General features: G+C 37.2%; 3 annotated features.

Moving 5' to 3' along the window:
- Positions 48,039–48,590: an enhancer, noted in NCBI's record as "NANOG hESC enhancer chrX:28344371-28344922 (GRCh37/hg19 assembly coordinates)". NCBI's record gives its function as "activates a minimal SCP1, AML or CMV promoter by ChIP-STARR-seq in primed H9 embryonic stem cells {active_cell/tissue: H9 hESC(primed)}" and the evidence as "EXISTENCE:reporter gene assay evidence [ECO:0000049][PMID:30033119]".
- Positions 50,079–50,634: an enhancer, noted in NCBI's record as "OCT4-NANOG-H3K27ac hESC enhancer chrX:28342327-28342882 (GRCh37/hg19 assembly coordinates)". NCBI's record gives its function as "activates a minimal SCP1, AML or CMV promoter by ChIP-STARR-seq in naive H9 embryonic stem cells {active_cell/tissue: H9 hESC(naive)}" and the evidence as "EXISTENCE:reporter gene assay evidence [ECO:0000049][PMID:30033119]".
- Positions 51,270–52,200: an enhancer, noted in NCBI's record as "OCT4-NANOG-H3K4me1 hESC enhancer chrX:28340761-28341691 (GRCh37/hg19 assembly coordinates)". NCBI's record gives its function as "activates a minimal SCP1, AML or CMV promoter by ChIP-STARR-seq in naive and primed H9 embryonic stem cells {active_cell/tissue: H9 hESC(naive and primed)}" and the evidence as "EXISTENCE:reporter gene assay evidence [ECO:0000049][PMID:30033119]".

Here is a 72,089-nt window from a genome sequence, read left to right as displayed (position 1 = left end):
TAAAGTGTGACAAGCACTGTACTATGTCAGAGGTTTATATGGTTAAATAATATATGTTTCTTGCCAGTCATAAGCTCCAAATATATAGAGATGAGGGAGGGACAGATGTGAAAATACAACTACAAACTAACAGGATACTGATTATAGTAGAAAAATGAAGAAAAGTGATATATGAGCATAGAGGACCATTATCAAGTATACTCAAGTGATCCAGGACAGGATTCTCAGAGATGGTTACATGAGGGATTTTTGATAAATGCTTCAAGAAATCCAAGCACACAATGAATATGGGACTCTGCTGATTTTTTTTACTATAAGTTTATCAGAAAACAATTAATGTTATTTTTCCATGACATTCTTTTAATGATTCTATGCTAGCTTTGTGTGATTACTTTTGTTACTTTTTAAATTATCATAAATAGTTCATTTAGTAATTGTTCCCAGAATTTTGCCATGGCTTGAGTTTAAGGCTATTGATCAATAATATGAAAACTGACCATTTTCTAGTTCTAGTCTTTTTGATACTTTACGTGTATCTTTCCAGCTTCAATGCAGTGAACTGACAATGTGAAGTATTTTAAGCAGAAAAAGGTTTAATATAAGGACTTAAGGTTTTAAATATGAGGGACTGAAAGTCAGCATCTGACACTAGACTCATCATAGCTGAGATCCAAAGATGAGGAAGATGCTGTTGGTGTCATACCTTCTGTGTCACATCTGTATCTCATGGCCGGGAGTTAATGACTTATCGTGGGAACCCTGAGTCAGGCTACAAACAGATATATCTTTATGAATGCTTTGCTAGCAGTTACAGCAGCTGTAGCAGGAAAATGGCCTCCAAGTAATTTGATCTTCAGAGTGGGGCTCCCTGGTAGAACCTAACTGCCATTTAGAGGCCTAGCTTGAAGAGAGTCAGATAATGTAGTTTTTAGCTTTCTACATTGTGTTATATGAAAGTATGTAGAAAAGAATGGGAATAAATGACAACTACCAATTAACTGTATTAATCTCACTTGTATTCCTCAAAGGTTGCTAACACTTATCCAGAATTCCATCAGCTTTGACAACGAATTATCTAACTACATTTAATCTAAAAACAATTTATTTTATTATCAACTAGATTCATTTACTCATTAAATATGTGTTTACTGAACACTAACTCAGCACCACGCAAGCACCCAGCTGTTGAGGATACAGCTGTGTACCGAGTGGACTATGTTCTCTGCCCTCAAGCAACTTATAGTTTAGAGGAGAAGATAGGCTAAAAGAAATGATCACCTCCAAAATGTATACTTGAAATTATTGTAGGAAAAAGTAGGAGATAAGACATCAAAACACAAGAGTGTAATTTTGATTTGGATGGTCAAGAAAAGTTTGTTTGTTTTCGCAGAAAGTTTTGAAAGCTTTGAACATAGCCAGGGGATGAACTGCGGAAGAGTCTTACAGGTGAAGAGAAAAACAGCAAAGGCTGGAGATAAGAAGGATCCTGGAACCTCCATGGAATTATTAAAAGGCCAGTGACTAAGGGAAGGTGGAAAGTCTTCCCAGAACATGAGGAGTTTATTTTTTTGTTTGCTTGTTTACTTGTAACAAAGCACACATAGCCCAAAATTTATCATATTAACCATTTTAAAAATATTCCCTTTTTTAGAGATGAAAAAGGAGTTCAAGGTTGCTAAACAGAGATGCTGGATGTTCAGGTCTCCTCAGAAAGAAGAACCAAAGTTACAAATGAATAATTATAATTTGAATAGCATAGCAAGCAGAGAGTGCTGGAGCATAGCAGAGAACTCATGGGAAGAAGCTGGGGCACAGAAAAGGAACCAAGCGCTGGCAGAGATCAGCTAGGAATGCTGAGTAACTAGGTGTTTCATTGAAAGGGTAGGTGGGAGTGTTTTGGCTCCTCTTACCCCTGTGGCAGACCACTGGTATCTGAACTGTTGGAGAGCTCCTCTGCCTTTGCGAACAGAATAGAGAACCAGGAAATAAAGCCACATACCTACACCTGATCTTCAACAAAGTCAACAAAGAAATTACTGGGGAAAGAACACCCTATTCAATAAATGGTGCTGGGAAAATTGGATAGCCATATGCAGAAGAATGAAACTGGATCAATATCTCTCACCATATACAAAAATATCAAAATGGATTAAAGACTTAAATGTGGGACCTGAAACTATAACAATTCTAGAGGAAAATGTAGGAAAAACTCTTCTGGACATTGGCATAGACAAACAATTCATGACTAAGACCTCAAAAGCAAATGCAACAGAAATAAAAATATACAAATGGTACTTAATTAAACTAAAAAGCTGTACAGAAAAAAAAATCAATAGTGTGAACAGACAACCTATAGAATGGGAGAAAATATTTCCAAATTATGCATCTGACAAAGGGCTAATATCCAGAATCTACAAGGAACTCAACAAGAAAAAACAACCCTATTAAAAAGTAGGCAAGGACATGAACGGACACTTCTGAAAAGAAAACATATATGTGACCAACAAACATATGAAAAATATTCTATATCACTAATCATTAGAGAAATGCAAATCAAAGCCACAATGAGATACTATCTCATACCAGTCAGAATGGTTATTAAAAAGTAACAACAAAAAAAAGCAGATGTTGGTAAGAATGTGGAGAAAAGAGAATGATTATAAACTGTGGGTCACAGCACCCGCCCCCCCCCCCCCCCCGCCAATCCCAGGCTGATCACACTGAATGATTGCTGACCTGCGTCTGTCTGGGGTGGAGCCCCAGGTGACAAGTAAAAGGCCCTTGGGCCACAATCACTGCTAAGGTCCCTTCCTCTGCTGTCTTTGTTGAGGAGGAAACATAAACCCTGAGATCACCCCAGAATTGTGGCGGGCAGCTGGGAGTGGCAACCTGCAATCTACAGCCAGCATTTAAGAGGGAGAGGAGCCCACACTTTCAAAACATTGAGAGAGAGCATGGCTGCAACTGCGAGGATACATAGGGGAGCCACATGACTGAGGAAGAGCCTACCAACTGACCACTACGCCTAAGCACCCCCTACTGGATCATGTCCCAAACCTTCAACACCAAAAATACCTTGCTATCAAACCCTTCTGTGAAGTCAAAAAACAAGTCAGCTACAAATAATGACCCTGCACATAGCCTTAGCCCTGTGAAAACATCTAGTAAACAAGTCTACTGACTGTTCTCAATCTACGCTGCAGTTAAAGAAACACCCACATGCAAAGATGAGAAACAACCAATGCAAGTACTCCAGCAACTCCAACGACCACAGTGTCTTATGTCCTCCAAACAATCACAGTAGTTATCCAACAAGGGTTCTTAACCAGGCTGAGCTGGCTGAAATGACAGAAATAGAATTCAGAATATGGACATGAATGAAGATCATCAAGATTCAGAACAGCAAAACCCAATGCAAGGAAACTAAGAATCACAGTAACATGATACAGGAGCTGACAAATTATATAGCCAGTATAAAAAAGAACCTAACTGATTTGATAGAGCTAAAAAACACACTATAATAATTTCAGAGTAATCACAAGTGTTAGCAGTAGAATGTACCAAGCTGAGGAAACAATCTTGGAACTTGAAGATTGGCTCTTATTTCTCTCTGAAGTAAGACAGTCAGACAAAAATAAAGAAAAAAGAATGAAAAGGAATGAACAAAACCTCTGAGAAATATGGGATTACATAAAGAGGCCAAATCTACCAATCACTGGCATCTCTGACAGTGATGGGGAAAAAGCAAACAACATGGAAAACATTTCTGGATATCATCATGAAAACTCCCCCAACCTCGCTAGAGAGGCCAACAGTCAAATTCAGGAAATACAGAGAACCCCTGAAAGATTCTACACAAGATCATCCCCAAGACACATTAATCATTAGATTTTCCAAGGTCAAAATGAAAGAATATTAAAGGCAGCTAGAGAGAAAGGGCAGGTCACCTACAAGGGAAACCCCATCAATATAATGGTGGCCCTCTTGGCAGAAAGCCAGAAGAGATTGGGAGCCTATATTAAACATTCATAAAGAAAGTTCTTCAACCAAGATTCTCATGTCCAGCCAAACTAAGATTCCTCAGTACAAGAGAAATAAGATATTTTTCAGATAAGCACATGCTGAGGGAGTTTGTTACCACTAGAATTGCCTTACGAGAGATCTTGAAAGAAGCACTAAATATGGAAAAGAAAGACCATTACCAGCCAATACAAAAACACACTTAAGTACACAAAGACTAGTTACATTACAAAGCAGCCACACAAACAAGCCAGCATAATAACCAGCTAACAACACAATGACAGAATTGAACCCACATATATATCAATACTAACATTGATAAATGGGCTAAATGCCCCATTTAAAAGGCACATAGTGGCAGGCTGAATAAAGAAGCAAGGCCCAATAGTATACTGTCTTCAAGAGACCCATTTCACATGTAATGACTCCTGTAGGCTCAAAATAAAAGGATGGAGGAAAATCTACCAAGCAAATGGAAATCAGATAAAAGCAGGGATTGCAATCCTAATTTCAGACAAAACAGACTTTAAACCTGCAAAGATAACAAAATTGGGAGGGGAAATTAGTTCAACCATGTGGAAAGCAGTGTGGCAATTCCTCAAAGAGCTAAAAACAGAACTACCATTTGACCCAGCAATCCCATTACTGGGTATATATCCAAAGGAATATAAATCATTCTACCATAAAGGCACATACACAGAAATGTTCATTGCAGCACTATTCACAATAGCAAAGACATGCAACCAATGTAAATGTCCATCAATAGCAGAGTGTATAAAGAAAATGTACATACACACCACGGAACACTATGCAGCCATGAAAAAGAATGAGATTATGTCTTTTGCAGGAACATGGATGGAGCTGGAGGCCATCATCCTTAGCAAAGTAACACAGGAACAGGAAACCAAATACCAGCTGGGTGCAGTGGCTCCTGCATGTAATCTCAGCACTTTGGGAGGCTAAGGTGGGTGGATCACTGGAGCCCAGGAGTTTGAGTCCAGCCTGGACAACATGGCGAAACCCTGCCTCTAGAAAAAATACAAAAATTAGCGAGGCATAGTGGCGAGAACCTGTAGTCCCAGCTACTCAAGAGACTGAGGTGGGAGGATCACCTGAGCCAGGGAGGTCAAGGCTTCAGTTAGCTGTGTTTGTGCCACTGTACTCCAGCTTGGGAGACAGAGTGAGACTCTGTTTTCAAAAGAAGAAAGAAAACCAAATACTGCATATTCTCACTTATAAGTGGGAGCTAAATGATGAGAACACATGAACACAGAGAGGACAACAACAGACACTGGGGCCTACCTGATGGTGGACTGTGGGAGGAGGGAGAGGATCAGAAAAAATAACTATTTGGGTACTAGACTTAGTACCTGGGTGACAAAATAATCTGTACAGCAAACCCCTGTGACACAGAGTTTAGCTATAAAACAAACCTATATATGTACATCTCAACCTAAAATAAAAGTTAAAAAAATAAACTGTTGGAATGCAAGTTAATACAGTCTCTATGGAAAACAATATGGAGATTTCTTGAAGAACTAAAACTAGGACTACCATTCAATTCAGCAATCCCCCTACTGGGTATCTACTTAAAGGAAGAGAAATCATTATATCACAAAGATACCTGAACTCATATGTTTAACAAACCTAAGTGTTCATCAGGGGAGGAATGGATAAAGAAAATATGGTCTATATACACCATGGAATGCTACTCAGTCATAAAAAAGAATGAAATCATGTCTTTTACAGCCACATAGATGAAACTGCAAGCCATTATCTTAAGTGAAACCACTCACAAAAAGACAGACAAATACCACATATTCTCACTTATAAGTGGGAGCTACATAATGCATGCACATGAACATAGAGAGCGGAATAATAGTCACTGGAGATTCAAAAGGGTGGGAGTACAGGTGGGGTTGGGTGGGTAAGGGATAAGGAATTACCTAATGGATACAATGTACACTATTTGGGTGGCAGTAACACTAAACAATATATCCATGTAACAAAACTACACTTGTACCCTCTAAATCTATAAAAACAAAAACACTTTTTTAATTACAAAAAAAGTTAAAGGTGGGGTCTCACTATATTGCCCAGGCTGGAGTGCAGAAGCTATTTACAGGGGCAATCACGGCACACCGTTTAAACACATTCACGTTCTTGTGCAACTATTCTCCAGAACTCTTTTCATCTTGCAAAACTGAAACCGTATACCCAGTAACTCCCCATTCTTCCCGCTCCCCAGCCTCTGACAGCCACCTTTCTACTTTCTGCCTCTGTGAATTTGATACTCTAGACACCTCATATGAGCAGAATCATAGAATTTGCCCATTTGTGACTGGCTTATTTCACTTAGCATAATATCATCAAGTTTCATCCATGTTGTAGCATGTGTCAGAATTTCATTTTAAGGCTGAATAATATTCTATTGTATGTATATACTCTATTTTATTTATCCATTTATCTTTTGATAAACATGTGGGTTGCTTCTACTTTTTAGCTATTGTGAATACTACTACTATAAATATGATTATACAAATAATCTCTTTGAGACTTGACTTTCAATTATTTTGGGTATGCACCCAGAAATGGAATTTCTGGGGGTGGAGCCAAGATGGCCGAATAGGAACAGCTCCAGTCTACAGCTCCCAGCGTGAGCGACGCAGAAGACAGGTGATTTCTGCATTTCCAACTGAGGTACCGGGTTCATCTCACTGGGCAGTGTCGGACAGTGGGTGCACGACAGTGGGTGCAGCACACTGAGCGTGAGCCAAGGCATCGTCTCACCTGGGAAGTGCAAGGGGTCAGGGAATTCCCTTTCCTAGTCAACGAAAGGGGTGACAGATGGCACCTGGAAAATCGGGTCACTCCCACCCTAATACTGCGCTTTTCCAATGGTCTAAGCAAACGGCACTCCAGGAGATTATATCCTGCGCCTGGCTAGGAGGGTCCTATGCCCATGGAGCCTCGCTCATTGCTAGCACAGCAGTCTGAGATCAAACTGCAAAGCTGCAGCGAGGCTGGGGGAGGGGCGCCTGCCATTGCCAAGCCTTGCTTAGGTAAACAAAGTGGCCAGGAAGCTCGAACTGGGTGGAGCCCACCGCAGCTCAAGGAGGCCTGCCAGCCTCTGTAGACTCCACCTCTGGGGGCAGGGCATAGCCAAACAAAAGGCAGCAGAAACTTCTGCAGACATAAATGTCCCTGTCTGACAGCTTTGAAGAGAGTAGTGGTTCTCCTAGCATGCAGCTGGAGATCTGAGAACGGACAGACTGCCTCTTCAAGTGGGTCCCTGACCCTCGAGTAGCCTAACTGGGAGGCACCCCCCAGTAGGGGCAGACTGACACCTCACGTGGCCGGGTACTCCTCTGAGACAAAACTTCCAGAGGAACGATCAGGCAGCAACATCTGCTGTTCACCAATATCCGTTGTTCTGCAGGCCTCCGCTGCTGATACCCAGGCAAACAGGGTCTGGAGTGGACCTCCAGCAAACTCCAACAGACCTGCAGCTGAGAGTCCTGACTGTTAGAAGGAAAACTAACAAACAGAAAGCACATCCACACCAAAACACCATCTGTATGTCACCATCATCAAAGACCAAAGGTAGATAAAACCATAAAGATGGGGAAAAAACAGAAGAGAAAAACTGGAAACTTTAAAAATCAGAGCGCCTCTCCTCCTCCAAAGGAACGCAGCTCCTCACCAGCAATGGAACAAAGCTGGACAGAGAATGACTTTGACAAGTTGAGAGAAGAAGCCTTCAGACGATCAAACTACTCTGAGCTAAAGGAGGAAGTTCGAACCCATAGCAAAGAAGTTAAAAACCTTGAAAAAAGATTAGACTAATGGCTAATTAGAATAAACAGTGTAGAGAAGACCTTAAATGACCTGATGGAGCTGATAACCATGGCACAAGAACCACATGATACATGCACAAGCTTCAGTAGCAGATTTGATTAACTGGAAGAAAGGGTATCAGTGATTGAAGATCAAATGAATGAAATGAAGCAAGAAGAGAAGTTTAGAGAAAAAAGAGTAAAAAGAAATGAACAAAGCCTCCAAAAAATATGGCACTATGTGAAAAGACCAAATCTACGTCTGATTGGTGTACCTGAAAGTGACGGGGAGAAAGGAACCAAGTTGGAAAACACTCTGCAGGATATTATCCAGGAGAACTTCCCCAATCCAGCAAGGCAGGCCAATATTCAAATTAAGGAAATAGAGGGAACGCCACAAAGATATTCCTCGAGAAGAGCAACTCCAAGACACATAATTGTCAGATTCACCAAAGTTGAAATGAAGGAAAAAATGCTAAGGGCAGCCAGAGAGAAAGGTCGGGTTACCCACAAAGGGAAGCCCATCGACTAACAGCTGATTTCTCGGCAGAAACTCTACAAGCCAGAAGAGAGTGGGGGCCAATATTCAACATTCTTAAAGAAAAGAATTTTCAACCCAGAATTTCATATCCAGCCAAACTAAGCTTCATCAGTGAAGGAGAAATAAAATACTTTACAGACAAGCAAATGCTGAGAGATTTTGTCACCACCAGGCCTGCCCTAAAAGAGGTCCTGAAGGAAGCACCAAACATGGAAAGGAAGAACCAGTACCAGCCACTGCAAAAACATGCCAAATTGTAAACACCATTGAGGCTAGGAAGAAACGGCAGCAACTAACGAGCAAAATAACCGGCTAACATCATAATGACAGGATCAAATTCACACATGACAATATTAACCTTAAATGTAAATGGGCTAAATGCTCCAATTAAAAGACACAGACTGGCAAATTGGATAAAGAGTCAAGACTCATCAGTGTGCTGTATTCAGGAAACCCATCTCACGTTCAGAGACACACATAGGCTCAAAATAAAGGGATGGAGGAAGATCTACCAAGCAAATGGAAAACAAAAAAAGGCAGGGGTTGCAATCCTAGTCTCTGATAAAACAGACTTTAAACCAATAAAGATCAAAAGAGACAAAGAAAGCCATTACATAATGGTAAAGGGATCAATTCAACAAGAAGAGCTAACTATCCTAAATATATATGCACCCAATACAGGAGCACCCAGATTCATAAAGCAAGTCCTTAGAGACGTACAAAGAGACTTAGACTCCCATACAATAATAATGGGAGACTTTAACACCCCACTGTCAACATTAGACAGATCAACGAGACAGAAAGTTAACAAGGATATCCAGGAATTGAACTCAGCTCTGCACCAAGTGGAACTAATAGACATCTACAGAACTCTCCACCCCAAATCAACAGAATATACATTCTTTTCAGCACACCACACCTATTCCAAAACTGACCACATAGTTGGAAGTAAAGCACTCCTCAGCAAATGTAAAAGAACAGAAATTATAACAAACTGTCTCTCAGACCACAGTGCAATCAAACTAGAACTCAGGATTAAGAAACTCACTCAAAACTGCTCAGCTACATGGAAACTGAACAACCTGCTCCTGAATGACTACTGGGTACATAACGAAATGAAGGCAGAAATAAAGATGTTCTTTGAAACCAAAGAGAACAACGACACAACATACCAGAATCTCTGGGACACATTCAAAGCAGTGTGTAGAGGGAAATTTATAGTACTAAATACCCACAAGAAAAAGCAGGAAAGATCTAAAATTGACACCCTAACATCACAATTAAAAGAACTAGAAAAGCAAGAGCAAACACATTCAGAAGCTAGCAGAAGGCAAGAAATAACTAAGATCAGAGCAGAACTGAAGGAAATAGAGACACAAAAAAACCCTTCAAAAAATCAATGAATCCAGGAGCTGGTTTTTTGAAAAGATCAAGAAAATTGATAGACTGTTAGCAAGACTAATAAAGAAGAAAAGAGGGAAGAATCAAATAGATGCAATAAAAAATGATAAAGGGGATATCACCACTGATCCCACAGAAATACAAACTACCATCAGAGAATACTATAAACACCTCTACACAAATAAACTAGAAAATCTAGAAGAAATGGATAAATTCCTAGACACATACACCCTCCCAAGACTAAACCAGGAAGAAGTTGAATCTCTGAATAGACCAATAACAGGCTCTGAAATTGAGGCAATAATTAATAGCTTACCAACCAAAAAAAGTCCAGGACCAGATGGATTCACAGCCAAATTCTACCAGAGGTACAAGGAGGAGCTGGTACCATACCTTCTGAAACTATTCCAATCAATAGAAAAAGAAGGAATCCTCCCTAACTCATTTTATGAGGCCAGCATCATCCTGATACCAAAGCCTGGCAGAGACACAACAAAAAAAGAGAATTTTAGACCAATATCCCTGATGAACATTGATGCAAAAATCCTCAATAAAATACTGGCAAACCAAATCCAGCAACACATCAAAAAGCTTATCGACCATAATCAAGTGGGCTTCATCCCTGGGATGCAAGGCTGGTTCAATATACGCAAATCAATAAATGTAATCCAGCATATAAACAGAACCAAAGACAAAAACCACATGATATATCAATAGATGCAGAAAAGGCCTTTGACGAAATTCAACAGCCCTTCATGCTAAAAACTCTCAATAAATTAGGTATTGATGGGACGTATCTCAAAATAATAACAGCTATCTATGACAAACCCACAGCCAATATCATACTGAATGACCAAAAACTGGAAGCATTCCCTTTGAAAACTGGCACAAGACAGGGATGCCCTCTCTCACCACTCCTATTCAACATAGTGTTGGAAGTTCTGGCCAGGGCAATCAGGCAGGAGAAGGAAATAAAGGATATTCAATTAGGAAAAGAGGAAGTCAAATTGTCCCTGTTTGCAGATGACATGATTCTATATCTAGAAAACCCCATCGTCTCAGAGCAAAATCTCCTTAAGCTGATAAGCAACTTCAGCAAAGTCTCAGAATACAAAATCAATGTGCAAAAGTCACAAGCATTCCTATACACCAATAACAGACAAACAGAGAGCCAAATCATGAGTGAACTCCCATTCACAATTGCTTCAAAGAGAATAAAATACCTAGGAATCCAACTTACAAGGGATGTGAAGGACCTCTTCAAGGAGAACTACAAACCACTGCTCAAGGAAATAAAAGACGATACAAACAAATGGAAAAACATTCCATGCTCATGGGTAGGAAGAATCAATATCGTGAAAATGGCCATACTGCCCAAGGTAATTTATAGATTCAATGCCATCCCCATCAAGCTACCAATGACTTTCTTCACAGAATTGGAAAAAACTACTTTAAAGTTCATATGGAACCAAAAAAGAGCCCACATTGCCAAGTCAATCCTGAGCCAAAAGAACAAGGCTGGAGGCATCATGCTACCTGACTTCAAACTATACTACAAGGTTACAGTAACCAAAACAGCATGGTACTGGTACCAAAACAGAGATATAGACCAATGGAACAGAACAGAGCCCTCAGAAATAACGCCGCATATCTACAACTATCTGATCTTTGACAAATCTGAGAAAAACAAGCAATGGGGAAAGGATTCCCTATTTAATAAATGGTGCTGGGAAAACTGGCTAGCCATATGTAGAAAGCTCAAACTGGATCCCTTCCTTACACCTTATTCGAGATGGATTAAAGACTTAAATGTTAGACCGAAAACCATAAAATCCCTAGAAGAAAACCTAGGCAATACCATTCAGGACATAGGCATGGGCAAGGACTTCATGTCTAAAACACCAAAAGCAATGGCAACAAAAGCCAAAATTGACAAATGGGATCTAATTAAACTCAAGAGCTTCTGCACAGCAAAAGAAATTACCATCAGAGTGAACAGGTAACCTACAGAATGGGAGAAAAATTTTTGCAATCTACTCATCTGACAAATGGCTAACATCCAGAATCTACAAAGAACTCAAACAAATTTACGAGAAAAAAAACAAACAATCCCATCAAAAAGTGGGCGAAGGATATGAACAGACACTTCTCAAAAGAAGACATGTATGCAGCCAACAGACACATGAAAAAATGCTCATCATCACTGGCCATCAGAGAAATGCAAATCAAAACCACAATGAGATACCATCTCACACCAGTTAGAATGGCGATCATTCAAAAGTCAGGAAACAACAGGTGCTGGAGAGGATGTGGACAAATGGGAACACTTTTACACTGTTGGTGGGACTGCAAAGTAGTTCAACCGTTGTGGAAGACACTGTGGCGATTCCTCAAGGATCTAGAACTAGAAATACCATTTGACCCAGCCATCCCATTACTGGGTATATACCCAAAGGATTATAAATCATGCTGCTATAAAGACACATGCACACCTATGTTTATTGCGGCACTATTCACAATAGCAAAGACTTGGAACCAAGCCAAATGTCCAACAATGATAGACTGAATTATGAAAATGTGGCACATATACACCATGGAATACTATGCAGCCCTAAAAAAGGATGAGTTCATGTCCTTTGTAGGGACATGGATGAAGCTGGAAACCATCATTCTCAGCAAACTATTGCAAGGACAAAAAACCAAACACCGCATGTTCTCACTCATAGGTGGGAACTGAACAATGAGAACACATGGACATAGGAAGGGGAACATCACACACTGGGGCCTGTTGTGGGGTGGGGGGAGGGGGAAGGGATAGCATTAGGAGATATACCTAATGTTAAATGACGAGTCAATGGGTGCAGCACACCAACATGGCACATGTATACATATGTAACAAACCTGCACGTTGTGCACATGTACCCTAAAACTTAAAGTATAATAAAAGAAAGAAAAAAAAAAGAAAAAAAAGAAATGGAATTTCTGGATAGTATGGTCTAATTTTATTTTTAGTATTTGGAGGAATTGTCATACTATTTTCCATAACTTTCCCACCAGTACTGCAGAAGGGTTCTAATTTTTCTACCTCCTCATTGACATTGCTTTTTTTTAAGAAGTAGCCATTTTCATGAGTGTCCGGGGATATTTCAATGTTGTTTTTAGTTGTATTTCCCTAAAGGTTAGTGATGTTGAGCATATTTTCATATGCTTTTTGGCTGTTTGTATACCTTCTTTGGATAAATGTCTAAGTCTTTTGCCTATTTTTAATTGGGTTATTTGTTTTGGTGTTGTTGAGTTATAGAATTTCTTCATATATTCTGGATATTCTTTGTCAGATATATTTTCTGCAAATATGTTCTCGCATTCCCTGGGTTGCCTTTTCACTCTGTTGATTATGTCCTTTGATGAACAGAAGTTTTTACTTTTGATGTAGTCCAATTTATTTTTTCTTTTGTTGCCTATGCTTTTGGTGTCACACCAAAGAAATCACTGCCAATGACAATGTTATGAAGATTTCCCCCATGCTTTCTTCTCAAAATTTTATCATTTTAACTCTTACATTTAGGTATTTGATACATTTTGAGTTAATTTTTTTATCTTGTATAAGATCCAATTTCATTTTTTTGCATGTGGATATCCAGTGTTATCAACACCATATGTTTAAAAGATTGCTATTTCCCATGAAGAGATTTTTAATTTTTATTTTTGATATAAATTGAATGTTCTTGCAATAGTCTCCTCTTTTTGCTATTTTCTATTTATTGTGTGTCTTCATATTTTGAATATTGCCTACACAAATTTTTTTTAACGTTTTGTCAAAAATATCACCTTATACTTTGAGCTGCCCAACACTGTTCTGAGAAGTGCTGATCATCCTTCTATTTCTAGTTTTACTCTGACTGATTCTTATGCCATTTATCTACCTTCTCTTCTATAATTTCCTGTCTTCTTTCACTACCAAAATGCTCAGATGCTTGGGTAATAATCTTTGCCACATTCTACTTGCAACATATGGCATTTGTATTTCTGCCTTCTATGCATTCCTGAAGGTTCTTAATGGTTTCTCTTAAAAGTTTTCCTTACTTAGTCTTCATTCTGCTGCATTTGACTGTGACTCATTCCATCTTGAATGATTTTCTGCACCCCTTCCCCACACTGATATCCTATTATATTTTTCAATATAATAGGTTCAACAAATTTCAATTCAAAATAATTTCTTTAATACCTTCCATGTTATGCATATGAGATACGAACAAAAATTATAATAGCCCTTATCAGTGTTTTCGGTACTCTTCAGATTCCTCTTCCCTTCACTAATTCTCCCACTTTCTCCTGACATTTCTTGTACAGTCTTTAGCTATCTGTCCTCTTCTTTTTCTTCCTCCCCCTGTTAAAATTACATACATTCATTCCTTTTCTTCACTAAAGGGCAAGGGCTGGCCTCAGAGTGAGCAGTACAGCATCTTCCACAGAGTAGATACTAATAAACATGACTTGAATTATGGAAAGTCTATAAGGAGCAGGATCAAATTCATGATAGAATAAAAAGGTCAAATAAGGGGGAGGAAAACCCACCACTACTCATTGTGTGCTAGAGCAGGAAGAAAATGGATCATAACAGCAGGCTTACGAAGTGGAAATACATAGACTGGGGTGACACCAAGTAGGACATTGAATAATATCCCTATAGATAAGCAAATTTTTAGAGGATTATTTCTGAAGTCAGGAAATAAGCAAGTGGGAAAAAACCAAGGTTCTGAAAATGAAGAAACAATTTAAGATAGAAAAGAACCACTAAATTTTGAAAAGGCAAAGTATTCCTGGGTCCGATGACCTCAAAACTGAGTACTACAAGAATCTGCATACAATCTAAGTAATTACTTAGCCGCCATATCCCAATACTTTTTTAGAGAAAGGTGAAATAAAACATGATGTAAATGGATGAAGGGGGTGTTTTAGGGTTTAGAAGCCTCTGACATTACTAAACATCAATTACAAGGTTCTTACAGGAATCAAAATGGAAAGTGAAGCAAGAATAGTCAACAGAATGATGGATGAGATAGAATGAATGCTTTTGAAGACACGTATGTTTACAAGTAGTCACTGGCAGGGATAGAATACCTTGTAGGCAGGAGACTAGACCAAGTGATTTGAAATGAAAAGCAAAACTTATACTCACTAATTTTTTCTTTATAGGCAGATACTGATAATGGTCATTGAAATGAACCATTAATAAGAAAAAAAGATCTGTGCTATAGATTCTATATTATAACTTCTATAATTTCACCACAGAAAGGCAACTCTTAGTGTCCTCTACATTTCTAGAACTCCCTTTTGAGAAAAGCAAGAAAGGGTGGCTGCTTCTTGCTTTGTGTCGTGTGACTCTACTGTCCCAGATAACACAGATTTGATCATGAATTAATGCTGAAACCAAAGATAACCAGATAGAGGCTAGATCAGGAGTTAAAGAGGTAACCTACCATTAAGAACTCTGTCCAGTTTGGGCATGCCATATTGGATCTAACTACCAGACTCAATGGGATTCTCTCTCAGGGATTATTTTTTGAGAATCACAAGTAAACACAGTCAAACACACAGAAAGAGAAGCAGTAATAATAGTAGAGGTAGAGGGCATAGAAGAAGAAACAAATAATAAATAAATTATATAATGAGGAAAAGAGACAGAAGGTGAGAAAGGCAGAATCATAAGAGGACAATAGGAGCCTATTTCTTGGGGGATGATGTGATAACTGATTCCTTAAAGCTGCTTTCCTGTTCTGAGTCGTGAAGGGCTATAGTCATGGTTTTCCATGAGTCCTGAATGGAAAGCTGTTCACAAGGGTTCACAGTGGCTCCTCACTTTGCTGGGCACACATTATAATAGAATTTTATTACCTATGTAAATTTAAGCAATTATTATGACTAAAAGATTCTATCATAGAATCATGATATGCATTTTTGGAAGCTATGTTTTTTCAGATAATCATAAGTTATGAAATCTTATGGCAGTAAATATGTTTCTAGAATATCTTTTTCACGGCTACATAGTCCTTCTCATGAGTATAATATAACTTATTCAAATCATGCCCTTTTCTTGTATATTTTGGTTATTTCTGATTGTTTGTAGATCGTAAACCATGCTGCAATGAATATATATTATGGCTATGTTATTTCCTCTGGATAAATTTCCAGGAACGTTCTATGTCAAAAGATACTGCTATTTGGAAGACAAATTTCTCCCTAGAAAGTTATACTAATTTATATGCTTACTAGAAACATATAAAATAATTTCCTTTTATTCATATGCCAGAAAATACTGAGTAGCAACATTGCATTAGAAAATGAACCATATGGCAGGTAAATTAATAATCTTGCTCTTCAATTTCAATGTATTTGATAACAGGTAACCTTGTCCATTTCTATATTCTAGGCCATCTGTATTTCACTTATTTTAAAATAACCTATACACATTTCCTTATAATATTTCTATTAGTGTAATTTTTCCATTTTCATTTGTGAGAAGTTTTATGTATTAAACTAGTAGTAATAGTTATTTGTCTGTTGTATTTTTTTTCTCATAGGTTTTAATTCACCTCCCATTTAAAAATACTGTTTATGGCATACAGGTTTTTTGTTTTGTTTTTTGTTTTTTTGAGACGGAGTATCGCTCTGTCTCCCAGGCTAGAGTGCAGTGGTGCAATCTTGGCTCACTGCAACCTCCGCCTCCCGCATTCAAGCAATTCTTCTGCCTCAGCCTCCCGAGTAGCTGGGACTACAGGTGTGCATCACCACACCTGGCTAATTTTTGTATTAGAGTAGTAGTAGAGATGGGGTTTCACCATATTGGCCAGGCTGGTCTCAAACTCCTGACCTTGTGATCCGCCCACCTCAGCCTCCCAAAGTGTTGGGATTACAGGTGTGAAACACAGTGCCTGGCTGGCATACAGGTTTTTTATAAACTTATATTGAAGGACATTGCTTTATATTTTGAGATTCTTTCTGGACTACATGCCATAAGTTATATATTTTGTCACTTTATATTTTGAGATTCTTTCTGGACTATAAGTGACATAAATCTCAAGGAGAAAGAGTATTTTAATTTTTTGTCATTTGGTAATAAGAAATGACATTTAATGTCAGAAATCAGATAATTGTAGACAGTTTCACCCAGTAATGTTATAAATGTTTCAAAGTTTTATCACTTAAATTAATCGATAATAAAAAGTAGCTAAATAGGAGAACTAATCCTGTTTCAAATTGTATAACACATGATTCTCTTAGAATCACAAATATATGTTATTAAACTTAAGGCATGCTTTAGGATATGCTCAAAGTGGTATCAATGCTATATTTTCTCATAATATATATAGTTTTATGCATGCAAGTATATATTCAGATGTCAAGTTACTTAGAGTAAATAGGTGATGGGAAGTAAGATAATTAGTAAACTAAATCACATGGAGTCAGGCTATCAAGAAAATCTGCATATGCCCTTGATGTCAGAAAAGGCTTTTACAGTAGATCTGATAAAAGTTATTTTTTACTTGGTTTTCCTTTATCCATTATTTCCTCTGGGAATAGCTTAGATGATGCAAGAACATTACTGCAGACAGAATGGCTCTGCTTACTGTAATGCTGAATTTATCACAAGTTTAAAAAAAAAAGCAGCTTCAAAAAATTCTCAAGTAAACATTTGTTGTAGAAGCTTCAGTGGAATAATCATGATTAAATTGAAAGTTATTTCAAATACATTTGTACATGTTTTCCTTATAGTTTTACATCACTCTGATTATTTGATATTTGTGACCCTGTTAAATAAGTGGTCTAGAGTGCTCATATTGCATTTCCGTGCTACAAAATCACCTGATCGAAAAAAAGTTTTGTTGGAGTGGAAAGAAGAGAGAAAGTGGAAATACACATGCATGCACAAACACAATGATGGATAAGCTAGCTTCCATTTCATATATTAGTCATAAGTACTACCTTTTCACTACTTAAAAATTGTGTATAGAAAAGTATATAGCACTTTTCTGTACCAAAATTGTACTAGTTGATTATAAGCTATAGTGTTCTGTTTCTGCTTATTTTAGAATTCTAGTCCTATGTTCCCAACTAAACTGCAAATTCTAGTTTCATTATATAATCTGCATAAGCTAACATATTTCCAAAAGTATTAATAGATGCATCAGGTGTAATACAGTTTCCTAGCTGGAACAACCCAATTATCCAAGTGTAGCTCATGACAGATATTAGACACATTTTACAGTTAGTTTTCTTGTTTTAAATTCACCTGCAAATCAACCTTGAAAGCATCTTAGGAAGCTCTAGTTGGGGAGCCTAATCATTTGTATTCCTTTTACTGAATAATATGCATTCTTTATGTGAGAAGATCCATCCTTTTCACATACTATGTAAGTGATAACCTGCAAAAACAGCCAAGTTAATATTAGCGGTCAGTGGAGTAATAAATGTGAAGCCAGATTTCCCTTGCATCAATATCTGATTAGATCCTAATGATAAACTTGTTGGCTTGGTATTTTGTACTCACAAATCTCAGAAGAAGAAATTGGGGCTCAAAAAGTTTACTTTGCTCAAGTACACACCAGTTGTAAGGTGGAGTCATATTTCAAACCAATGTCATTCTGACTCTGAATCACATGCCTATTGTTTCCATAAAACCATGAAGATAGGTCACCAATGTTTGGGAGGATGAGTAAACCCCTTTACAGAGGAGGATACATTGAACTGAGGCTTGCAGGATGAAGGTGAGTGTACATGAGGAAAGGATATTTCAGGCAAAGGACATGGTACTTATAAATGTATTCAAAGTTTCAGATCCACACAGCAGTTCCGTTCTCTTGGTAAAATATGCATACTTCATTTGTCTGTAGCAGGGTTTCTGGACCTCTGCACTACTGATATTTGAGACTGGATAGTTCTTTGTTGTGGGAGGCTGTTGTATTCATTGTTGATTGTTTAGCAACATCCCTGGCCTCCACCCACTAGATACCATTAGCACTACCACCACCAGTTGGGACAACACAAAATGTCCTCAGACATTGCCAATATTCCCTGTGGGGCCAAATTCCCAGGTTCAGAACCATTCATTTAAAGTATAGAGTATGCTGGGAGACAGAGATAAAGTTTGAGAAGATAGAAGCCGATGAGTCTTTAAGGACCATCTATTTAAGGAGTGGGGAATGGAAATGAAAAGTCCAAATAAGGAAGTTATATAATCAAATTTCCATTCTGCAAGGCTGAGGAGCAGTTAGGAAATGATGAGAACAGCTCAAGGATGAATTAATAGGGATTTGAACTAAAACTATGGCTGCAGGAATGCAATGGATGGAAGAAATGTGAGGAAAAGTCTTGGCTGATTAGATATGGGGTTTGGAGTGAGTTTGAAAAAGAAAAGTCGCTTTAGCAAAAGAAAGAAGGTTTACCATTTGAGTATGTTGATTCAGAGGTGCCAGTAGTACCTCAAGGAAGAAATACCTACTAAATATTTCTAGATCTCAGAAAAGAGCTCTGTAAATGATCAACACTTACATGTAGACTCTGTAGGCAAAAATGAGAAGACATGGTGAGAAAATAAGATGCTTAAGTAGAGAACCATGTGAAACACTAACATTTAAGTTAAGAGATGTTAGAATAGGAAGTTCCACAAAAGAAACTAGAAGGAGCTGCTGGAGAGGTAGGAGAAAAATCAAGAGGTGTCACAGATACTGATGAAAGAGGGAACAACTGTACCAACTGTTGATGAATATTCACATAAGATAAGGATTCAATGGGGTTTTTGGCCATTGGTGTCATGAAGGTCTTTGGTAACTGAATTAAGAGCAGTTTTTTGTGGTTTTTGTTTTGTTTTGTTTTGTTTCAGAGTCTCACTCTGTCACCCAGGCTGGAGTGCAGTGGCACGGTCTCACTGCAACCTCCACTTCCTGGGTTCAAGTGATTCTCCTACCTCAGCCTCCCGAGTAGCTGGGATTACAGGTGCCTGCCACAATGCTTGGCTAATTTTTGTATTTTTAGTAGGGACGAGGTTTTATCGTGTTGGCCAGGCTGATCTTGAACTCCTGACCTCAAGTGATCCACCCGCCTTGGCCTCCCAAAGTGCTGGGATTACAGGAGTGAGCCACATGCCCGGCCAAGAGCAGTTTAAATGGAGCAGAAAAGGCAGAATCCAGTTTGCTGTAGGTCACTTAGGAGCCCAGAAAATCTAAGCATGAAGAGAATGAAGCAATTCTCCTGCCTAAGTAGTAACGCATTACAATGGGAAACTCAAACTGCTCCTGTTGTTTTGTCGGAGATATAAATGGACTATTACAAACAGGTATGACATATGAGGGTTCAGAAGTAATTCATCCACCACACTCTGAGTTAATAGGACCCGAGTAAGAGCACTTTGTCCAGGTTTGCTTGCATCACCTTCAAAAGGACCATAGACACTTGTTAAAAATGTTCAAAAGTGCAGAAAATAAATCCTATGGAAGGAAGCTAAGTTTTGTGGGTATTTTTAGCCTAGAAATGGAAAACCTGTAGTGTAACTTAATTGCTGTTTCAAGAATAAGAGAGATTATACGAAGAAGATGTATATCTGATATTTCCATGCTCACATAAGAGAAATTGGCTTAAATAAAACTAAAAAGATGTTCTGGAAATGGCTATCACAGGAAGTTTTGAGGTTCATATTTTTCATAAGATAGTGTCCATTATTTAATATAGGAACTATTCCATTAAAAAAGAAATTTACCATGTAAAATGCATTTCCTTGATTTATTAATATTAACTTTCAGAATTCTGATTTACATCCATTAACTTCCAAGAATCAGGTACAGTACTTTGATTTATACATCATGCATATAAAAGTTCTTATTAATGAATCCTAAATTTTAAAGTTGTGATTTAGTGTATTAGTTTATAAATCTTAACTTTAAATTTCCAATTTAGTGCCATGATTTATGGGAACCAAGTTTTATGCTATTTATGAATCATAATGTTAAAGTTCTGACTTAATACAATAGTTACTGTAAGAAGCATTAGTACAATAAAATGTGAAATTCTTAAGAGACAAAGATAAAGCTGATCAATATTCCTATATGCAGCACAGTGCACAGAGACTCAGTTACAGAGCCATCCTTAGTGGTACGTTTCGAATAAAATGCTAAGATAAGGCTAGAAGAGGTTACAATGAAGTTTTAATAAACCATGTAAAAGGTACTGTCTTCTCTTTTTATTAGACCCTTCATGGTAAAAATGAGCAGTGTAGAGCTGTTATACCCCTTACAATTTTAATAAGTAGGCAACAAAAGACATCCCCTACACTGCCTAATATCAATGTCTTAGTAAGAGGGTCAAATTTTCTTAGAAGATATACTACAGGTTAACGTGGCTTATAGCAGCCTTGAAAATGATTCTGATACCATTCAGCCTGAAAATATTTAGTCACAAAATTTACATGAATACCACTGCATAGCCTCTAATCCCATTTCCTACCCCAACTCTTCTTTCTCATCTTATCTCATCTTATCTCATCTCATCTTCCATTCCTGCACTGTCCAATATGGGAACAATTAGCCATATGTGGCTATTGAGCACTTACAATGTGGCTGGTCAGAATTTACATGTGCTACAAGTGGAAAATACATATTCTATTTCAAAGAAGGCAAAAATGTAAAAATATTTTACTAACCATTTTTACACGTGACATGTTGAAAGCATAATATTTTGGATATATTATCTTGAATAAAATATATTATTGAAATTAACTTCACCCATTTCTTTTTATTTTTTTAATGTGGCTATTTAAAAATATTTTTTAAATATTTAAAGTTACCCATTCACTATTAGTATTGCAATAGTCCTTCCACTGTTTCTCAGAAGTACCTAAAAGCTGCAACTACTTCCAAATATCTCACTCATGTTGTCATGCACAGAACACTAAAAGGAGAAAAGATGGACAACAAAGAATATTGTTTATTAAGTTTGTCTCCATTTACCCAGACCAACTTGATTCTCATTAAGAGAAATATATGGCTTCGAGACAAACATTTTTGTTTTTTATAGTGTTTTGTTTTTTCTTCCTGGGTAGGTTATAATTTCACTTAAAAATTGAAGTTATCATTTATTGACCGCCTACTATGGCTCAAACACTGTGCAAAGTGTTTTCTCTATATATTATTTCATTGAATCCTCATCACACTTCTAAAAAGTGAATACTATTAATACACTGCTTCTATTAACATGGACTCTGAGGCACAGATAAGTAATATGATTGAGATCACACATTGGCAGAGTGAAGAGTCAAAGTTAGAATCTGTTTTCTATACCCCATATATTAAACAGCCGTTCGAGGCAGACATTTGGAATCTACAGCTGTGAGCCATGCCCCAACTTGTTTGCTAAAAAGGGATATGTAAAGCAGAAATGTCAGGATCTGAGCCCAAACCCCTTACTTTATACTTTACATTCTTGAGTTTCTTTTTGACTAAAGATATGTTAGGGAAACCAGCCAAGGCATTCTGAGCTGGTGGTGGGTTTGTCAGGCAAGTTAACTGGCCATGCCGAGCTCCAAAACTGGGGTTCCAAATAAATTTAGTGGAACACAAAGAAGACAGTATTCTGAGGATATAATGGAGCTTGTCTGATCCTGTTTTCCTAACAAATATGGGCATTTGTGGACTGTGGGGCTTCCTCCTTAATTAGCGAAAACCGCTCAGCTCAGGTGACAGTAGATTATCTAATCCTGCTGCACATGCTTTTGAAGAGGAGAGCAGGAGGTTGGCAGCTTCACACTTTTAATTTGGTGGTATTCCATGTATCTTTTAAAACCACAGTCGTTCTGCCTTGCTTTACTATAAATCTAATAGCAAACTCTAAGTTAGCTTTGAATGTTCCATTCTCAAGAGACAATATGTAAAATTTAGAAAAAAATTACTGAACTATTTAATAATGATATACTTGGAATTGGTGGATGGACGCAGTCTTGAATTTAAATCTGAGCCAGGAAATATCTTTTAAGCTTACCAAAGGAGAAATTAGCACGCTTACTTGGAGTGGCCATAGCAACATCCAAAAACACCAACCAGCAAAACTAATAAACAAAAAACATCTGTTATTGAAAACGAACACACTGCATGATGACAAAAAGTAAATGTTAATACTTTAGTTATTTAACACACAAATAGAGATAATGTGTGGTATTGTTTCTTTTCCATATATGTAAAAATATTATGAAGTGATGGATGTAGTAGTACTCATTTCTTTTTTAAAAAAAAAAAAGCTAAATTGTCAGCAGACAAGAACTCTAGACATTTTAGTATCTTCTGAGTTAACCTCCGTGAGGCAGTTACCAAATAAAAATTTAGTTGTCACATGCAATGCATGTAATAGCTATTCTTTTCTTGATAGTTAGTTCAAAAGCACTACATAACAATGAGTTTAAGTGTTCTTTTCCAGACATTGTCAAGGATCATTCCAGGACCAATAATTTCAACATCAGTGAAAGATTTAATTAAAGCAGGGAAAAATAAAAATGGCAATAAACTGCATCCTAAGCTTCAGCTTTGTATGCATGTTTTATCAACTCACACTCTTCTGAGAAAGATGCCTGGGACACGAACATTTCTGTATGAGAAAATAAATTCCAGTGTTAATTTTGTCATTCAGAGAAGAAGCATGATAAAGTACTGAACACGTATCACTTATTTTTATTTAAACTTCAACTTCAAAACTATTATATTTGGGGTATTTGTTAGGGTATGTTAGATATACACGACTGATATAAGCTGAAGAAAACATTAAATTGAGTAGAGATAATAGATCAAGATACTGGACTGAAACTAGATTTTAGTCATTTATGGTATGCTGATTACTTAAACTTTCAACATTTCATAATCTCACTAACACACGGCTTTCAACGTCCTTTTATTATTTTTCTTTGTTGAAAAGTTATCTCTTCAAATCTGCCAATTGTCTGTGGTTCCCAGCCCTCACCTGAAAATTTAGCAGGATATTAAGTTTTCAGGAGTGTCTTGGACAGAAAATATGTAATAGATTGCTTTATTGTTTAGAACATCTTTACTTCTCTACCTGTCCTGATCATAAGAGTACAATATTTCTTCATCCCATCAATGTTGGGTTCACCATGTTACTTACTTTGGCCAATAGATTAATGGAATGTGGGGAAAAGTGACAATGTGCCAGTTCTAAGTAGAGACAGTTCTGAAGGGAAGCTTTAAGAGACGCTGTAAGTTTCTGTCATCCCACTTCTGCTCTCACATCTACATGAGAATACTCCATTATGGATAAGAGGTGTTCTTTAAGGCGGAGAAGTCACTTGAACCTGAATACTACCTGGAAGAGAGATATTGCAGCTAACCCAGAGTTCCATGATGAGGAAATAAATATTTTTCATGAACCATTGACATTTCGGGATTGTTCATTACTATGGTAAAAGTATTACAGTAGAATTATTATAGCAAAAGCTTCTGTGGCATACAAGGAAATTGAGAGGTGCCAGTTTATGGATGACCCTGGAATTCCCACAGTCAAACAATTACATAAGATGGTTATAGTCAGACCTTGGACTTTTCCCATAAGTGATATTTTCTTCAGAGGCCGAGAAAAGTGAAAGAAAGTAGTTATATATGGTAAAAGATGGGACACTGACATTGCTATTTGTGTGGCTATATCCAAGTGATTAATAAAATATCTATATATCGACATACCTCTGTATATCTATTTATTTATCTATCATCTTTATGTTTTTAAAGCTCATAAAATCAAATAATGAAGGAACAAACTCTTTTAAAGATCTCTATGATAATTTTCCCAGTATGATGGTGGCTGTTGGTAGACAGTCTGTGAGTGTCTTTCTCAATGTGAGAACACATCAGTGCTGGAGACACAGCAGTGCCTACAATTCTTACACACCACATCTGCTCTTGACTCACAACCCCCATGGATCTTTAGAGAGTAACTTGCATGCTGGGTCATGTTAAAATACATTTGGACAAGTAACTCCCATGGTATTACATGCCCTTGAATTTTTACTGAGGGTATTTGACAAGTTCTAAAGAAGCTGTTATAATTTAGACTCAATTTCACAGGCATAGAAGTTACATGCTGGGGAGTTCTCTTGGCTCAGCAACAATCTTGATTAAAAACCTGGGTTAAAGACGCTTCTCTGTGCTTGAGTTTCCTTGTATGAAATTACTTATTTGAGACTACATTAACTAACATGGTCAGGATTAACTCATAAGTTATGATTAAGGGTTTTGAAAATATAAAGTAACATAAAAGTGTATTGTGATGTCCTAATAGTAAAAAACGGATGAATTTTCTCTTTAAAAAACCTGATTATAGTATATTTGAAATAAATGTTCATTGGCTTCCCAGCAATCACTGAGTTCTTTTACATGTAGATGCTGAACTTCCCCTGAGAACCAAAGCAAAACATATTTGATTTTCAGAAATGCTAAAGATTTAGTAATACGTGCTGGAGTTTATACATTCCTTTCAATCAAATCTTACCATTTGGTATCTTTATTATTTTGTGGCTTGAAATTATACACATTCAACAATTTTGCTGCAAAATGTTCTTAGCATCAATGATATAAAATGACTCCATAAATATATATACCTACTATGTATCCATAAAAATTAAAAATAAAAAAGATATAAAATGGGTCAAATTCTGAAGTTTTGGTTGAAAGTAACAGAAGGTAACTTTGGCTAGAAGCATAATAAAAGATAATTCATTAGAAGGATAGAGGAAGAGTTTATAATTAAAACAAGAAGCCAAGTGGATCTCTGCAGAAAGAATTAAGATACCTAATCGATATGAGCATTTCTATTAGCCTAACTCAACTAACCAATCCCTAGCTTGTTTCCCTCTTGACATTTCCAGGGCAAAAGTATCTGATTGGCCCAGTTTTAGTCCTGATTCCACCCCAAGATCATGTAGGTATAATTAAAAGGCTGGAGTCACAAAATAGGGGTAAGTTTTTATACAACTAGGCAGTTTTCAGACAAGAGGGAAGTCATTCAAAGCTGAACCAGGCAACCCACACATGACTGTATCTGATAAGGGGATAATATCCAAAATATACAAGAAACTCTTACAACTCAAAAACAAAAACAAACAAGTAACCCAACTAAAAATGGGCAAAGAAATGGAACAGACATTTTTCCAAAGAAGACATACAAATGACTAACAGGCATATGAAAAAGTGTTCCCACTGCCAATAATAAAGGAAATGCAAATCAAAACTACAATGAGATATCATCTCATACCTGATAGAACGGCTACTAACAAAAATATAAGAGATAACAAGTGTTGGTGATGGTATGGAGAAAAGTAAACCATTGCTCACTGTTGCTAGGCATATAAATTGATATGGTCATTATGGAGAACAGTATGGAGATTCCTCAAAAATTAAAAATATAACTAGCATATGATCCAGAAATTCTACTTCTAGGTATATTTCCCTAGGAAATAAAATTAGTATCTTGAAAATATGTCTGCACTCTCTTACTCACTGTAGCATTAATAGCCAAGATATGGAATCAACCTAAGTGTTTATCAATGGATGAATGGATAAAAACCATGTGGTATATATATATTACTCTGCCATAAAAAATAGAGAAATCCTGCCATTTATGACAACAGGGATGAAGCTGGAGGACATTATACTAAGTGAAATAAACCAGACATAGAAAGATAAATACGACATAATCTCATCTATATATATAATCTTTAAAAGTTGAACTCATAGAAGCAGAGATTAGAACTGTGTTAATTTTTCTATATGGTGAGAGATAGGGGTCCAGTGTCATTCTTCTGCATATGGCTAGCCAGTTTTTCCAGCACTGTTTATTGAATACACTGTCCTTTCTGTATTGTTTATTTTTGTTAGCTTTGTCAGAGATCAGATTATGCAGTCATAAAAAAGAATGAAATCATGTTCTTCACAGCAACATGGATGGAGATGGAGGCCATTATCCTAAGTGAAATATCTCAGAAACAGAAAATCAAATACCACATTTTCTCACTTATAAGTGGGAGCTAAATAATGCGTACACATGGATATAATGATGGAAATAATAGACACTGGTGAATTCAAAAGGGGGAGGGTTGGAGGGTGGTGAAGGAAAAAATTATTTATTGGGTACAATGTTCTCTATTTATATGGGTTCGCTAGAAGCCCAAACCTCAGCATTATGCAATATACCCACATAACAAACCTGCACATGTACTTCCTGAATCTACTATTACATTAAATTTAAAAGAAGAATTGTGGTCACCAGATGCGGAAGGAGGGAGGGGAAATAGGCAGATACTGGTCAAAGGGCACATATTTTCAGCTGCAAGATGCATAAGTTCTGGGGATGTAATGTACCTCATGGTGACTATAGTTAACACAACTGTATTGTATATAGTCATGTGTTGCTTAATGATGGGGATACGTTCTGAGAGATGCATCATCAGGCAATTTTGTCATTGTGTAAACATCTTAGAGCGTACTTACACAAACCTAGATGGCACAGCCTATTACACACCTAGGCCATATGGTATGGCCTATTGCTCCTGGGCTGAGTGGACTAGATAGCATAAGGAAATAGTAACACAATGGTAAGTATTCGTGTCTCTAATCATAGAAAAGAAAAGATACTGTAAAAATATAGTACTATACTATAATCTTACGAGACCACCATCATATATACAATCCACCATTGACTGAAACATTATGGGGTGCATGAATGTACTTGAAATTTGTTAAGAGAGTAGGTCCTAAGTGTTCTCACCACAAAAAATTGGTAATTATGTGATGTGATGGGTGTCTTAATTAGTTTGATTTTGGTGATCATTTTGCAATATATATGTATATCAAATCATCATGTTGTACATCTTAAATATATAATTTTTATTTGTCAATTATACCTCAATAGGGCTGAAAAACAGAATTTATCAGCAATATCAAAACACACTGTAAATATACTCAATCATTGAAATAGCAAAATATGATTTTTAAGTAAAAGAAGGGGCATAAGTGATTCCTTCCTTCCTCCCTCCCTCTTTTTCTTTCCTTTTCTCCTCCTCTCCCTTCTTTTTCCTTCTTCTGTTTCTCCTCCTCTTCCTTCCTTTCCTCCTCATCCAATGGTGCCTACATATGAAGTGCTGAAAATTAACTGCACAGCAAAGTAATACAATTCATTACATGAGACAAAGTCACACTTTATCAAAAACAAAAGAACATGCATCTTTTTCCTTTGTCTATTACTACAACAGATGAGTATAGACATGTTTTCTTGTAAAGTTTGTCTCTTGATTTGAAGAATGAGCAGGGAGAAAAAGATAAATGAAAAGGGTAAACTTTCCACCATATTGGTGAGTCCAAGTTAATATTCTCCTATGAAAGAGCAGAAGAAAACAGTTATTAAATATCTAGTTTTAAACCTTAAAATGAACTACATTATTATTCTATGAAATGAAATCAATCAGAAATTCAAAATAGTTATTTTCAAGCAATGAACAAAACCACAATCATAGTGAGAGATTTTGCATACCTCTTTCAGCCTTTACAAATCAGTAGACATACTGATCAAATTAAAAAATTCAAGAGACAGTAAACAACAAACTTAATGCTGCAGAAATCCATGTAATTAATTTAAAAGATTGATCTGAGACATTTTCTCAGAAGTCAGAGGAAATGGTTAATGAAATGAAGTTGATAAGTGAAAGGATAAGGGACCTAGAGGACAAATCCAGGAAATTCAATATGTATAATAAGAACTCTATAAAGAGAGAGCAAACTAAAGAAAAACAAAAAGTAAAAAAGTTCCATGAGCATAAGATCTGAACATCAAATGGAATAGGCTTTCCGAGAACAGGAAAAAATAAATATTAATAGCTACAGTTTATTGAGCCCTTACTTAAGATAATATTTTTTTGTTTTGAGCCAATAAGTTTGTGGTGATTTGTCACATTCACAATAGAAAACTAGCACAGAAATAGAAGACAAAATTGAGAAAACCATAATTATGGTAGACTATGTAAAACATATCAATAAGTTTTCAAAGATCAAGTAATAAGGAAATAGATAACATGGTAAATAGCTTATACAACAGGATGTTAAATGAACACTATTAAATCTCAGTTCCAGTTATGCCCAAGGTGAGTTACAAAATGACCATACAGGATTTAGAAGGAACAAAGATAAAGAAAACAAATAAATAATGAATTTTATTCCTTGTAGCCTCTCACCCACATGTAGTTAGTAAAAGGAAATTTTGAACACTCAAGAGAGGAATTTTTTTAAAAGCAAGTTGTTGATGTTCTACCTTTGCCCCCATGTACTTTATCAGAGGAACAAATGTGGACAACACAAGAGGGAAAGATTTTCTGAATGTACTTTAAGAAACTTTCTGAGCAGGCAAGAAAACCTCAGCAAAATATGGTATGTGAGGATGGGAAGGAGACTAAATTGACAAATGTGGAGAGCCATTCACCAACTTTGAAGAAGTTGTTGGTAGTAACTCTCTTAGTGGCAAACGACAAGAAGTACCTTCCTGATAAAGAGTCAGACTTAAGTGTTTGCCACAACCAGAGGAAATCAATGGCACATGGGTGCCAATCAAATGAGGCCTTTCTGGACCCTTTACTACTTCTGCTCCCATCCCTCTTATTACCAGAGGAGCCAGACACAGTCTGGAAATCGGGTAGGATAATGAAAATTCTAGCAGGGATGTTGGTATACAATAAAAGTGGCAAAAATAATGTTTGAATAACTGGGTACTTTTGTGAACAAAAAAATTACTCTCTACCTCATGGTGCACACCAATTTCCAAAGGACAACAGATTTAAACATACAAAGTGCAACCCAAAACCAAAACTAACTTGACAAACACGGGAAAATTCTTTCACAACTAGGAGTAAATAGGAAGAGATCTTTCTACTTTGGTCAAACTTCAGAAACCACATATAAAGCACTGATAATTCAATTATGTAACATTAAAAAATCTGCATAAAAAACATAAGCAAAGTCAAAAGATAAATAATAGGTTGTGAAAAAAAGATTTGTAACTCACATTACAAATAAAAATATGTTCCATAATATCTGAATACTAACCACTCCCCCACCCAAATGATTAATGGACATAAAGAGATGGCTCATGGAAAATAAAATACAATTGACTCTTAAATATAAAGAAGCATACTCTATTTTACTGCTAAAAGGAGATGCAAATTAAAATGTACTGAGATGATATTTTTTACCCACTGGTTGGGAAGCTTTTAAAAAAGTTTGACGATACACAGTGTTGGCAAGGCTATAGGGAAATACACAGTCCCATTCTTTTTAGTAAGAATTATAATTTATACAACCTCTTGGAAGACAATTTGGCAATATCTATCAAACTTACTGTATACCTTTTGATCCAACGATTACACTTCCTGGAATTTATCCTACAGATATATTCACTATGTAAAAAGTGACACATAAAGTCTTTATTCATTGTTTATAATACATGCTAAAAAGAGCTTGGGTGCAGTGGATCATGCCTGTAATCCCAACACTTTGGGAGGCTGAGGTGGGAGGATCACTTGAGGCCAGGGGTTTACGACCAGCCTGGGGAACATTTCAAGACCCCACCTCTACAAATAATTTAAAAATTAGAGTGTGGTGTTGCATACCTGTAATCCCAGCTACCAGGGAGACTAAGGTGGGAGGATCGCTTGAGCCCAGGAATTCAAGGCTGCAGTAAGCTATCATCACATTACTGTACTCCAGCCTGGGTAACAGAGTGAGACCTTGTCTCAAGAAATATTTCTTAATGCTAAAAGGAAAGAAAAAAACCCTGAATAGCTGCCAAAAGAACACTGGTGAAACTAATTACAGTAAGTATATAAGTAAAATAAACCTGGAGAAAAGTATATAAGTAAAATAAACCTGGAGAAACCTTAAGTATTGATATAGAAACATCTGGCCAGGTGCGGTGGCTCACACTTGTAATCTCAGCACTTTGGGAGGCCGAGCTGGGCAGATCACCTGAGGTCAGGAGTTTGAGACCAGCCTGGCCAACATGTTGAAACCCTGTCTCTACTAAAAATTAAAAAAAAAAAACGAGCTGGGTGTGGTGGTACACACTTGTAATCCCAGCTACTTGGGAGGCTGAGGTGGAAGGATTGCTTGAACCCGGGAGGCAGAGGTTGCAGTGAGCTGAGATCATGTTACTGCCCTCCAGCCTGGGGGACAGAGCAAGCTTCCATCTCAGAAAAGAAAAAAGAAAAAGAAACATCTACAAGATACCCCAAAAGCACAGGCAACCAAAGCAAAAATGGACAAAGGGGATCACATCAAGTTAAAAAGCTGCTGTACAGCAAAGGAAACAATCAACAGAGTAAAGAGACAACACAGAGAATGGGAGAAAATATTTGCAAACTACCCACCTGACAAGGGATTAATAACCAGAAGATATAAGTAGCTATATCCCAACTCTACAGGAAAAGCATCTAACAATGTTTCCTTTGTTAGAAGACAATTTGGCAATATCTATTAAACTTAATGTATACCTTTTCATCCAGCGATTACACTTCCTGGAATTTATCCTACAGGTGTGCTCACTATGTAAAAAAATGATACATAAAGTCTTTATTCATTGTTTATAATAAATGCTAAAAAGAGACGGGGTGCAGCTGTACCATGAGATATCATCTCACCCCAGTTAAAATGGCTTATATCCAAAAGACAGGCAATAACAAATGCTAGTAAGGAAGTCGAAAAAAAGAGAACCCTCATATACTGTTAGAGGGGAATGTAAATTAGTACAACCACTATGGAGAACAGTTTGAAGGTTCCTCAAAAAACTAAAAATAGAGCTACCATATGATCCAGTAATCCCACTGCTGGGTATACGCTCGAAAGAAAGGAAATCAGCATATTGAAGAGATAACTGCACTCCCGTGTTTGTTGCAGCACTGTTCACAATAGACAAGGATAAACGGATAAAGAAAATGTACATATACACAACGGAGTACTAGTCATAAAGAATGAGATCCTGTCATTACAACAACATGGATGGAACTGGAGATCATTATGTTAAGTGAATAAGCCAGGCACAGAAAGACTAATGTCTCATGTTCTCCCGTATTTTGTTGGATCTAAAAATCGAAACAATTGAACTCATGGACATAGACAGTAGAAGGATGGTTACCAGAGCCTAGGAATGGTAGTGTGGGGTTGGAGGTAGGTGGGTATGGTTAATGGATACAAAAAAAAATTTAAAAGAATGCATAAAACCTACCATTGGATAGCACAACAGGGTAACTAAGGTTAGTAATAACTTAATTGTACATTTTTAAATAACTAAAAGTATAATTGGATTGTTTGTAACACAAAGGATAAGTGCTTGAGGTGATGGATACCCTATTCTCCATGCTGTGATTATTTCACATTGCATGTCTGTATCAAAACATCTCATGTACTACATAAATATATACACCTACTATGTACCCACAAAAATTAAATTAAAAAAGAAACATCAAGGCCAGGCGTGGTGGCTCACGCCTATAATCCCAGCACTTTGGGAGGCCAAGGTGGGCAGATCACTTGAAGTCAGGAGTTTGAAACCAGCCAGGCCAACATGGTGAAACCCCGTCTCTACTAAAAATACAAAACAATTAGTCAGTCGTGATGGCATGCACCTGTAATCCCAGCTACTTGGGAGGCTGAGGCAGGAGAATCACTTGAACCTAGGAGGCGGAGGTTGCAACGAGCTGAGATCGCACCACTGCACTCCAGCCTGGGTGACAGAGCAAGACTCCGTCACAAAAAAAAAAAAAAAAAAAAGAAACATCTACAAGAAATAATAAGTAAAAGCAAACTGAAAAACATTATATTGAAGTTGTTTTGTTAGAAGAGGGAGAATCATATATCTTCATATTTGCAAGTATTTGCTTATAAATCTTTGAAAGGATACATGAGAATTATGAAAAGTGGTTAGGAAGAAGGAAGGTTGTGAACAAGATGTGAAATAAGAAGCTTTTTTCACTGTATGACATATATTTTTATATAAATTTTAGGCTTATGTATAAATTTTAGGCTTTGGTCCATGCAAAAAGTTACTCATTACAAAAATATGAAAAATAGGTTAAAATATAAATTACTGAGAAGCCTAATACAGATTTTTTTAAAGCAGAAGATATGATATAGTTAAAATACTTTGGAAAGAGGAAATTAGTATAACAGAGTATTTAAAGAACAATAAATTATGTAAAACTGCTAATACTGATCTAGAATAAAGAATTAAAGATGAAGTATGTGAAATTATGAGTAAAAAATATGTATATAACCACATGTCTTAGATCATTCAGGCTGCTATGGCAAAATACCTTAGACTGGGTAATTTATAAATAACAAAGATTTATTGCTCGCAGTTCTGGAGGCTGAAAAGTCCAAGATCAAGGCATCAGCAGATTCGGTGTCTGGTGAAGGCTTGCTCTCTTCTTCCAAGGTGGTACCTTGTTGCCTTGTTCTCACATGAGGGAAGGTGGAAGGGCAAAAGGGACAAATTTGCTTTCTCAATCCCTTTTATAAGGACACCAATCACATTCAAGAGGGCAGAACCCTTAATACCATTACCTTGGGGGTTAAGTTCCAACATGAATTTTAGAGGGATACATACATTCAAACCATAGCACCATATATACAGAGGAGTTTAAAAATTATAAGAAAACATAAAAAGCAATTATATAGCCATAAATATTAATTTCTCTTCCCAAAAAGGAAATTTTTCTAGGAAAATATAAATGAACAAAACCAACTAAAGAAGAGTCCTAAATCCAGAATAGAACAATAATTATAGAAGAAATTCAATGAGATGTCAATGAATGACCCCCATAGAAAAGTGCGTGAGTGGAATCTATGGGTGATTTCTTCCCAACCTTTAAGAAATAAATAATTCCAGTGGCATTCTAACAGTCTTACAGCAGAAAAGAGAGATGCTTCCTAATTTGTTTCATACACTTAATACTATATCATGATATGCCTTCCCAGTGAACAAATTGAGTCAGCACTGGTGGCAAACATGTTAGTCCCTATGCTTTTTCCCGGCAATAATTTTATAAATTGTATTCTTGTGTTGAATAAACATCTATCCATTTTCAACACAATTGTGGTGCGCTTCACCAACACTATATTTATGACATTATATTCACTAGAAACTTCGGTTTGTAGAAAGTAACTGCTCTTGGAAATACATTACAAGAGGAATTCCAAGAAGTACAGGCTTTCTTCACGCATTATAATTTTGTCTCCATTAAAATGAGTTTTTCTGAGCACACAGATTGACAATGAGATTGTCCTCTCTTTTGCACCATGAAAGGCTTGAGTTTCATTTTGGGGCTAGATTTTTTTTAATTATAAAGTGGTATAACTAAGACATCTCTACTTTTAACTAATCCAAATAAACAAACGTTGCAAAATAAATTTTAATAATACAGTCCTTGAGGTACATTAGTATATTTGTTAATTTTTATTCTCCAGGTTTACCTTAAAAACATTGATTTCAAATATATATGGCATAACTATAAAATCATAAGTATAATTCATTCCATTGAGAATAAAACCATAGGGAAAATAATATCTATTCTTTCTACTGAGAATGGAAACCAAACAAAATAATGCATCATAAGAGCATATTTATATACACTAGAAATACAGTTAAACTCTTTAATATAAATAAGTTATGTACATTTCCAAAGTGTCAGCCAAATTCTAGACAAGTAATTTCTTGGTGGTGATGTTGAATGAATGTAAAGAGACAAAATTCTGTTCATAATTATTTTGCACTTTCTTACTTGACATTATATAATTTGTAATATGGAGAAAGATTGTGGATTCCTTTTTGCAAGCCAAGAGTTATAGATGATTTTCATGCATTATGGTTCAAAGAAATAAGCTCTCTCAACAGTCATCAATATTTTGCAATTTACAAATTCCAGAAACACAGCAAACAAAGAGAAAGTAGAGAGCATGTAAAATGTAGATACTTCCCTGAACCACCTAGATCTCATTCTTGTTCAGTGTTCATTGTTCCAATTTCATCATGTTTTCTTTTTCTTGGGAACTTACAGACCCTATAATTCTTACTCTTCATAGTTTAATCCAATTTATCAGCCTTATCTCCCATTATAATCCACATAAGTTTTTCTTCAGACAAAATCGTCTTACTTTTTCCATTCAAATATACTCCACTCATTCCAAACTCCACATCATTGCCTTGTTGTTTCCTCGTATCCATATTTTTTTCACGTTAACTTTCAAAATCTTACCAATTTTAGTAGTGCTATCTGATATCTTACCAACAACAAGGTGTTCATAAGAACCTCATGTCCAAATTTCTAATTCATGTATATACTTTATGTTTTGACACATGCATAAAATTAAGCATTTGTATCTTTAGTTTGCCCTCTACATATTTTATATTTCTTAGATCTTTCTCTTGAAAATAACAGAAGCTTATTGAAGACAGTAGTCTTTGCAAATATACTTTTGTATTAATCACAGTATCTAATATACTAGTTCTCAAAAGTGTGGTTTCTGGAACCATGGCAGCAGCATCACCAGGTGTTATGGATTGAATTGTGTTCTCCAGAAATCCATATATTGAAGCCCTAACCCCCAATGTGACTGTATTTGGAGATTGGACCTTTAAGGAGGTATTTAAGGTTAAATGAGGTCAAAAGAGTGAGGCCCTAATCTGATAGGGACAGGGCTGGTGTCCTTATAAGATGAAGAATAGACACCATAGATCTCTCTCTCTCTCTCTCTCTCTCTCTCTCTCTCTCTCTCTCTGCACAAAGAATAGGTCACTTGAGCACACATGGAGGTGGCAGCCTGCTACAAGCCAAGAGAGGGGGTCTTAGAATAAAATCCACCCTGCCAGCATCTTGATCTTAGACTTACCAGTCTCCAGAATTGTCAGAAATAAATTTCTGTTGTTTAAGCCACCCAAGACTGTGGTGTTTTGTAATGCCAGCCTAATAACACCTGAAAATATGTTAGAATGCAAAGTGTTGGGTCCCACCCCAGACCTACTGAATCAGAAGCTGTGGCATTAAAGCTCATCTGTGTGGTAACAAGCCTACCCGCAGACTCAAGTAAGGAAAAGTTTGCGAACCACTGGCCTAACACGTTGCTGGGTACATTAGGATATATTGAGGGATTTAAAGAATGCATTTGATTAGTTGATTTAAAATGTGTCTTCTCTATATAGGTTTGAATTGTGAAAACTGATACTATAAATTCCTAAGCCAATTTAACAAGGCAAGTTCATTACATTTTAGCAACTATAAACTAGACACCTAGTTTTGAATACTCCTGAATTTTACCATTAAATTCTCATTTGGAAATCAAAAACTATCTCGTTCAAACCAGGCTTCAGTTTTGTCATTGCTCATTTGTCCCTCCTGTTGTTATTCTTCATTTCTTTCCTTCGTTTTTATAGTATAGAAATGGCTGCAAGAGATTAGGATAATTCATTTCCCAAATAAATAGCTTCTGGCTTTAGTCTTCACATTCAATATTTAAAAAGCTTGAAGACTTTTTAGAAAGTCCATGTAATATGAAGAAAAGGTTTCAATGGAAATCAAAATGAGTTAGTGAGAATATCTGAACCCTATTAATAGTGGCACTTTTGTTCTGAGGGGTTAGTAATATGAGAAATTGAAGAATGCCATTAGAGTTACTGACTTGAAACATATCCAGCATTACTTTGTTAAAGTGTTCTGTACTGCAGAAAGAATATATTTTTTAATAGCAAGACACTTTGCCATATTCACTGCATAAATGACTTTAAATGTTATGGAAAAGACAGCAGGTAAACATGTACCATTATATACACTTAAAAAAAGAATATGTCTTTCGGCCTTTTTTAGCATTATCTTCTCTTAATTATAGAATACAAAAGTTGTATTTTCATAATTTGTCATTGTATGAAGGGAATTTAAGTAAAATGCTGTCCTCCCAAACATTTAAAGATTTATAATTAAAGAGCTGTCTGCTGAACAATTGAGTTTATTCATGATGCAAGTCATTCACCTTCAAATGCCTTTTAACATGATAGATTGGAGTGGGGGAGAGTAAGAACCAAATATAAAAAGATACTAAATACCTGCACCAACTCATAGTTTGAAAGCCCATGAATAACTTTGAAAAAAAATCATGACACAATGTTCATGAAACCCGGAAGATTACCAAACATGAAGGTTTCCTTTTATACTTTAAAACACTCTTGAAACATTTTCTCTGCAGTGTGACCTCAATTCTAATTAAGATGAACTCACCAGATTTCAATAGATTGTGACTCTACATCCCCCAACAGGTAGCATGAGTCTTGGCACATAGCTGTTGATAAATATTTATGGAATGGGTTTGATTTAATACAGGCATAAAGAAAGTCCAGTAAAGAATCCCCATAATTTTGTTGAGAAACACTTGTTTCCTAGACTTATATAAACTATCATTTATTGAGAAAGTACACATTTTGTAATTAAAAATGAATTTCAGAAGAATTTCATTACAAAATACTTGACATGGTTTGTTGAATTCTTAAAACATTCGCCCTATATTATGCTCCTCACTGTGCTATCAATGATGAATCAAAAATTCAAAGCTATAATACCGCTAGTGTGTGTGTGTATTCCTTAAGTAGGCCATTGTGTCTAATTTTGTCTTATGAGTTGAAAGGTAGGAGTGAATCTGAATGATTCTAATGATGATTTTCCTGTGAATGACAATGCATTTGAAGCCATTTTCTGGAATTAATTATTTTCAGGCTGATACATTTAGAAAATGCATTTGAAGGAAGACTGCCTTTCCCAACTTTGGATATGAACTTTTTTCACTTTTGTAGAAAAGTTTTTATTTAGATCTTTCAAAGCTGCATTTATATCTATTGTAGATTTATTTTGGCAATACTGTATTTTCTCTTTTATGACTCATTTGAAGTTTTTGATTGTCTTGTGTTACCTGAATTTGGAAACTGTAAGCTTTCCTTTAAGCAGTAACATTAACTACCAAAAACTTTAAAAATTCTTACATATGATCAGAATTTTATAATAAAGTCTTCTGTGAAACAAATCAGTTAAAAGGGGGTCCCAAGGCTGGGTGTATGTTTGTGTAGCAAGGTAGTACAAATACAAACACCATCTCCTGATCATGTCTATTATTCAAGTGTGTTCTTCCAGAAGAGGTAAAAACTGTGCAAAATCACAAGAGAAGATTGGAGTGAGATAGAAATATAGACAAGAGAGTTATAACAGGCACTCTGAAGACTGACAAAGGCATGACCATCAAGTTAACTACAATCCACTTGTCTCGTCTGACACTGGACCCTTTTAATCTCCACTGTTTTTCCTTACTAGCCATCAAGACTCAGTGGAGAGAGTCCTAAAGGCACTGGACCCTGCTCCAGCAGCTTTTACAGTTAATATTATCTTATTTCTTCCTCCCCATTCATTCTACTCTACCCCAAGAGATTATAATAGCTGGGAAAATAAAATGTTTCTTCACTGGAAAAGTTCGGAGATTCTCTGAAGCAAAGCAACAAATTTACACTGGAGAGCGGTTATTATTGAGAAAGGTCTCCAGATATACTTTTTAAAAACCCTATAATTTTCATGATATGGTGTTTACTTAATAGACTTTATGCAAAAAAGTATGTTTGAGTGAGGCTGAATATGAGATAAAACAAGTTTAGGAAACACTAGATTAAAAAAATTGAGGAGACTTCATGACAATTGAATTTTTAAGTGCTAAATTACATTGAGAAGTGCCAGTAGAGGGGTAAACCACTCTTTTTCTTTTTCTTTTTTTTTTAAGCAACAGAAATTTATTGTTTCACAGTCTGGAGGCTAGAAGTATAAGATCAAGATGTCACCAGGATTGGCTTCTTCTGGAGACTATCAAGAATCTTTTCCATGTCTCTCTTCTAGCTTCTGGTGGTTTGCTGGAAATATTTACTGTTCTTTGGCTTGTAGACGCATCACCCCAACTCTGCCTTTAACCTCACATGGCATAGTCCTTGTATGCATGTCTTTCTCCAAACTTATCCCTTTTTGTAAGGACACAGTCACATTTCATTGGGACCCATTTTAATGGGCCATGAAACTCTTTTTTTAAATATGCTTTTTATGTGTGTGCTTTTCCCCCCTAAAGCATCTCTTCATGTACAAATTGCTCAAAAGTATAACATATCAGGAAAGTCTGGTGTCATGAAAAACACTGCAATATCACTTCAAATCTACCACAGTATTACGGCTTAGAGAAAAGGGCATGGATTTTGGAGTGAAATTCAGGTTTGAAACTGAAGTCTTTCAGAGGATAATCTTGTGTAATTTTGGAATTGCTTAATGTCTTTCAGTCTGATTATTAGTTTATAAGGGTAAAAAAGTTAAGATATAAAAGTATGTTTTATAGTTTTAGAGTGTTGTGTTCTATATATGTCAATTAAGAAATTTGTAATATTCCCTACTGATTCTTTTTTTGCCTATTCTATTGATTACAGAGAGAGATGTGTTAAAATATTCTACTGTTATTACAAGCTTGTCTATTTCACCTCAATTTCATCCTATATTAACAAGATTCAAGGCTGTAGTTTAGGCTTTGGAAAATTTGATTTATATTTGTTTTCCTTATTGCTAGAGCATACTAATTCAGGGGCTTCCACCTTGGCAGGAACTGGACTCCAGTGTTTCTCTCTCTAGCACGATGAGACTGCCTAAATATCTACTTGGCATTATAGCCTCTTAGCAGCTGATTTTTTTCTGGGTTTCTTGGCCTTTCACTTCATTCATTTTTCAAGGGAAAATTGAGTGCAGGTGTTGGGTTCTTTAATTTTCTCAAATTCTAAGGTTTTGGCACCTGAAGTATAGGCTATCTTTGTAGCTCTGAGCTCCAATGTTTGCCTCTCCATCCTCATGAGACTGTTGCGTATTCTAGACTACTACTTTTGGTTGGGCCTCTAGATCTAATGAAGATAAGCAAATGCGTTTAGAGGAAACATGTCACCACATGCATCTCCAGGCTCATTTCATGCCCCCTCTTTCTAGATCTTGGTCCCTCTTGTTCTGTCTGTTATGGTTGCTCTTTGACGCCTTCATAAAATTATTTTGTATATTTTATTTAGACTGTATAGTTTGTCTCTGTAGGAGGCTTAGTCTGATACAGGCGACTTTTTTCATAGTCAGTAACAGAAATCCCTGCCACTGGGGTGTTTTAAAGTCATATTATTACACAACTATTATAATTTCTCAAATCCTTAGTACCAGATTCCGCTCCTGCCCCGTCAAAGATTGTGGTCTTGAAAAAAGTTTCCAAGATTGTCAACTGTTTTCTCAATTGTTCTCTAAGCTTTCCTTTTAGATGAAAAAATACCAAAAAATGAATTCATCATATTCAAAATCAAGATTTAATTGCTAGAAATGCTTTGCTTTTAAATTTATATATAGAATGTAAATAAGATTTATATTAGATTAAACATTTCCAGGAGGTATTCTAGTGTCTTCAAAATGCATCATAAATTTTAAGAAATTGATGAAATTCTTACCTAGAAATCATGTATTTAAAGTGAAATAAAATGCATAAAATTTATTTGGAAGAGTACAACAGTAATGGGTGGTTACAGGTACCTCTGGGAAGGGAGACTGGAGCAATGAAGTTTGGTTGTGGGAAGGTGTTTTATTTTAGGATAGTATTCAACAGCATGTAGCAGAAGTTGACCATGGTGTCGTAACCAAATTTTGAGTTTATTGATTTTCACAAAACAGGGGATCAATGAATGGGCAAGCAAGAGTCAATGCAACTGTTCAAGAAATTGAGATAGTGTTTTCCTCCCTGCCTTACATTCCTGTTTTTGGCTTTATTAAGGTTTAATTGATAAATAAAATCATATACATTTATAGTATAAAATGTGATGTTTATACACACATGTTGTGAAACGAAAACTCAGGCAAATTAACATATCTATCACTTTACATACTTATCATTTTTCTGTGATGAGAACATTTAGGATCTACTCTTGGCTATTTTGAAATATACAATACATTATTATTAACTATAGTCTCCATGCTATCAACAGATCTCCAGAACTTATTTCTGCTATCTGACTGAAATTTTGTATCCTAGGCCAACATCTTCCCATTCTCCAGCCCCAGCTCCTGGTAATCAGATGTGCAGTTTTTAGTGGTTAGTATTGCAATGATGGTGGCTCAACCTCTAAGAATTTAGTCTACATTCCAGGCAGCAAGAACATGAAGAAAGGTGAAAGGTAAATTTGCATGCTACCTGAGACTCTTCATTTTTATCAGGAAAATAATTATATGGAACCCCCGCCTAGGAACTTCTGCTTCTGTCTTGATGGCCCAAGGTAAGGCACAAAGCCACCTTTTAACTGCAAAGAAACCTGTAGAAGTATGCATTCTTAAAGGGGCACATAGGTATCCTGAACAAAGAAGTTTATCTTCATAAAATTGTGAGGGCAGGTGTTATATAAGAAACTAGCATTGTTTGTCTAGTTATTTTTCATAGCATACATTTATATACTGTTTGATTTTTTAAGTGTGCTGTCATTTGAAGCCAATTATATTTTAAGCATAGATACAAATAGCAACATGAAATATTACTGCAGTTATTCTGTGTGTGTGTGTGTATGTGTGTGTGTGTGTGTGTGTGTGTGTGTGTGTATCAAGGTCCTAGTTTAATAAAAGTAAATAAAGTCATCTTTGACTTTGTACATATGCCTCGTTTTCCAACGTTAGAAAATAACAAATATGTGTATTGTATATTTTAATAATATGCATAACTATAAATATTGAAAAGACTAAATAAATCTAACTTATGAACGTTCAGTAAAGAGTTGGGGTACATAACTATATCCAGAGTTATCAACAGTGCTCTAAAAACTCTCAGGATCTTTACAAAAATCACTCAGATTTTCCCATGGACCAAATTAAGACAGTTATATATACCCAAATATATTGGATGCTGTTGTGTTTTAGTAATATTGTTCCATTAGCCTTGCAGTATTCTTTTTCCCCATCATCAAATTCCTACCCATTTTTAAAAAAATTCCATGATGACTACCTAAGTTGATACTGGCAAATGATTTTAAGAATAGGAGAGAAAAGTAAGCCCAAATAAGAACATATAGTTTATGTGTTATGGCAGCTTCAAATAATAATAGAGATAAAGGACATCTATGAAAAACCCACAGTTAACATCATACTAATTGTGAGAGACTGAATTACCTCACCTGAAGATCAGATACAAGACAAGGATGTAAGAAAATCTGGTCTCACTGTTTCCATTCAACTTTGTACTGGAGGTTCTAAATTTGAACAAATAAGATTTGTATACTGAAAACTACAAAACATTGCTAAATTATTAAAGAATAACTAAATAAATTAACTGAGAGACAGTCATGTTTAGGGATGGGAATATTCATTATTGTAAAGATGGAAATTCCCCATAAATTGATCTATAAATTCAATGCAATCCTTATCAATAATCCAGCAGGAATTCTTGTATAAATTGGCAAGCTGATCCTAAGATTTATAAGCAAATGCAGAGAACTCTGAATAGCCAAAGCAATATTGAAAAGGAAGAAAGTTGGAGGACTCACACTTCCTGATTTCAAAACACAATAATCAAGACTATGCTGTACTGGTATAAGGATAAACATATAGACCATGGGAATAGAGTTGAGAGTCCAGAAGCAAAAACCCTTAAATATATGACCAACTGATTTTTGACAAACAATTCATGGAAGAAAGGAAATCTTTTCAACAAATGATGTTGATACAATTGAACATTCATGTGCAAAAAAAATGAACTTAGACCCTTACCTCATACCCTGCCTAAAATTTAATTCATGAAACATGAAACATAGACTTTAAGAGCTAAAACTATTAAACTTCTACAAGAAAACATAGAAGAAAACAATCATCACCCTGAATTCGGCAGAGTTCTTTGATACAACACAAAAACATGAGCCATAAGAGAAAAATTTGATAAATTGGGCTTTATAAAACTAAAAACTTTTGTGCTGCAAAAGACATCAATGAGAAAATGAAAAGACAAGTTATAGGCTGGGGACAACATATTTGCAAATCATACACCTAATAAAGGCATTGTATTCAGATATCTATTCTTACAATTTAATAATAAGAAAAACAACTCAATTAAAAATGGGCAAAAAATTCATATAGACATTTCACCAAAGAAGATACATGAATAGTTAATAGTGGTGAAGATAAATATGCTTATCATCACCACTTATTAGGGAAATAAAGATTAAAACCACAAAAAGATACCACTGCATGCCTACTAGAATGACTGCATTGAAAACAAAAAAAGGACTAAGTGTTTGCAAAAGCATAGGGGAAGTGGAACCTTCACATATTTCTGGTTTTCATTCTTTGGAAAGCAGTTCAGCAGTTTCTTAAAAAGTTAACATCAAAAGTCTGAAACAGCACAAACAGACAACCTAATGTCACACCTCAAGGAACTAGAGAAACAAGAACTAAACCCAAACCCAGGAGAAGAAAAGAAATAACAAAGAACAGAGCAGAACTAAATGAAACTAAAAAAAAAATGCAAAAGATAAATGAAACAAAAATCCAGTTCTTTGAAAAGATAAACAAAAGTGATAGACCATTAGTGAGATTAACCAAGAAGATACAAGTAAGCTCGATTAGAAATGAAACTGGAGATATTACAACTGATACCACAGAAATACAAAAGATAATTTACTGCTTGGCTAATAGGTGCAGCCAAATCTCAGAAATCGCCACAAAGAACTTATCCATGTAACCAAAAACCACATGTACCCCAAAAACGACTGAAATAAAAATAAAAATAAAAAAGTTAAACATAAATTTACCGTACATACCAGCAATTGCACTCCTAAGACCCTACCAAAATGAAGTGAAAACATATGTCCACAGAAAGACATGTAAGTGGATGCCCCTAACAGCATTATTCATAATAGCAAAAAACTGGAAATAATCCAAATGTCCCTTGATTGGCAAATGGATAAACAAAATGCAGTATGTTCATATAATGGAATACTATTCAGCAATCAAAAGGAATAAACTACTGATACATGTGCAATATGAATGAACTTCAAACATAACCTACTGAGTTAAAAAAGGCAGATGCAAAAGACTATATACTGTATGATTCCATTTATATGAAATGTTTGGAAGAGGCAAATGTATAGAGGCAGAAAGTAGATCTGTGACTATGTAAGGCTGCAGCAGGGAATGGGGATTGACTGTAGATGGGAATGGTGGAAATTTTTGGAACTGCAGCAATGTTCTATTGGAATGTGTAGATGGTTGCATAACATTGTTAATTTACTAATACCATTGCATTGCACACATTACATGAGTGAATTTTATAGTATATAATTATACCTCAATAAAGATATTTGAAACAATGAAGACAATTATCGGCAGTTGTAGATTAAGTGGCCATGGATATTTTTCTGTTACCTTAAGCCCATTAGTTTGCACAGCTTTAAACAAAGGCCAGAGCAGTTGAGGATTTCATCAAGTTAGTTTGAAGGTTTTAGTTAGTTCATATTTGTACAGAATTTATATTCCTGAGTGGCAAGTCCTATTAAGGGATGATAATCATAGCCCTGTATTATATCCTCAATTACTCTGGGATATAAAATCTTTTATCCATTTAATGTTTTTTCTGTAAACCCTTGTCTGGAGAGTTCTCACAACTTTTGTGTGAATTGGAACTAATGAATAGAGTTACATCTTATTCTTGCTCTTTTCAGAGATAATGCCTTCTCTGAGAAAGAACAAATTGCATTACAAATGCCCTCATTAATTCCTACAACAGGCTTGTTCAGAGAAAATAAAAGTATGTCCCTAAAAACAGACACACAGTTATTTCAAAATCTTGGTTGCTTCTTAGATTTCAGGAATTGAGGTTATGCTGATTTCAACATAGACATTACAAGAATAAGTTGTATTTGTAAAAATTTTTAAATGATGCATTTATACTACCAATGAAATATGAAAAATTAAATATGAAGTGAAAAATTGACTTCAAATATGCAGATGAAGAGTATTCTACTTCAAGGAAAGCTGTAATTAGAAATGCATTAAGCTTAATAAAAGTGGCCATGTCTTTCACCTTTGAAAGAAAGTGAAGAAAGAAAAATATGTCACCTACTTTCTCTTCTCTGTAAAAAAGAAGTTTTTTAATCATGATTTTTTCAGCTTTAGAAAAATGTCTTAAAATATCAATAATTTCAGAAGAAAAAAATGAGTATGTTGAATAGAGAAAGCCAGACTGCATGGAATTCTCTATCACTTTTTTGGCTATCTGGATACTCTCCTAAACACACAGATTTTTTTGTTGTTTATAAAAGTTGTTTAAGGTTAAAAATAGTGTTGCGTTATAAGCTTTAAATAATCATTAAGATAGATCTTCACTATGAATTATTTTTAGATTCTACAGTTTTACTTTTAGAAGTACGATATACATCCATGTAGTCCATCTCTGAAAAAGCCTTTGCAAAAATCATAACTGAGGAAACTATGACAGTGAAAGAGATCAGACTTAACCGACCCCATCTTGCTTCTAACTTCTAAGCTGTCTTTGCTCATTCCTGGACATAAGCCAAACTACGGGGGAAGGAATTTAGTTTACAGTTTAAACTCTAAAACAAAATTGATAATAGTCCTTTCCTGAAAAACCCCTTCTTGCCTAGGGACCAGTCTGCCTTTGTAGGACTAACAAATTAGCTACAAGATTAGAAATTATGGTGGAGGGGCCATGCAGCCTCTGGGTGCAAGAGTCTGAACCTCCCCAAATTGCTCCTGGGACTAACATCACTGTTGCAAAATCTAAGATCAGTGCTTGAGATATTTTGCAGACCCTGTATTCCGATGCAGCAGATGACAACATCCAGACCGTTAATCTGGCTCAGCCACTTCTGCAATCCCACCCAGGAACAGAAGTCAGCAAGAAAAGCTCACTTCAACCCACTATGATTTCATCTCCAAACCGACCAATCAGCACTCCCCACTTTCCAAGCCCATACCCTCCAAATTATCCTTAAAAACTCTGAACCCCAAATGCTCCAGAAGACTGATTTGAGTAATAATAAAACTCTGGTCTCCCACACAGCCAGCTCTGCATGAATTCTCTTTCACCATTGCAATTCCCCTGTCTTGATAAATCGGCTCTGTCTAGGCAGCGGCAAGGTGAACCCATTGGGTGGTTACATCTCCATAAAAGATAGGTTGCTCGTGTTAATGAATCACAAGGAAATATTGTCATTTAATTGGATTACTACTCCCATTCAAATGCATAATCATCCAAATAACCTCTCTTTGCCTCACAGAAGATTTATTAAAGTTGAAAAGACAGGTAGTAAGTGCAAAAGATGTATTTATCCACTCAACAAACATTTATGTTGTGTACCTATTATGTATTAATTCATAAGGCAAGGTATGTGAGAAAGAGATTTTAATGGTGGGGAGATGTCACTATTTTATATATGGTGGAAGGAAATATCTTTTTAAAGTGATAACATTTGGGCATAGAAATTAAAAGATAGAGCAAGCTGTGTAGATCTCTTAGGAAAAAGCATTCAAGGAATGGGAATAGCAAACACAAAGTCTCTGAAATGGGCATGAACTTGTGATGTTTATCACGAGCAGTTCACGTAGTAAGGGAAAGATGAGCTGGAAGGAGAGGAGGAATGTGAATCACGTGTTTTCCCTCATATGTAAAACAACAGCAACAACAAATTCTTTTGTTATATTCATTTCTTTTACCTGAGCCCTTACTACTGGAAAATAGCAGTGATTAAGAGAATCCCCGCCCCCATGCATTGTATCCTGGGAAGTGGATCATGGCAAAGAAACATAAAACTTAGATAAAATTCACAGATACCCACCCCCTACTGTTTACCTATGACAGGGTCAGATACAGACCTTCCCTACCCAATTTACGGCTTCATCTCATAAATGACCAGGTGAAATGTTTTGGCTGTACTGATCAATTGGAACAAAATACTTGTTAACCAAAATTTGGTTGTTTCTCTCCTCCCAGACCCCTAAAATTTGACCCACCCTCAGTCTGAGCCAGAATACAACCTCTCCTTAACAACCCCTTTTGAGAGTAAGCTTACTTCAGGGTAAAACATTATCTGATATGATCACACCACCCTCGCTTGCCTCCCTTTCCCCAGTAGGACTCCAGATACGATACCACAAAATATGGCACCTTCCATTTGAGAAAAAAGCAGAAGCAGAAAGGTCCTCTCACTTTTCCCCTGCCCTTCTCCCCCAGATGAAGGTCATAAGAGCCTGATTTGAGAGGTGCCTTCCCTGTATCTGGAGGAAAGGAACATCCTTATCTCTGTAGACACAGATGCACAAAGAGTAAACAAACATGTCTTGCTAAGTTCCCCTCAGTTTATTACCATTAGATCATACCCTTTTGTCCTCCAATCATATTTCACCATGACTGTCCACTTTTCACCAAGCCTAAGCATAAAAATACACAAGTTTACCTATTTTGGGGGTAAGGCTCCTGTGTCATGTAAAATTTACATTACATGCATTTGTATAATTTTCTCTTGTTAATCTATCTTTTGTCGTAGAGGCCTAAGCTATCAACCTAGTGATGGAGGAAGAAAACATATTTCCTTACTCCTTTACCCCCACCTGTTTCTTTCTAGTTTGGTTTACTCCTCCCTGTTAAAAAAAAGAAGCCCTTTTCTAAACCTGAACATACTTGCGGATCTCATGATAGAAGCACCTTCCCTATTGTATTAGCATCCCTCTTCTTCATGTAGTAACCCTTCTGAGTAAAGTCTTCCCTTAACTAAGTCTACATTTGATCTTAGCCAGAAGGCCGAGAAGTGATTCTAAGTCTAGATTTGTCTTTTATTTGACAATATATAGAAGAAGAAAATTCTGAGAGAGGGAACAACAAGTGCAAACTCTCTGAGGTGGGAATGTGTTTGTGATATTTTAGAAACTACAAGCGGGCCATTGTAGGAGGGGCAAGATAGCCTGGGAGAAAAAGCAGCAGATGAATATGAATCACATGTTTTCCCTAATAGATGAAAAAAAAATTTTTTTGTGATATTCATTGCTTTCTCACCAAGTCTTCCTGCCCCTTTGCTATTGAGGACTAAACTCTGATTTTTTTATCTTGCCCAAATTCCTGTCTAAGGGGTCTGGGGAGTCATGCCCTACAAACCATGAATTCTCATCAGATGAGTTTTATTTAACCCTATACATCATGACTTACTTTCCAATATGATTCTGGCATAACATTACAAGACAAGGAAGAAAATAATATTTTAGCCCAAAACATGTTTCTCTGCCATATCTTGAAATGGCCCTGCAAAGCTGTCCTTTGTGGGAGAAAATCTGCATATGTAAAGAATCTCTATTAACATAGCTAGATCTTTTTCTTCCAGCCTCTTGCAATCCTGAAGAGATTAACTAAAAGTCTAGCACCTTTTAAAGATCTGAATAGGAAACATTGGTCAAATACTGTCTCTAAGGGCAGCCACCATAAGACTTCCAAAGAACCTTGGTCTCCACAATCTTTTATTTTAACCTGAACATTTCTTTTCTATGGATCCCAGGTCTTTAGACAAACTCAACCAATTGTCAACCAGATACCTATAGCCTGGAAGCCCCGCCCCCCCAACCCCCCAGGTCTCATCTTTCTGAGCCAAACCAACGTATTTCTTAAACATATTTGATGTGTCATGCCTCCCTAAAATATATAAAACCAAGCTGTACCCCGAACACCTTGGGTACATGTTCTCAGGACCTCCTGAGGTCTGGGTCACAGGCCATGGTCACTCATATTTGGCTCAGAATAGATCTCTTCAAATATTTTACAGAGTTTGACTCTTTTCTTCAACACTATGGTTTAATATTTGTCCCTTCCAAAACACATTTAATCTTCAATGTGGCAGTATTGAAAGGTCGGGTTTTACGAGGTGATTGGGTCATGAAGGCAAAGTCCATTCATGACTTAATGAATTAATGGATTAATGAATTACTATGAGATTGAAACTGGGGGCTTTATAAGAGAGACGTGAGCATGCTCAACCCCTTCACCATGTGACAACCTGTACTGCCATGAAACTACAGAGTCTCCACCAGCAAGAAGGCTCTCACCAGATGTAGCCCTGTGATCTGGAACTTTTGAGCCTTCATAATTGTAAGAAATAAATACATTTTAAAAATAAATTACTCAGTTTCAGGTATTCTGTTATAAGCAATAGAAAACGGACTAAGACACCTTCCATTTTTGAGATTTACTGCATTAAATCATTGTATTTTTATCTTGAACAATTCAATGTCTGAGTGGCTCATCATTTACAAGGCTCAAGTGAAAGTCAGTAGCACACAGATGGTCTAGGAAAACAGTTTGTGTTCCCTATCTTGTTTGCGTGTCATCTTTAAATGTTGTTTTCCCAAAGTAGAATATAAAGATTTAAAAGCTACAGCTGGATTTCCAGTTTAGGTTGGTAGACGAGTACCTTATCACATAATCTCACTGCCAATATCCAAGGAAATAAAACAAAGAAACAAAAAATTAAAAACAAGTAATGAGTAGGATCACATACTAAGGTAAAGAATATGAAAGGGATATGAGACACAAAATGCACTAAGGAAATTATTTATTCAGGCAATTTCAATAGGGAGAACATTTATTAGGTAGGATTTTTTTTTCAGAAAAGTAGAAGAAAGCCTGGTGTTTTATAAAACAAGGGAGTTATTGAAGAAAGGTGGAGGTGGGTCTTATGCTGGCAAATGCAAGAGCAGTTTGGTCCTTTGCGGGTAGCCACTTCTGGGAACACAAAGGGGTTGGGAGCCTCCTTAGTCATTATTTTCCAGGAGCACATAGATCAGGTAAAGTTCAACACTGTCAGGCAAATAATCCAAAAGTGGAGGCCAAAGAAGGAAAAAAGAATATTCTGCATCATCTCTGAGGAGCACAACTGCTACTCCATTCCCCAATCCCAGACCCAAGAAACTCCTGGTAAGTTAAAAAATATTCTGGGAGTTGTCACCAAACTCCCAAATTTGGAAATAAGAAAACTGAACATTTATCTTTTCCCTCTTCTGTCTGTGGATTTAGGAAAAAGAGCCACTGGGGAGAAGAACGGGAGAGCTGACCCTTTCTAATGGAAATGATGATTATAGGCCTCACCCAATTGAAAGCAATTAGAATTCCGAGGTTTAAGAACTGCAAAACCTGTCAGTAAGAACACATCATCCAAACACCTGCGCTAAGAGACCTGACCAACATTTGCAGGGCTTCTAGCAGCCTAAGGTCATGTCCCTGGGACACAGCCCCCTTTTAAGTTCCTCTCTGGAAAAGCTCAGGTTTTTCAAAAGAACTGACTGTTCTAGCCAACACCTGAAAATAGGCCCCGGACCTCCCTTTCTTAGAGCATTTACTAGACAGGGCTTACAATGGTGAATCATTCCTCTGTCACTTTGAGATGTATATGCATCTCCTACAACTCGGAAGTGTTTTTCTGAAGGATGAGAGTCATTCCTTTGAAATGCAATCATTTAGATAGATAGGGCCTCTGTCTCCCGGTCTCTATAGGTGGATAGAATCCTAACTTCCGTACTTGCCAGCTAGCAGACATAGCTAGCCCAGTCGCATTGACACTGACCAACTCTTTGTAATTTTTGACTTCCTTGAATCCACTTGAGCACCTCCCCTCTTTTCCTTCCCTATATTCGTTCATTTTCCTTTTAAAACACCTAGTTACCTCTGTGTATATAGAAAAGGAACTCAGCTCTTTCACTGACTGTCAGCAGTCACTGAATAAAATATGTTTTTACCACTATAATGTCCAGCTTTGTTTATCTTTGGCAGATTTATTCCTCTGTGGCAATGGTATACACTACTTTTCAAGTAGGAGGGGTAAACGCTAATGAGACATTTAACAAACTCTTAGAAGAATGTGCTGAGCCTAAGAAATTTTTAACAAACATAAATCATTGCCTGAACTGAACTTTCTCTCCCATTATATGATCTCAAGTTATGGAAGCAGGCAGGTGGATGTAAGCGGGGTGAGGGATGAGGTGAAGTAGGTCTATAAGCTGTCTTCAAACTGCAGCTCAGAATGAAACAAAATGGTGGGAAAGGAGTTAAAATGTTATCTACAAAACATCAGAAAAAAACATAGCTAGAGAGTGGAGCCTAAGCTTCAGCAAGATGAAAAGGAACAGGATAACTATAAAAAAGGAAGGGTGAAAAGCAGGAGAAGCGAGGGTGATGTAAAACACAAATTATCCAGTTTAGAATAAAATATAGCCCAAGGAGAAGGTAATTCCCAACCTGTGCTTTGCATTATGAAACAATGTATGCATTCAATACAACTAGAGCTCAAAGATGAGATAATATAAGATGATAATGGAGATTGCAGACATAGAGGCCAAGGGAAAGCTTTCCTTACCCTCTGAAGGTTCACTGAAAATAGATTAATAGAAGAAATGGCATACAGATTGACTAAACGTGCATAGTGTGTGGTAATCATAGAATGAGTCTCCAATAACCCAATTAAATCCAGAGGTTTATATACTTTTCTTCATAGAGGAAGGGGAGATGGGGGTGGGGAGTAAATGTATTTTAGACGGGAATGAATGGACCCAGGAGGCAGACATTGTCTTGTAGATGATTCTCTTTGGAAACTGAATGGGACCAGAGAAAAACAATGGTTTGAAACAAAGTTCTTCTGGGCTCTAAGTGTGGTGGTTAATTTTCAGTCCTTTCCTCTGTGATATGTATTTTATTCTTCTGTAGTTAATAAAATTTCAGGGAAGGGGTTGAAGGTAATTGTGTTCCTCCTTGGTGGGTCTAGATTCAAGGTAGATAAGGGAACTTCAGAAAATAACTTCCTCCTGTGCATTGGGAGCGACAGAATGTTGAGAGTTGGGACCCCGGGATGAGGTCAGAGAGACTCTGAGACTGATTCTTTAGTTCAGCTTATCAAAGGGCCATATTTGGGGATATGTTTTTGCACCTGTGAAGGGAAAAATAAATATTGGGACCCCCAAATCACTAAGCTAAAGGGAAAAGTCAAGCTGGTGTTACGGGATGGTCTTTGTTCTTAGAGCTCCCAAGATGCGGTGGGCCGCTCCCAAGATGGCGGCAAGCCTTTTGTTCTCTGACTTGGGGTTCTTGGCCTCACAGATTCCAAGGAATTTAACCTTGGGCCATACGGTGAGTGTTATAGCTCTATTAGAAGCCATGGGTCACGGAAGAGAACCATGGAACCCAGTGACTAGTGTTCAGCTCAATTAGGACGAACCTGAGCACTTAGCCGTGCAGGAACAATGGTGAGTCTTTAGCCCGATCGGGAGCATCAATGGACACCTCGCTGGATCAGGAGTGCAGTGGACATCCTGCCGGATCCGGAGGAGGGGTGGAAGTCAACGGCGGGTCTGGGACGGCGGCGAACAGCAGTGGTGGACGGCAAGCGAAAGCTCAGCTCAAGCCGTAACAAACACGCACCAGAAGAGTGTGCAGTTGCAAGATCTAATAGAGTGAAAAGAGAGCTCCCATACAATGGGAGGGGACCCAAAGGGGGTTGTCCACTCCCTGCTCGAATGCCTGGGTTTATATCCCGATCACTGTCCCTCCCCCTATGCTCTCAGGCGATAAATGATTTGACTATTTCTTTACCTCCTGCTTTAGCCTAATTTGTATTTTGGTGAGGCCTCTTTACTACCTGATTGGTCAGGTGTGAGCTGAGTTACAAGCCCGTGTTTAAAGGTGGGTGCGGTCACCTTCCACAGCTAGGTTTAGGAATTCTTAGTCAGCCTAGGAAATACTGCTAGTCCTGTCTCTCACTGGGAACTGCTTAGGGCCAACCTGCCTCCCATTCTATTGAAAGTCACCCCTCTGCTCCCTGAGATAAATGCATATCTGATTACCTCCTTTGGAGAGGCTAATCAGAAACTCAAAAGAATGCAACCATTTGTCTTTTATCTACCTTGACCTGGAAAGCTCCCTCCCCTGCTTTGAGTTGTCCCGCCTTTGCTTCAAGTTGTTCCATCTTTCTGGATCGAACCAATGTTCATCTTACGTATGTTGATTGATGCCTCATGTCTCCCTAAAATGTATAAAACCAAGCTGTGCTCTGACCACCTTGGGCACATGTCATCAGGACTTCCTGAGGCTGTGTCATGGGTGCATGTCCTCAATCTTGGCAATATAAACTTTCTAAATTAACTGAGACCCATCTCAGATATTCAGGGCTCACACACTCTAACATTACACAGGCTGAAACTTCCCTAGAAGACTCATACATTAAAAGTTGAGTTCACGGCTGTGGAGAAAAAAATTGTGTCAGGAGCTGAGTGGCAAAAGATCCCATTAAACCAGTCTTTCATTTTTGGGAATAGGCCAGTCCAATTAAAATGCTACATCTCATTTCAGGAGATGGTGCTGTAGATGGGCTCTCAAAGCTAGGCCTTTATATATGATGCCAGCAAACAGATCGTTAATAAGAGACATTTCTATGGAAACAGAAGAAAAACAAAGGTTAATGTCTGGAGTAGTCTGTAAGCTAGTTTCTCCAGAGTCTGGAGGGCATTCAGTTGAGAAGATTAGTGGCAATCTGACAGATTTTTCTGGTTTGCAGTTTGTGTGTACAAAGTTTGTTCACATATAAGCTGTTGTGGGGATTTTTCTTCAAAGCCAAGTTGACTAGTTTCAGCCTCAGGAAAAAGGCAGTTTTAAATTTTAGCAATTCCCAGTCAGAAGTGTGGGAGAAAAACATGGAAAACATTAAAGACTCAGCCAGGTATTGGAGGAAAGTATAAGAAATTCAGATCCAGTTCAAGTTGCAGGTAACAAAATCTCAAAAACAATGAGCTGCCGGGAGCAGCGGCTCACGCCTGTAATCCCAGCACTTTGGAAGGCCAAGGTGGGCAGATCACGAGGTCAGGAGTTCGAGATCAGCCTGACCAACATGGTGAAATCCCATCTCTACTAAAAATACAAAAAAAACAAAAAAAATTAGCCGGGCATGGTGGCACATACCTGTAGTCCCAGCTACTCGGGAGGCCGAGGCAGAAGAATGGCGTGAACCCGGGAGGTGGAGCTTGCAGTGAGCCCAGATTGTGCCACTGCACTCCAGCCTGGGCGACAGAGCGATACTCCGTCTCAAAAAAAAAAAAAAAAAAAAAAACCAAACCAAAAAAAAAAAAAAGCAATGAGCTTAAATCTAATAATAGGTGTACTTTTCTTCTAAAACATAATTTTTTTTCTCCAGTACCTCATTTCTACCAAAGACAAATCAAAGAAAGACCAATTTATTTGCAAAATAAGCTCTAGTCATATTATACTTCACCTGATTATTTGAATAAAGTACAGCAAAGACAGTTATTGTTCATACAGGCTTTTTGTAGATTGGCTTAGCTGAAACTATTCATAAGAAATCTTGGATTAAACTTTTTTAAAAAGTCTCTTGAGGGTAAAGAGTCAAGCTAAGGATTGCCATCAGAATGATTCTGTAATACTTGTACAAATTGGGTGAATACTTCTCTTTTTGAGGTCCCCAAAATACTCTCAAGTTCTTGGGCCTTCTAGAAAATGACATTCTTTGCCCTCCTATAAAGGCAACCAGGTGAACTGCATATTTAAGGTATCAGGCCAGTTTTTCCAGGGGATTTAATTTTTTAAATTTTTTTATTTTTTTGCTTCCCAAGGAGTCGACCTCAATATCACAAAGCAGTCTGGTCACATCTGAAAATATAACATTCCAGTCAAAACCTTGGTAAAATAACCAGTATATCCAATTGTGTCCTGTTACAAAAGGACAAAAAACACATCCTCATGTCTTTCTTATAACTTTCATCACCAAAAATCAGCTCTATTTTTGTGTGTATGCTGTATACAGAACTGTTTCTTTTATGTCTAGTAGTTCCAACTAGATATGTTAATTAAAATTGTAACTTCTAGGAACCCTAATTTTCAGTCAGAGACATATGAAGCAAGCAACTTTCATTTTTATGTACCAAAACATTTTATAAATACATATTTTATAATTTTTAGGAAAATATGATTTATCAATTTTTATGGAAAAGGATATATTTACTAGCAAACCTGAATATATTTGGTCTTTTCATGAATTTTTATTGATACAAATTGTACATATTTATGGGGCACACGTGATACTTTGTTACATGCATAGACTGTATAATAAAATTGAGGTAGTGGGATGTCCATCACCTCGAGTATTTATCATTTCTATGTGTTGCGAATATTTCAAGTCCTCTCTTTTAGCTATTTTGAAATATAAAATGCATTGTTGTTATCTATAGTCAATCTACTCTGCTCTCAAACATTAGAACTTATTTCTTCCATCTAACTGTATGTTTGTACCCACCAACCAACCTCTGTTTATCCTTCTCCTCCAAACCCTTCCCAGCCTCTGGTAACAACCTCTATTTATCCTTCTCCTCCAAACCCTTCCCAGCCTCTGGTTTATATCATTCTATTCTCTACCACCATGAAATGAATTTCTCTAGCTACCACATATGAGCATGAACATGAGATATTTGTCTTTTTATGCCTGGCTTATTTCACTTAACACGATGACCTCCAGTTCCATCCATGTTGCTGCAAATGACATGATTTCATTCTTTTTTATGGCCAAAGAGTATTCCATCGTGTGTGTGTATATCTATATATCTATATATCACATTTTATTTATCCATTCATCCATGGATGGACACTTGGGTTGATTCCATATCTTTGCCATTGTGAATAGTGCTTCAATAAACATGGGTGTGCAGGTATCCCTTTGATATACTGATTTCTTTTTCTTTGGAGAAATGCCCAGTAGTGGGATTGCTGGATCATATTGTAGTTCTATTTTTAATTTTTTGAGAAATCTCCATACTGTTATCCATAATGACTGTACTACTTTACATTCCAACTTAGTTTATAAGAGTTCCCTTTTCTCTGCATCTTCACCAGCATCTGTTATTTTTTGTCTTTTTAGTAATAGCCATTCGAACTGGGTTGAGGTGATATCTCATTGTGGTTTTGATTTGCATTTCCCTGATGATTAGTGATGTTGAGCATTTTCTCATATACTTGTTGGCCATTTGTATGTTTTCTTTTGAGAAGTGTCTATTCATGTCTTTTACCTGCCTTTTAATAGCATTATTTTTTTTTCCTGTTATTTGAGCTCCTTATATATTCTGGATATTAGTCCCTTGTTGGATGAATGGTTCGCAAATATTTTCTCCCATTCAATGGTTTGTCTCTTCACTCTGTTGTTTCTTTTGCTGTGCAGAAGCTTTTTAGTTTAATATCGTACCATTTATCTATTTTTGATTTTGTTGTCTGTGCTTTTGAGGTCGTAGCAATAGAATCTTTGCCTAGCTCAATATCCTGAAATGTCTTCTGCATATTTTCTTCTAATAGTTTTACAGTTTCAGGTCTTACATTTAAGCCTTTAATCCATCTTGAGTTGATTTTTGTATACGATGAGAGACAGAGGTCCAGTTTTCTTCTAATGTATATGGATATCCATTTTTCCCAGCACCATTTACTGAAGAGTGTGTCCTTTTCCCACTGAATGTTTTTGGCACCTTCGTTGAAATCAGTTGGCTGTAAATATGTGAATTTATTTCTGGGTTCTTTATTCTCTTTCATTTGCCTATGTTTGTTTTTACAACAATACCATGCTGTTTTGGTTACTATAGCCTTATAATATACTTTGAAGCCAGGTAGCATGATGCCTCCAGCCTTGTTAGTGTTGCTCAGGATTGCACTGACTATTTGGGCTCGTTTTTTATTCCATACAAGTGTTAAGATTGTTTTTTCTAATTTTGTGAAAAATGGCATTGGTATTTTGACAGGGATTGCATTGAAACTGTAGATCGTTTTGTGAAGTATGGGCATTTTAATGACATTAATTATTCTGATCCATGGGCATGGAATGTCTTTCCATTCGTTTGTGTCCTCTTCAATTCTTTTCATCAGCATTTTTTAGTTTTCCTTGTACAGATCTTTTACCTACTTGGTTAAATTTATTTCTAACTTTTTATAGCTATTGTTAATGGAACTGCCTTCTTGATTTCCTTCTCAAGCAGTTCATTAATGGTGTATAGAAACACTACTAATTTTTGTATATTGATTTTGTATTCTGAAACTTTACTGAATTTATTTATCAGATCTGAGAGGTTTTTGGTGGTGTCTTTAGGTATTTCTAGATATAAGATCATGTCATTGGCAAAAAGGTACATTTGAGTTCTTATTTTTCAATTTTGATAAAATTTTTTTCTATTGCCTAATTGCTCTGGCTAGAAACTCAAGTACTATATCAAATAAGAGTGGTGAAAGTAGGCATACTTGTTCCATTCTTAGAGGAAAGGCTTTTAGCTTTTCCCCATTCAGTATGATGACAGCCATGGGTTTATCATACATGGCCTTCATTATGTTAAGGTATGTTCCTTCTATGCCTAGTTTGTTGAGAGTTTTTGTCATGAAAGGATGTTGAATTTTATTAAATGCTTTTTCTGCACCTACTGAGATAGTCATATGGTTTTTGTCCTTCATTCTGTTGATGTTTTTGTATTTTTATTCATCCCAGAGATTCATGTGTTGTGTTGCATTTATTGATTTGCATATGCTGATTTGTATATATTGATTTGCATATGTTGAACTGATTTATGGTGTCTCATGTGTCATGAGGGCTTTTCTAAATCTTTTTTAATTTTTTCTTTATTTTTGACTGACTAGGTTATTTCAAAAGACCATTGTGCATGTTCTGAGATTTAAAATTCTTCAGTTTCAGAATTTTTGTGTGGTTTTTGATATCTTTCTTTTTGGTGATTTCTCATTCGTGTTCTGAATTTTTTTTTATTATTTTTTGAGGTGCAGTCACGCTGTGTCGCCCAAGCTGGAGTGCAGTGGTCAGATATTGGCTCACTGCAACCTCTGCCTCCCAGGTTCAAGCAATACTCCTGCCTCAGCCTCCTAAATAGCTGGGATTACTGGCGCCCACCACCACGCCCAGCTAATTTTTGTATTTTTAGTAGAGACAGGGTTTCACCATGTTGGCCAGGCTGGTCTCGAACTCCTGACCTCAAGTGACCCACCCGCCTTGGCCTCCCAAAGTGCTGGGATTATAGGCGTGAGCCACTGCGCCCAGCCTCGTATTCCGAATTTTTTCTGATTTTATTGTATTAATTTTAAGTATTCCTTTGTATTTCACTCAGATGCTTTATTATTTTATTTGGAATTCTTTATCCAAGGTTTCATAAATTTCTTTTTGATTGGCATCTGTTGCTGGAGAATTATTGTGTTTCTTTGGATTTGCCATATTTTCTTGCTTTTTCACGTTTCTTGTGTCCTTATATTGATATCTGTATATCTCGTGTAACAGTTGCTTCTTTCAATTTTCTGAATTTGCTTCTGTAGGGGAGGTCATTTTCTTGAAGATACATCTATTGTGTTGGTTGGGTAGGGCACTTTGGTTTTGATTCTGAGTGTGTGCAGTAAAGTAGTCTCCATATGATTTCTTCAGCTGTGAACAGCATCAGTGGTATCTATGATTTCCTCAATGACTTATGGTGCAGTTGTTAGTGGAAGCTGTGATGATGATTTGCTGGGGACTGGGACATCTGGTGGGCCTGTCCTCAAGTCCCAGTGGTGGCAGCATTGGACTGAGCATGCCTGATCTTCAGCTCCAGGGTAGCATATGCTGGCACCACTGTTAGTAGGTATAGGTGAACCAATTCCTGGGTCTCCAGGTGACTTGCTTGGGTGCCAGTAGTGGCAGCAGTGAGGTGGACAGGTGGCTGGGCTCTCGGGTCCCTGGGCAATGGGCATGGCATGGGTGAGGTCAGTTCCAATAGTGGGATTATCCTCTGAGTCCCTAGTGGTCTGTGCTGGAGTTGGCTGTAGTGGGCTGGTCCCCAGGACCCTGGTGAGTGGGCTTGGGACCTGGGGTTGGGTGGGTGGAGCTGGGCCAGGCAGACATGTCCTCAGGCCTCCAGTGATGCATGCAGGCACTGGTTGTGGTATGCAGGAGTGGGATAATTCCCAGGCCCAAGGTAGAATGCTTGAATGAGGGCAACAGTGGCTGTACTATAGCCTTGCTACTGGGGAGGGCGGGGCTGCTTTCAGTGGCAGCTGCCACATGCAGGCAGCTGGGGAGCATGCACTTTAGCTGTGCTTTGGCCACAGCTCTGGCATCCTGTAGCAGTGGCTGCTAAGGATGAGAAAGTTTGTCTTCAGGATGTGTGAAAATTTGTGGAGGCTTTGCTGCTGGAGATAGCGTGGTCTTTGCCAGTGACTTGTGCTTCAGCCCTGGAGGCAGTAGACAGCTGCAGTAGTTGCTGTGGGCAGGGAATGTCAATGGGGCTTAGAGATGTGGAGATGCAGGAGCTGTTGGGCCCCTGGTCTGGATGCAATCTGGTAGGGACTGAGTTCTCAATATTGCCCTTTGCTGTAGCTTGTTAGAACTCAGGGAGTTTGTGACATCCTCTGTGAACCCTCTCTTTGGAGCAATGCTTCCGCACAGTCTCCAGGCAGCTCCCTATGTTAGCCATGGGGCTATGAGGGTCTAGGGACTTTTCCGTGGCTAGGATGCAAGCATCATGGTGGAAATGTGGACTGCTGTGGGTCACTCACTTACCCTTTCCTGTTACCGGGGAGCTTCTTCAGGCTCCCAGCTAATTCCAGCTGAGCAGGTGGCCCTGCTTCCCTCTCCTTCCTTGGTTTAAGTGTTTTCTGACACTGCTTTGTAGAATTCCAGTTTTATCTCTTATATGATCTATTTGAAGTTTGATTATCTACTTGCTATTTTGGTTCTTCATTGTGGAGGAGGCAAGTGCCAGCTGCCTCTAGTCAGCCATCTTGAAGCCCTTCCCTTTTTCATAAATTTTAAGAAACTAAAAGTAAATAAACTTGAACATATGTTTAGCAATTAATATATTTGTATTTTATTTTTCCTAGAAATGACTCAGACATTTCACGATTATTACTTAACAAAATTTGACTTTAAGTCTTTAAATTACTAGAAAGACTTTTGAAACTATGACAAGTTTATTTATAAATGTTTATCCCATTTAGATTTAGCAAATGTAATCATTCTTAACAATTATATTTGGATTGCTCATGGAAAATTAAGCTAGCCACTTACGTTATTTTTTTCCCCTTTTGAGAAAAGCAAAATTATGTTAACTCTGCATTAGTCAATCCCATCTTAACCAAGGCCTTTGAGATACCAGAAATAGGTACTTTCTCTAATGTACCCCCTTCTCCACTGTCATCCTGGGTCTCAAGTACTCACATGTCACTAAGAGCAGCTATGAAGGGAAGGGCGTCTGGGTCCTAAATTTACATCTCAGATACGAATTCCAGGACAGATGGCAGAGCTGTGAAGACAATGCCTCAAGGATGCAACCCCTTCCAGAATGGCCAGGAGGCAGAGCTAGACCAGGGACATCAGGGCCACACTGGACCTGGCTCTGCCTTACAGCTGGTGTCCCAGGAGCCACAGACACACATATGCTCCCAGACCTCACTATGGCCACCTATCCAGACAGAATTCAGAAGCTCAAAATCAAAGACATAAACTAGCAACAAGATGTCTGCAAGGCTTTGGGGGAGCCCAACAGCCAGCTGTCACAGCTTTTGCTCACAGACAAATCAAGCAGTATCAAAAATATCACAGAAGCAATAGTTTTATGACCTGAAAACATCTAGCAGAGAAATCATAAATCTGTCTGAACAGTAGACCCAAGCAAAAATGTCTAAATTAAATTTTGAAGGCATTTTTATTTTACTAACAATTTTAAAACTAGCTTTACTTACCAAAGATTTATTAAAGTCACATGAACTAGAAAAGTATTTGGGCTAGTTATTTATGACTGTTTATTTTTAAGTCAATTTGGTGCCATGTAGAAAACATACAAACACATAGACATATACATACATGTAGACACAACATGCAACACATATGTGTATACATGTATGCATCTAAAAGCCAAAGAGTTCAAGGAATTCAATGCAAAAGAGAGCAAAGCTTTAGGCCTGAGAGGAACCTGGCTACCACTTTCAGGATTCTGTGAGGAAGGCAGATGACCCCCAGTAAAAGGGGAGTTAGTGGTACCTTTTTTTGTATTCCTCAAGGGGCCTCATGATTTCTGGATGTCTCCTTTAGATCCCTTTATATGATATCAAAAGTGGCAAGAGGAAGGAGGGACAGAAGTGAATGGGAGAACAAGTTTTAGAGGAACCCGTCTGGGGAGTTTCTACACTTCCCAAAAGGTCAATGAAGTTCTAGTTAGCAGGAGTTTGAGAAAAAGGGATCTAGTCAACTAAGAAGTTCCTGTGGGGAGAAGCAAAAACCCAACATAGAGAAATGGGGTAAGCCTTAAAGATATATATTTGGCATGATTGTCAGTTTTCAATTAAGCTGACTTTTGATTATAGAGCTTTTTAAAAAATATTATAAATATCTTATTATTAGGTTTTCATCTAGGACAAGCAGCAAACATTTTGCCATATTGTGAGCAGCCAGCATTTCACCTGAATGGTGGGAGCAGGATCACCCTTCACTCCCTACACCTGGGAGAAGCTGGCTGAATTTCAGCGGGAGGCCTATCTCTCTGCTCCAGAAGAGAAAGTGGGATAAGTGGGAAAAATAGTTGCTATCATGCTCTAAATATAAACCAAAGTTTTAAATCAAAGGCATACCTTCAAATGACTCAAAACCAAAACAAATAAATACACATGAAACCAAAACCATGAAGTCCTTTATGGCCTTAACCAACATCTCCAAAGAGGAAGCAAAAAGCTGTAACCCTTCCACTCTCAACCACGGCTTAAAGAAAGGAAAGTTTTGCTAGCCACAGTGGGGTGCAACCCACTTCTCTGTCCAGCTATATTCTCTGGGGTCTCAACCTCTCAGCTAACTGTCTGCACACAATAGTCTAACAACCTGTGTGCCCCGATAGATGGTAAATTAAAAGAAACAAACAGCTGGTAAGATAAACAGGAAATCAAAAGATGTCCATGGGGAAAGAAAGGATTACAAATGAATGGGTACCCCCCAAAAGTTAAAAGTCATACTAATATAAACTCAAAACAAATAATTCAAACTAATTCTTATAAATGTTTCTCTTTTTTTCCGAGTTAAAGGATTTACATTTCTAAGGGACTGGTTTCCTGGTTGGGAATTGAACCCAGTCCTTGGCACCAAATCCTAACCACAGGCTGAAGTGCCTTTTTGCAAATCCCACAGGAAATCCAAAGTGAGCAGTTTGAGTGTTCAAAAAATGTTAATTTTGTTTTAAATCTGATTTCTGCTTTTTAAAAATCTTGTCAAGGAAGTATTTAAGGTTATATTTCTGTTGCATCTTTTCATAGGTACCAATGAGATAGCTGTTTAAGATGAGCGCTCTCTGAAAAGTTTTCTTTTATTCTTTTAAATATAGCTAATTTATTTATTTTAAAAGTGACTCAAGCCAATAAACCTTCTTTATGGAAAGTCCCAGAGGTAACTAGCCAGGCTTGAATACCAGGAACATAAGTGGCATTTTAAAAATGGGTTGCAACCCCCATGATAAAACTACACCAGAGTCACTAAACGTAAGGACTTTTTCATACAAACGCATTTCTCCTATTAATCTGAACTTGAAAAGGAAAAAAAAAAAGAGATAAACAGTGATTTTTACCTTCTGCTTGATCAGATTCCACAGATAGACACCCAGGAATCTGATTGGTAAGAAATTCTTTCCCTTTTTGCAGGCTTGTCAGGTCCTGGGTTCCCTTGACTATAACTTCCAGAAGAGCAGAGTGGTTTTGTTATAGTAGGTAGCTAGTCAGACACCAGACACGAGCAGGGCAGGAGAAGGGCCGCCCCCACCATGAATGTCAGGCGACCATGAGGTGATGGTTAGGTGGTTGTTAAGCTACTATAATAATTGGTTGCAGCCAGCGCTAGGGAAAGGCACTAGATAGAAAACACCTGAAACTGGTGATCAGCCGCCTCCTGATAAGATCTCAGGAGTTGGGCAAGTGGCCTCAATCATGCACATTAAGAGGCAAAATGGTGGCATTTACCTGATACATGACCTTCTAGGGACACTCGACTGGTAAGTGAAGAACACCTCAAGTGAGCATGCACACAACTCCAGTAAACACACTGCTCATGCAGCCCCTCTCAAGTGCTAGCAGGCCACTGCACATATGGACAGCCCTCCCCAAAGGAAGAATCAAAGGAGAAAGGACGCAAGACCCTGGAAGCATGCCAATGTTTAAAACTCCAAGTCAAAAGATTAAACTGCACACTTCATCTCTCAAGTTGTCCGCTTGGCCCTCTTCCAAGTGTAATTTATTTCTTTTCCTTCCTGCTCTAAAGCTTTTTAATAAATGTTTACTCCTGCTCTAAAACTTGTCTTGGTCTTTCCTTCTGCCTTATGCCCCTCAGTCAAATTCTTTCTTCTGAGGAGGCAAGAATTGAAGTTGGTGCAGTCCCATATGGATTAATTGCCGGTAACATACTTTGGTGCTGCATGACTCAGATATGTTCCGCTGCTAACAGTTTGGGGTTATCTTGCTCACAGTGCAAAATCTGTAGGGCCCAAGGGAAAGCTTTCTCTTAGCTTTGTAAAGTTTCACTGAAAATGAACTGACAATAGTCAGATTAATAGGGGAAAAGGCATAAAAATTATGTTAACATGCAAAGCATGGAGTAATTGCAGGAGATTAATTACCCAATAACCCAATGAGGTGCAGATGCTTATATACTCTTCTTCATAGGAGAAGGGGAAATGGAGTGGAGGAGTAAATGATTTTTAGGGGGGAATGAACAGACCCAGGAGGCAGACATTATCTTGTGAATGATTCTCTTTGGAAACTGAATAGAATGAGCAAACAAACAATGGTTTGGGACAAAGTTCATCTGGGCTCTAGATGTGTTGTTTAATTTTCAATACTTTCCTCTGTGATATGAGTTTTAATCTTCTCTCGTTAATGAAATTTCAGGGAAGGGATTGAAGGCAATTTGTTGCTCTTTGATAGGTCCAGATTCTAGGTAGATAAAGGAACTTCAGAGATCAGTTTCATCCTGTGCTTTGGAGAGAGAGTGTTGAGTTGGAGTTGGGGAGGAGGTCAGAGAGATCTTGAGGTTGCTTCTTTAGTTTAGCATATCAAAGCACCATATTTGGGGGTTTTATTTTCCAAGTGCCAACACAAATCGTAAGAAAGAATATATCGAGGACAAAATAAATACTAGTCAGAACAAATAAATTAGAAATAAATATCCTAAGAGGGACAAAATCAAAATGACTGAAAATGTTATCAGAAAGGGGTCTCTAGACCCCTTTGATAAGATCTAGACCCTAAGGGAGGGTTCTTGGAACTCACACAAGAAAGAATTCAGGGCAAGTCCATAGAGTAAAGTAAAGCAAGTTTATTAAGAAAGTGAAAGAATAAAACAATGGCTACTTCATAGACCAGAGCACCAGCATGGGCTACTTGACTAAATATACTTATAGTTATTTCTTGATTACATGCTAAACAAGGGGTGAATTATTCATGAGTATTCCAGGAAAGGGGTGAGCAATTTCTAGAACTATGGGTTCCTCCCCCACTTTAGACTATATAGGGCAACTTCTGGATATTGCCATAGCATTTGTAAACTATCATGGGGCTGGTGGGAGTGTCTTTTAGCATGCTAATGCATTATAATTAGCATATAATGAGCAGTGGGATGACCAGAGGTCACTTTCATTGCCATCTTGGTTTTAGTGGGTTTGGGGCAGCTTCTTTGCCGTATCCTGTTTTATCAGCAGGGTCTTTGTGACCTGTATCGTGACACTAGTTCTTCCAACCTGTTATCCCATTCTGTGATTAAGAATGTCTGACCACCTGGAAATGCAGCCCAGTAGGTCTCAGCCTTATTTTACCCTGACCCTATTCAAGATGGAGTCACTCCGGTTCAAACACCTCTGACAAAAATTGAATGACTAACATGGAAAGATGGCTAATACAATCATAGTCAATGCAGATAACAATAAATAAAAAGATTAAAACAATTACAGAAAAAATAATAGATATGGAAAGTAGACAATTATGATTCAAAATAAAAGTAATCCATGTACCTGAATCAGGGAATCCAATAACAAAGATTTAAACATATACAACAAGTTCTCTGAAATGAAAGACCAATCCAAAATTGGAAAAAGCACCATATTCCAAGAAACGCTAAGACATTGTCTGGTTAAATTATTGAAATGGAAGGATAAACAATTGTTTAGTTATTCAAGCATAAAATTTAAATCACTTTGAAGAGGAAAAATCCAGACCAATGGCCACACATTTCTGAAGGTAACTGTAATTGTAAAATTGATTATCACATACAGGATCACTGTAGTATCAAGACCACAGCCATTTTCGATTATAAAAGAACTAAAGGAGTAGAATACTCATTAGCATTTTTTTGTTATCTTTTGTGTTTGGGGGAGCAATAATTTATATCTCGGAAAATTGAATAAAATAAAATGAAGATCTGGGAAGAGAATCAATAAAATAAATTAAATGATTATATCACTTTACAATAGAATTAATAATAAACAATTGTGGGAGCTATGGTTGCAGAACAGAATGTAAAATTTATAGATCATGATAATGTAACAATTTGTATAGAGATCAAGAGGTGGGTGGGAGAAAGTGAGCACTAATATTCTCATCTTTCACAGTAGCAAGTTGATGGATATTATCTTAACTGAAACAAGGATTAAATATACGTAATGACTCCAAGTTCTTAATGTTTTCCAAAATCTATTTTTTAAGTTTAGGTGGCTGTTTTAGGATATAATATGTCCTCTATAAAAGAATCATTTATTTGATGTGAAACGGGTTTCCTTTTTTTGTTTACTTTTCCTTTAATTTAAAATAAAATCAACTTTAAAAATACAAATAGAAAAGTCATAGCATCATGTTAATATGATTAGGATATTACTGAACTATTGTTCTTGACCATTTTTACCGGTTTAATCTTCCCTAAGTGATTTTTTTCCCCCGGTTTTTATTCTACTTTCAAATAGTGATGACTAGTGAAAGCTGCCCATAAAATTCTTGTGAGTTTTAAAAATTGATAGTAAAAGTTGTATGGGAGAATCAATTAAGTTGATAAATTGATGTGTATGATGAATATGTTTGAGATACATAAAAGGCTTTTAAAAACAAATGAAAAAAAGGACTCCTTGCTCCTAAAATTCAGGTGTTCATTGTGGAATACATGTTATTCATGTGTGCATGTCACTTTGCAAAATTTAATACATAAATATAAATAAGGTTTATTTCATATTTACATGCTCTTGAAAAGTCAACTCCAATATATTTCAAATTGAAAGCTTGACCTCTTTTATTGCCAATAGTAATAGAGGACATTTCAATACTCAGTAATCATGCAGGGATAGTTGAGTGAAGAGTAAGTTAACTGAATGACTCCTAACCAGTTGATTTGACAGCATCCTGACACGTTATTTGATTTACAAATATGTGAGAACTTTGAAGGTAAAATCATTTTAAAAAGTCCTTACACACTATAGCACGTCATTATGATTTTTTTGTCAACAGTGATGTTTAATTATTATTTTGTTAATTAAATTATCTTATAAGCAATGAGTTAATATAAGTGACTAGATATTTACAAGAAATTCTAAGATACAAATATTTTTCACAATTCTGTGTGTGTGTGTGTGTGCATGCTTTGGTTTGATGAGAGCACAAAAACATCAGTGCTTCCTGTTTTCTAGCAATAGGAAAACAATTGGATAATATTTAGATGTTATGATGTCTACTTTCAATCTAGCAAATAAATATGTATTAACTACGTGCTCTGGGCAAATGTTTTTATTAAGGAGGAGATGAATACAACCATCCTGCCCTAAAAAATGTGTAGTGTGGTTGTGCTGAAGGCTAAAACCAAGGTTTTCTAAGCCTTTTTCAAAATTTTATAATAATGCTTTACTTTTACATAGACCTTTGCTATGTAAATAATATTTATAAATGTTATCATATTTATTATGATGATCATTCTGTCTCTATAGAGACTTACAGACTTACCTTATTCTACTAATTTGAAGCATGGAAACACAAAGTAAAAAAAAAAAAGTACATTTTTCTACTTTCCAGAACTACTTTTCTATATCTTGGTCTCATTCCTAAATTAGTTCCAATACCTGCTTTCTTCCAATCCCCACCACCATCACAAGACCAATGTAAACCTGTTTTAGAAAAGAAGAAACAGAAGTTCAGTAGTTTGTCTTAGATAACACAGCTAAGACTATAATGGGACCCTAAATATAAGTCAGTCCCCCATTTCTTTGCAGTGAGGTGTTTTAAATGTTATTAAAAATGTGATATGGCCGGGCACGGTGGCTCACCCCTGTAATCCCAGCACTTTGGGAGGCAGAGGTGGGTGGATCACCTGAGGTCAGGAGTTCAAGACCAGCCTGGGCAACATGGTGAAACCCCATCTCTACTAAAAATACAAAAATTAGCTGGGTGCGGTGGTGGGCGCCTGTAATCCCAAATACTCCGGAGGCTGAGGCAGGAGAATTGCTTGAACCCAGGAGGCGGAGGTTGCAGTGAGTGGAGATTGCGCCATTGCACTCCAGCCTGGGTGACAGACGAGAGCGAAACTCTGACACACACACACACACACACACACACACACACACAAAAGTGAATACATTAGCTTGTAGATGAAACTGCCAAGTCTTTACCTGATATATTTTAAAAACTCAATTATATATTTAAATACATGTTATATAAATATTATTGATTTAAATATGTTGTTTTTTTCTTATTCAAATCACATGAAGCAACTGTATTTCAACTCTTCATCTCTCTTTGACATCAGTATGTGTTGTAGACTGTGACATTTGTGGCCCCCAGTGAACCGTGACGTGCAATTCTGTAGTCTCTTTCCCATCTGGGCTTAGGCTTGCGACTTGCTTTGGCCAATGGAAGTGTAGCAAGTATTACACAAGCAAAAGCTTGATGCTTGCATAGTTGGCCTTATACTACTTGACAGTTCACTCTTGGAAGCCAGATACCATCCTGTAGTAATAAAGCTTGGGCTAGATCACTGAATGATAAAGAGGAGAGGCTATCTCGAACATAAGAGATCCAGCCAAACCCTCAAATGCTTGGGGACTCCAGGCCATGCCGTAGAGTATAGATAAATCATCCCCAACAAATTCTGCCCAGATTTCAGAATCCCGAGCAAATATAAAATTGTAGAAAGCAGAATGGTAGTTACCAGGGATGGAGCAGGGGGAGGAGAGGAGTAGGGATTAGGGAGATGTTGGCCAAAGGATACAAAATTTCAGTTAGATAGGAGGAATGAGCTCAAGAGATGTATAACATGGTAACTATAGTTAATAACAAGGTATTGTGTTCTTGAAAACTGCTGATTTTAAGTGTTCTCACCACAAAAAGTAGGTATGTGAAGGCTGGGTGCAGTGGCTTACGCCTGTAATCCTAGCACTTTGGGAGGCCGAGGCAGGCAGATCACTTGAGGTCAACAGTTCGAGATCAGCCTGGCGAACATGGTGAAACCCTATCTCTACTAAGAATACAAAAATTAGCTAGGCGTGGTGGCAGGCGCCTGTAATCCTAGCTACTTGGGAGGCTGAGGCAGGAGAATTGCTTGAACCTGAGAAGCAGAGGTTGCAGTGAGCCGAGATGGCACCACTGCACTTCAGTCCAGTGCCTGGGCACAGTGAGACTGTCTCAACAACAACAAAAAAAAAGGGTATGTGAACCAACATATATCTTAATTAGCTTGATTTAGTCACTCCTCCACAATGTAAACATATTTTAAAATATCATGTTGTATGTGATAAATATATTCCATTTTTATTCATTAATTTTAACCCCTTTCCCACTTGCCCTGAGAATATTCAGTGGTGGTGCTTGCAGCTGTAGCTTTTACCTGAGATAACTTTGCCATGAAATAGCTTGCTTTTATTGTTATTTTTGCATCAATCTAGTATATTGACTTTGTGGTTTTTTGTTTTGCTTTGTTGTTGTTTTTTTTGTTTTTTGAGATAACGTCTTGCTTTGTTGCCCAGGCTGGAGTGCAGTGGCGCAATCTCGGCTCACTGCAACCTCCAACTCCCAGGTTCAAGCGATTCTCCTGCCTCAGCCTCCCGAGTAGCTGGGACTACAGGCACGTGCCACCAGTCCCGGCTAAGTTTTGTATTTTCAGTTTCACCATGTTGGCCAGGTGGGTCTTGAACTCCTTACTTCAGATGATCCACCCACCTCGGCCTCCCATAGTATATTGACTTTGGAAACAAAAGAAATCATTCTATTTATAGCATTCTGATTTTAGTAGTGGTATTTCCATTTACAGAATATAGTAATGTCAAATCCTAGAAAACATAGCATTTCTATGCATGATGTTAACATTGTTCTAGGACAGTTGTTGGTTGAAGATTCATTTGATGAACCTGATTTTTCTAAAATAGACGATTCTGATGATTCAGACAATCCTGATTTTAGTTCTATTTAGAAATAACTCCAAGAACAGTTTGGCCATGGACCAGTATCAGTCCGTGGCCCGTTAGGAACCAGGCCGCGCAGCAGGAGGTGAGCGGCCAGTGAGCAAGCATTACTGCCTGAGCTCCTCCTCCTGTCAGATCAGCAGTGACATTAGATTCTCATAGGAGCGTGAACTCTATTGTGAACTGCACAAGTGAGGGATCTAGGTTGCGTGCTCCTTATGAGAATCTAATGCCTGATGATTTGAGGTGGGATAGTTTCATCCGGAACCCCCTTCCCACATCTGTGGAAAAACTGTCTTCCATGAAACTGCTTCCTGGTGACAAACAGTTCTGGGACCACTGCTCTAAGTATATACTTGTTGTCTTCACAACGTAAGCACTTACTGTATGGCTTTCAAAAGTAGGTTGTAAAATGCTTATTTACAAAGATCTCCAACAATTACCTTTGTGAGGTTATACCCTAATACTTCCTTAATCTGTTTAAATTTTTTTAAACATCTCAACAGCTTTGCGGCCAAGGTAATTTCAGACTATAGTGTCTTCCTCAAACATGACTGTTGTTTAAATTGATGTTATTGAGAAAATGTCTGGTAATATGAAAGGCTTTCTAAAGTCTAACTTTACACTCAAAGTGTGGTTTTACGGACTAGCAGAATCTAGCATCAGCTGACAGGAGATTTTTGGACCCCAACCTAGATCGATGGAGTCAGAATCTGCATTATAACAAGACTGTCAAGGAGATTTTTATGTACATTAAAGTTTGAGAAGCAAGGGGTCTAAAAGAGGGGTAGACAAACTACTGGCCCAAAAGTCAAAGTTGGCCCACCACCTGGGTTTCGTAAATAAAGTTTAATTGGTTCACAGCCAAATCTTTTAATTTACATATTGTCCACAGCTATTTTCCCACTGCAATGTCAGAGGTGAATATTTGAGCAGAGATCATATGGGCCACAAAGCTTAAATATTTATTATCCAGCCCTTTATAGAAAAAGTTGGCTGACTTCTGATCTAGAATATAAGACTATCCCATACTTTTTGAGAGGTTATGTTGAGAAAAACTATCAAGTTTTAAATCAAGTATTAGCTGTGACCTTGGGCTTTCACTTACTCTCTCTGAGCCTTTGTTTTTCTCATTTGTAGAATGGTGACAGCAATGACCAACCGGTGTGTGTGTGTGTGTGTGTGTGTGTGTGTGTGTGTGTGTGTAAAATCAATATATAAGATACATAATAAGATACACAATCAGATATTTGGATTTCAAATCTAGTACTCTTTTGAGCTTCTTTCATTCAAGATATAAAAATGGATGAGAATACATAGAGTCTCTTTTGGAAACACATGGCATCCCCTACTACCTCTTACTAATAAGTAACCATTTATGGAAGCGGATATCTGCAACAGAAAGTAAAGTCCATTAACCTAGTGAATCTATACATACCTGATTTTCAGCTCTCTTAAAAAAATAAACATGCCTAAATTTCATAGGTATGACTCTATTAATTTGCTGCTTTGATAGGCTATTTGTCCTCAATTTCACACTCATAAATTGTTACTAGGATCAAATCATTCCGGGAAAAGTAAAATCAATGACTGTGTAATGCTAAAGCTTGTAATTCAATGAAGATATGTGGGGCTCTCAGGATGTAGCACATTGTTAGACTGATATCAAGAACCAAAGCCTGATGAAAAGAATTTACTGCCTGGGGCTCAGTTGGGCAGCATGCCAGAAGTTCAGAATGTAGTAACATCACTCTAAAACTTGGGCTGGTGGGCTGTTAGGAATATGGTGAGAAGCAAGATTTTTTAAAAGTAACTTGCAGCACAACGTAGTTTTAAACTATTTCTTATAGGAAAATGGCAAATGAAATGTCTTTAACAAATAGACAATAGGGAGAAAAAGCAGATTGATCTATGGTGTGTATATTCCATTTATTAAGACCCACAAGTATTGAATGTATGACATATGGATAATTTAAAGGTTACAGAAAGAAAGTTTAAAACCAGCTCTTGTTGGCAGTTACAAAAAGCAATTAAATACTAGTAATTAAAAATGGCGATGGTATTTCCTAAAAGTTTCTTCAGAGACAGGGTCTCACTCTGTCGCCCAGGCTGGAGTGCAGTGGCATGGTCCCAGCTCATTGCAATCTCAGCTTCCTGGGCTCAAGCCATCCTCCCACCTTGGCCTCCTGAGTAGCTGAGACCACAGGCACGCACCACCACTCCCAGTTAATTTTTGTATTGTTTTTGGTAGATATGGGTTTTTGCCTGGACTCAGGCAATCCGCCGGCCTCAGCCTCCCAAAGTGCTGGGATTACAGGCGTGAGCCACCGCGCCTGGCCTGTGTCATCTCGCTTGGCCAATCAAAATCTAAAAACTCCAAGCTGAAAGTGGACTGTGGATTTCTAACAGCTTTTCAGAGTTAAATAGATTTGGAAGTCAAGACAACAATGACTAATTAAGTTGTCTAATATGAGGTGTTCTCAAGCTTAAAGACGCATCATAATCTCCTAAAGGGCTTGTTAAAACACACATTGCTGGGCACCACCCCTAGAATTTCTGATTCAGTAGATCTGAGATGGGATCCAAGAATTTTTCATTTCTAACAAGTTTCCAAAAAATGTTGATGTTGCTGTCTATGGACTACATTTTG

The sequence above is a fragment of the Homo sapiens genome, chromosome X (genome assembly GCF_000001405.40).
Source record: "Homo sapiens chromosome X, GRCh38.p14 Primary Assembly".
Taxonomy (NCBI): Eukaryota; Metazoa; Chordata; class Mammalia; order Primates; family Hominidae; genus Homo; species Homo sapiens.
Note: the sequence above shows the minus strand (reverse complement) of the source record. Positions and strands in the feature narration are given on the sequence as shown.